This window comes from Centropristis striata, chromosome 11 (genome assembly GCF_030273125.1).
Source record: "Centropristis striata isolate RG_2023a ecotype Rhode Island chromosome 11, C.striata_1.0, whole genome shotgun sequence".
In the NCBI taxonomy this organism is placed as follows: domain Eukaryota; kingdom Metazoa; phylum Chordata; class Actinopteri; order Perciformes; family Serranidae; genus Centropristis; species Centropristis striata.
The window spans coordinates 8,892,054-8,953,001 of record NC_081527.1 but is presented as its reverse complement, the minus strand read 5'-3'; the positions used below and the strand labels follow the sequence as shown (position 1 = coordinate 8,953,001).

The window sequence follows — 60,948 nt, the reverse complement described above, 5'->3', positions numbered from 1 at the left end:
TTATTATTATTATTTTGAGACACTGAATTTTAGGTCTTCATTAAATGTAAGACATAATTATTATTAGAAGAAGAAATGTAATAAATTAAGACATGAAATGTTTTATTCTGTGTGTAATGGATCTGTACAATGTGTTGTTTCCACTTTTTGAATTGAATTACTGATATAAACAAACTTTTCTATGATATTCTAATTTATTGAGATGCACCTGTAAAAAGTGTAGTAGTAGTAGTCAGTAATGGTGTCTTTGGATGATGCAATTCTCATCCAGGATGAGGGGATCTGAGGTCCTGAGGAGGGCTGAACATTTTTTTTTTTTTTACTTTTTTTGGCGTGCTGCAGAAGAATGATATGTTATCTGTTTAGGAACAGGGCAAAACTTATGCACACTGGGCTTGGCTCCAAAAGACTCTGACATCTTTGGTTACGTAATGACACAAGTTGGTTTGGGACAGAGGTGAACGATCACCTTTAGATATTTGTGCTTTTTTGTGCCAGAATGCGTCATGTAGCTTCTGGTGGTGGGTCTAATCACGCCAGAGCCTTTCTGTATCTCCTGTTTATTCCATTTTATTGTATTTAAATGCAGGAGTTCAGCTTGGTGCTTTTTATAAAAGCAGCTTATTCTAAGGTTTATTCTAACCATGCAAACAATACATTTTTCCACATTTGAGAACATTTGAGAAAGTTTTCTGACATGCACTGGTATGAAAACATTTTTTATAGAACAAGTAATTTTTCTTTATTTAAATGGACAGCAATTGACTGATGCTTAACAATTTTCTATTGAGTGATTTATTCTAATATATTTATTTTAATGGACATTAATTGAACAATGCTGAACAAACTTAGTATTTATTGATTAAAAAAATAAAATAAAGTCACCAGGAATTGACTGATACTGAACATACGGTACTACTTAGCAATTTCTTTGCTTAAATAGTCATCAACTTACTATTTATTGAATTATTTTTATTTAATTGACCAGCAGTGGACTGACACCGAACACACAGTACTATATAGGTATTTTATTTTTATTTATTAGTTAGTTAGTTAGCAATTACTTTTACTGAGTATACAGTGCTGATGTTTATTATTTTATTCTTCATTTGTAAAATGCACATAAAGGGCATAAAATGATTATACCTGCAGCAGAGCTCTCTTTCCATGTCATTTTGTTCTTAAAATTCAAATAAAGCCCTGAAGGCCATGACCGTTGGAAGCTGCTGTGCTGTATTTGCAGCTGTGGGTGACAACAGTGACCACTAGTGGTCGGTATAAAGAACAACATCATTGTGAGGTAAAAAAATATTTATTGGACAAACATGTTAACCAAACAGACTTTCAGCTGAAGCAAATCTGCTCATTAACAACATAATGCATCACTCACACATGCATTCATTCATTCATTCATTCATTCATTCATTCATGCACTGCAACAAACAGACAACACTCATTACCTAACATACACACACGCACACAAACACACAACTTCACATCTGCAGACACTTTTATTTGTTTTAGTGGCTGGGTCGGAAGGGGAACGGCATGCCCGTCATGAAGGGCTGAGCGGGGTACTGAGGGTGAGAGGAGGGATGGGCGGCTAGAGGTGTGTGTGGGGTGTGTGGGGTGTGTGTGGGGTGTGTGGGGTGAGAGGCGATGGGGGAATGAGCTGCGTGCGGACTGAAGGCCATCGGAGGAGTGTGGATGTTGTTGTAGTACATCACCGGGCCAGACAACACCAACTGGAGCAAACTGGGGATACAAGTACACAAGAAACACAAATGAGAAGAGAGAAGGAAGAGGAGAAGAAAACTTCAAATACAATCACATCACAATAACAAAGAGCACTCATCAAGACTTTAAAACGTTTAATATTCCACTAATCTGCATCACAGAGTAAGGATTTGGTTTTTTCCTCTGTGCAGGCGGAGATATTTTATTTGGCACAGTTTTTGGGGTCTCAAAACATTCAATTTAATCAATATTTAGAGGCCCTACGATACGATTTTATCCCAATACTTGAGTCACAATACGATATTATTGCAATTTTAAGCATTTTTCGATACAGTGAGTATTGCGATACAATATATTGCCATTTAACTGTCTAACTGCATTTTGTGTCCACAAAATAAAATTAAATCAAGAATTGTTTTGTCCAATCAGAGAAAATTCTCAGTCTATTCATCTCACTGTGTTTGTTGTGTATGGTTCTAGCTGAAACCAGGTAACTGTGGAAATGGTTACCAGGTAAATAGGCGATGGACAGTGATTGGTTCTTACTTGTTGTGTGGCAGGCGGGAACAGATGGCTCTCAAGTCCTCTGCAGAGACAAGAGAGCAGGAAATAAGCACTCAAACATCACCACAGCATGTTGGGACAATCCAGATGACGAGAGATCAAAACAGTTAGTCCGTTACTTGATGAGTCAAATGTGAAACATTTCACACTTTGCCCTAAGCAGTTCTGCAGCTCGGAGGGTGGAGATGTTGTAAAAGGTTATGGTCTCCAGCCTGACCTTCATTTCAGTTTCAGTTCCTGTTAAACTGGAAAATGCACCAGCTAGGAAACCGTAATGCTGTGAAGATTATGCTTCATTTTTTTTCATGAAAATACAGAGCATGAACTGTGTAGCTTAAGGTATACATGTTCTGTTGTCAGGCTTATTACAGCTTTTCAAGAGCAATATTCAAGCTATTTTAAGATAAACAAAAAATCCATTTTTATCATCACATCTGAACTGCGACTATAAATGCATGTGAAAAAGACAGCTATCACTGTATATTAGAATTGTTTATATTAGCTTTGATTGTATATTTTTGTCATGGTTATTCAATGCTGGCTAGTTTTCAGAGTAAGGGATCAACAGAGGACCATAACTACAGCTAGCTCAGCTCGTCTTGTGTGAGACGCCGAGAGAGAACAAACAAATATGATGATGGGAACATTTCATTTGATTATCAAAAAGATTTTTGCTTTGCATGAGCATCCGTGTGGATGAAACACCAGATTCTGTTGAAAACCAGGCGTTTTTCAAGGAGTATTTCCAAATTGAAGCATTTTCTTTTCTTTCTTACTTTGAAAAGATAACAGTTAAGGTTTACGATAAGTATTTCCTTTCAAGACTTTGTACAGACCCTGTGTTTTGAAAGAACATTATCCGTTAACCAGGACAGGTGCGACCTGATAAGCCCTCAATGATGCACAGTAGGGACTTTCCAACTATTATAAAAGTCCCTATTTGTTGTATGAGAATCCACCACAAAAGAACAAGGCATGCCCAGACAAGTTTTGGATAAATAAAAGCTGAAAAATATATTGACAATTTGTAATTTGAAAGTAACAGATTCCAACTTTAAGTGTGATAATATTATGACATTCTCAATTACAAACAACATGGATATTAGAAAGAAAATAGTCGTATTTTACTGCTTGTATTTTACTGTATAAGTGTTTGTTATTGCATATATGTAGCTTTGTAAGCTTTCAGTATTTCATTGTCTTTTGTAGGCAGCACAGTAGAAACTGACAGGACAAAGAGAAACATGCACTGAGCTTGATATGCAATTTAGTCAGATTAGTTTGCAGTCTCAGGCCAAATAATTCAGCTATTTCTGCCCTTATGGTAAACTATGACAAGGTAAGAACTTGCGTTGTGAACCTAATTTCTCTAGCTCCACTTCAGCCCCTCATTCATCTCTCCTTTCTCACTCTTACCTCTGGAGCAGAGCAGCGCTCCATTGGCCATGGCCACCTGCAGGGCCTGTGCCAGCCGGTCCAGGGTCAGCTGAGACAGCACCCGCGTGTCTGTGGACGACGTGTGTGTATGTTTGTCGGCCTGGTCCAACAGCCTGGAGAGGTCTGAGGTCAGTGCGGCCAGGGACTCCATCTGGAGCAGCGCCAGGCGACCGAAGAGCCCCTTCTCATTCAGTATGTTGGGTAACAGCATGAGGACCTAAATGTGGCAGGAGACAGCAAATCGTTTGGTTATTTTCACTGCGTATGTTTGAAGTAGAGATGTTCCGATACCATTTTTTCCCTCCAGAATGCCAATGCCACAATGCCAGAATTTTGGCAGTATCGGAGCAATTTACCGCAATACCGATACTGGTATCGGAATCGGAACAACTCTAGTTTGAAGAGATTTTACTGCCCTACAAAGCCTAACTGCAGTAACTACATTTTTGGTTGAAATCAAGTTATAATTAAAAATGAACTCCTTGATGTCTGTTTTGTCTTGTGACAAAGGTTTAGATTTCAATTTTGCTTCATTTTAGAGAAATAATGATATAAAAATTGCAGTAACGAAATCCAACTCAAATCTGAAGCAGTAATTGCACTTACTACCGTCCGATTTGGATTCAAATTTAAACATAAAACCAAAGCAGACTGCAGTAAGTTCACTTTGACTGTGATACAGAGTAGCCTTGTATTTCTTCATTATGTTGAATAGTGAAGACAGTAATAATAGAAATTATAAGTTTATTTGATAGGGAAATTATTATCTAGTATCTAGTATCTATTATCTAGATCGTGATTTAGTAAAAAAGTGAGATAAAATTTACTTTATAATATTAAGTCTAAAATATGCAAATCTTTGAATACAGTTTATAACAAAATCAATTTGAAAATGTTTATTCACTGAAAACAAAATATATAAGCTGAAACAAGACAATAACATTAAAGGTACTGCACTCTGTTTATGCATTACTATAAGAACCTTTCACAGCTAAATCAGAGTGGAGTAACTACATTTTTGGGGTCAAAGGTCAAATAAATCATCATGATCTTTAAGCATAAAAATTACATCATCAATACATGTAGAAAAAAGTGTCATATAAGTGCCTACGTATAACCTGTTTGGCTGGCCAGGTAAAAAACGTTAAAAACCTTTACAGCAGTTTTTCTCAGTTTTGCCCTTTGTGTAGTTACTGCAGTTAGACTTTGTAGGGCAGTATACTGCGTAAAACTGGATTCTCTAGGTAAATGTATGTAAACACACACCTGTAGGACACTCAGATGGAGAGCAGAGAACAGAGGCCCCACCTCTGGCTCACTCTCAGTGGTGCCATTGGTTAATGCTTGCTTCTTGTCTCCCCTGTAGGCCAGGGGGGCTTTGACACACCAGCGCACCAACCCTCCTAATGGTGTGACATCCAGTGAGCTGATAGGCTGGTTGCCGGAGAGGGGCGTGTTCAGGAAGTTGATTAGGACGAGACGAGGGTCATCTTGGATCCACGACACAATCATCTGGAGGAGTTCTAAAGGAGGGGTGAGCTCCTCTGAAAAAACACACACACACACAAATATTTTGTTGCACAAAAAGGCAAGAAAATGTTCCAGGGAATAAACATTTTTAACCCTCCAACAAAACACGTTTCCAGGTCAAACCGCTTTTTCAATACAGTCATGGAAAAAATTATCAGACCACCCTTGTTGTCTTCAATTTCTTGTTCATTTTAATGCAACAAAAATAGCTCATAAGAGTTTAATTTAAGAGCTGATATCTAGACATTTTCCGTGTATTTTCTTGATAATGATTTTATATATTATTATTATATTATTATCAAGAAAACCATGGAAAATGTCTAGATATCAGCTCTTAAATTAAACTCTTATGAGCTATTTTTGTTATCATTATATTTGTGCAAACAAATGTACCTTTAGTTGTACCAGGCATTAAAATGAACAAGAAATTTAAGAAAACAAGGGTGGTCTAATTGTTTATTACAGTCTATCTGTAATAATCCTATTAAATTTTTACTGTTTCCAGTTTTTTAAACCTTGTGTAATCTCACCTGTGGTGAGGTCGTAGAGGGTGGTGACAGCAGTGATGAACTGGCAGCAGAAGCGTGGGCTGGCGCTGTGGATGTTCTGCAGGGTGGGCCCCGAGCCCGGCAACATACTACAGTAGTCGTCTACTAACACCTGAGCCAGGCGCACGCAGTACACGCGGTGGGTTCTCTGCAATATGACACACACACACATAAGTAGTCTAGCATCACACTCAAATGCTTAAACTCACATTTAAAAACACACACACAAAAACACAGTTTGATTGTTCTAAGTGGGGTTGTATGAGGTGCTAATCCATCGTCAGTGTACAGGTGCATCTCAATAAATTAGAATATCAAAGAAAAGTTTATTTATGTCAGTAATTCAATTCAAAAAGTGGAAATAACACATTATATAGATCCATTTCACACAGAATGAAACATTTCATGTCTTAATTTATTTAATTTCTTCTAATTATAATGATTATGGCTTACATTTAATGATGACCTAAAATTCAGTGTCTCAAAAACTTGGAATATTACAAAATACCAATTTTAAAAAGTACTGCGGGCATGCTGTCTGCCATGTTCTGTAGGTAATACACTGACTTTGGTTAAGTACCTCATACAACCCCAGTTCATAAAATCAGAACTGTGCCTTTAAGAATGTAAGAGTGTTCAAACCCTCACCTGTAACCAGGTAGCAGCACATTCCAAAATTGGAACCCTGCCCACGGCGATTGCCATGGAGACAAGCTTGCCTAACAACGCCATGCGGCTTTCATCTGCCTGGTTGCCTTGGAGACTAAAGAGAGCGGAAAACATAAGCTGACGGACAGTGTCGCGGCTCTGTTCCTGGAAACAGCTGCACATGATCTCCAAGAGCTGGAGCTCCTGGAGAGCACTCATCCTCTGAAAGAAAAACAAAGACAAAGACAAAGACAGAATTAATTAGCTGTCCGTGTGTGTATGTGTGTTAATGGACTGTATATTGTACAAGGATTTGAGGCTCACGCCTTACCCTGCCTGGGGTGTTTCTGTCCTTAGGTGCATGCAGGATGAACTCCTCCACCAGCTCCTGGGTTTTGGAGTCGACCTGAGGAGGCTGCCTCCCTGACTGCACCAGGTTACAGATGTAGATGTCCAGGTGATACAGCAGCTCTTTGGCTGCACTCAGCACATCCCGAGGCAGCAACGACTGACGAATGTCACCCATCACCACCTGATCGAGACACACACAACAGTTGACATCATTAAAACTTTCACTACAAGTCAAATGTGTTGATGGTTCAATAGTGATGTGTTTCAAAAAAAGCTGTTTTAACTGTTGAAATGAATTAGTTATTTAAATTCATAAGTAATTGTGATCATTCAGCATTCAATTTTAGCAGCATCGGAATTATGTTGTATCCTGATATCCTGTAGGCTTTGACTTCCTGCAGGAACTCCTATAGACTGTATACAGTAAAAACGGCCTGGTGATAATTAAATATGATAAATTATTATCTTTCAATGGGATCGTATCATGATGAATCATATATTGAGATATTGTGTTACACAGTTATGTCATTTCAATTGATAAGCATATACAAACTCACATTTCTCAAAAAATCTGATGTGCATACATATCAAAATAATCAGTGTATAGCTGGAAATATTATTTTTCATATATGTAATTGGACTTGTGCTTTTTTTTTACACTAAATTTCTTAACAAAATGAAAAAAAAAATACAAAAATAGGCTTTACCATTTTGATATAGACTTATTTATGAAATGACCACAAAGAATGCTATATTGTGATATACACACACACACACACACACACATATATATATATATATATACAGTCATGGAAAAAGTTATTAGACCACCCTTGTTTTCTTCAATTTCATGCCTGGTACAACTAAAGGTACATTTGTTTGGACAAATATAATGATAACAAAAATAGCTCACAAGAGTTTAATTCAAGAGCTGATATCTAGACATTCCCATGGTTTTATTGATAATAACCAAAATCATTATCAAGAAAACCATGGATAATGGCCAGATCTCAGCTCTCAAATTAACTAAAACTAAAATAATGTTTTTGTCAGGTAACATCATTTCCATGCTTGCACACAGTAAGATTTCTCCTTTTGTCTGAGAGGGACAAGACTGAAAGGACAGGAACTGGTGCCTTGTTGTTTTCACAACTTCATCATACAAAGGAAAATAAAAATCACTCAATAACCAAAATCATTATCAAGAAAACCATGGAAAATGTCTAGATATCATCTCTTAAATTAAACTCTAACTAGCTATTTTTGTTGTTATTATTATATTTGTCCAAATACATGTACCTTTAGCTGTACCAGACATTAAAATGAAGAAGAAATTGAAGAAAACAATGGTCTAATCATTTTTCCATGACTGTACATCTCGCTCTAGCACAACAATGCACTGTCCCTATGTTAACTTGTCCACACACTAAAGATACAAAAAACACCGATAAAACATTAGTAATTACATGGTCGACTTTTAGTGTTACATTTCAACATATCTGTGTTGCAAACTGTGTGTTCACAGCTGTGAGTAAAGACTTTTCAGGGGCAGCAGCTCCTCCAGCCTGCTACAGCTAGTGTTAGCAAGGTTAGCTAAAAAAAAAAAAAGCCAGTTTTGTAGTCCGCAACAAACCTCACATGCGTTAATCATCGCCACAGCACTCTCAAGAAAACACACGTGTTTAAAGTTAATGTCTTACCTCTTCAAAAAAGCTCTTAATATACTTAATAAATGTGCCGACGATGAGACAAGTGAACGGTCTCTGAGCGACGACGGGACCACTTCCTGCTGCTACGGAAACCTCTGAGGGATAAAACTAACGCGGCTGACGTTTTAAGCGAAGTCAGTGTGCACGTGCTGTTTGGTAAATGTCAACAACATTTGTTGTTAGCCATCAAGTATTTCTGCACCTGGTACATCACAAACCAGAATTTATTTTTTTTAAAGACCATAAAGTGGCATAGGAAAATAATGGAATACCTGTCTTCTGCACTCCAAAACGAATGCCTTTGAAATAACATGGGAACCATTTCTTGCATCCATTTATTTAATATTTTATTTAAGTCATTAGCTGTTTTTATTTAAGTCATCAGCTCTTGACTTACTTTATTTAATTAATTAATGTAATATTATATTTAAGTCATCAGCTATTGACTCCTCTTTATTTATTTATTTTATTTATTTATTTTATTTAATTCATCAGCTGTTGACTAACTTTATTTATTTAATTTATTTAATATTTTATTTAAGTCATCAGCTGTTGACTAACTTTATTTATTCATTTTATTTAAGTCATCAGCTATTGACTAACTTTATTTATTTAATTTATTTATTTATTCATTTAAGTCATCAGCTGTTAACTGTTAATGGATCTATATAATGTGTTATTTCCACTTTTTGAATTGAATTACTGACATAAATAAACTTTCTATGATATTCTAATTTATTGAGATGCACCTGTACCTGACACATTTACCTGGAACCCATCTATTTTTTGTTTTTTGTTTTTTTGTGTTGTTATTCCCAGCTTGTTGTTGTTTTGCCTGGTCCTGTCTTCCGTATGTTTGTTTGTTAAAAAATAGTATAAATTCAAATAAATTATATAGTTACTGGTTTCATTTATTAGACCTCTGCATTAGTGAATTAGCCTATTTTAGCTAACAATGACCTGAACCTTTTCAAAATTAAAGCAGACCACCATTTCACAATTATACATAAAATATACATTAAAGCAAAGTGTTTATTAATTTGTTAATAGGCTTATTTGGGCTTATATTTAGACCTTTTCTTCATATTTAAAGAAACCCATTAGACCATAAATGTTCGTCAAAATTAAGAAATTACAGTTTTGTTTTTAAATCGCACACAGAATGTCTTGAGTGGAAAATCAATTATTTATTTTCTTTTTCATTTTGTTTCAGCTATTGATAGGGAATTCTTTACATGAGATAAGGTTACAATAAAAATAATAAAACACAGTGGCGGTTCTACTCAGGGCCACTGCCCCTGTGAAGAAGCCCTTGGCCCCTCTGTCAAATTAATAATAAAATGATCCATATATAACAATGAACGACGGAACAATTCTTACCTATTTTTTGTTCAGACAATATCTCATTGTGCAAAACTATTAATAGTTTAATTGTGCAGTACAATCTTGTGTATATAAAAAAGTAAAAGTAATTGTGATTGTTGTAATCAATATATTTGCATTCAAAATATACTAAAATGAGATTTTTAAATAATCTAAAATGAAGGTTCTGAATGCTTAAATATTATCTTTGCCGTTTTTAATGTGCCCCTCTGATTAAACACTGGCCCCTCCTTGACCTGCACATTTAAATTGGTCTAGAACCGCCAATGATAAAACGCAATAACATTTTTTGGTGTTTTTTTCCTCATACTTGAACTCTTTGAACTAGACATTTATAAAACTAACTGGCAGTGCTGGCTAACCATAATGCTTTGTCATTGTGTATTAACCCTGTGTTACCCCATCATTTTACATCATGTGGTTTAATAAAATAAATAATTAATAAATAATAAATTTGTAGACCTTTTCACATTTTGTATACTGGAGGCCTGCAGGCTATATCATACCATTGTTATATTTTTTTAAAATATGTTGATATATTATTTAAGCCTTGTCAATGATGTAATCAGTGCCAGGAAGATAAACACATATAGACAAGCTGTTGTTTTTAGCTTCAGTACAGAAACTATATATCATATTGAAAAACACTTTGGCGCACTGTAATCCCTTCTAATCTACACGGGGGCGCGCCCGCCAGGCACCGGCCCGCCTGATGGGCACGCTCTGCTGCGCGCTCCCGCCATCACTTCAGTCTTGCACTTTACCGTCCCGTCGAGTGATCCCAATCAGCCCGCAAGATGACCATCAACACCCTGGCTAAAGGAGGCTGGCACCGGGAGCAAATGACATGCTTTCGAAAGGTAAGATTGTATGATTCTGTCTCCTTTAGTTTGTAATTATAATGTGACATTTAATATCTATATATAACCCTGTGTGAATGCGAAAACACACAGGACCGGTGCAAGGAGGAGAATAAGTTATGAAAGGGTGGAATATGCAATAAGTGCATCGTTTTATATGAATTTCTGACTTATGTTGCCTGTTTTGACTGTTTTTCTACATTGACAATGTGTGCCTGCATGTATGTGTGTGTGTGTGTGTGTGTGTGTGTGTGTTTGTGTGTGTGTGTGCATATGTGTGTGTTCCCCTGACAGATGGAGAAAGTGATTGTGGCCATGCAGGACCCAGACATGGGCATGAAAATGAGAAACCAGAGGCTCCTCATCACTGTCATTCCACACGCCATGACAGGTGTGTGTGTGTGTGTGTGTGTGTGTGTGTGTGTCCCTTTATGTCAGTGTGCATAAGCATCTGTGTGTGGACATGCACGCTGCAGCTTGTGTTTGTCCCAGTGGTCATGCATAATGCAGCAGTGAATTTGGGAGAATACTGTGTGCTTTGCAGACTAGAGGGAGAAACTTTGTCCCCTTTTCTTGTCTCCTTTATGTCTGACTCTCTCCTTATTTTCTTCAGGCCGTGACATCATCGACTGGTTGATCCAGAAATACAATATGTGCGAGGAGGGTAAGTGTATTGATACATACAATTTGTGTTTATGTGATAGAGAGTATTTGCTGTGATTCTGCGTTTCCGTTTCCCTTTATTGTTGTGTGGCGTTGCCAGGATATGGTGTTTTCTCTCAAGCTGACATGGTAGTTGTATGTGTGTGTGTGTGTGTGTGTGTGTGTGTGTGTGTATACGTGTGTGTACGTGTGTGTGTGATGTGGGGGTTGCTGTTTTTGCTGTTTCCAGTAAACAGGAATGGGGTGTGCCCCAGAGGATCCAAGTTTGATTAACTCACCTGATGATCTGGGTTTGATTAGCGTCCCTGTGGAGGTTCTCACCTCAGGAGACTTTATGGTACCTGGAGTAAATTAGAGGTTGGAAAAAAAAAGTTAGCCCACTGGTCCCTTTTGCCTCAGTGCAGACTAAAGGAAGAAAGAGAGGAGCCAGTCAGCAAGAGAGGGAGAGTGGTAAGAGCTGATTAAAATGCATCGCACAGCTTTTTTTGGTAGCTGTCAGTCATAAAAGTAGGGCTCTTTAACAAATGAGGAGAGACTGAAGATTGATGACGCAGTTCATCACTGGGACAGAGCTTTGATTTGAGAGAGATTGCTGACAGGGTGCAGCTGTCTGATTAAAACAATATGACGAATTAGACCCAAAGTATGGTAATAATTGTGATGAGACAGCTCTTTCTTGTGCAGTCTAACTACGGCCTGGTGATAATTAAATATGCTACATTTTCATCTTTCAGTGGAATCACATTGTGATGAATCATATATTGAGATATCCTGATACACAGTTATGTAATCTCAAGTGATAATAAGAAGCATATAGAAACTCACATTTCTCAAAAAAATCTGATGTGCATACATGTTAATATAGTCAGCGTATACCTGGAAATATTATTTTATATATATATATATATATATATATATATATATATATATATAACATTTCTCTTTGTTTAAAACTAAAGTTCTTAACAAAATTTTTAAAAAATCACAAAAATAGGCTTTACCATGTAGTTAATTGAAATGAACAGAAAGAATGTTATATATATATATGTATATATATATATATATATATATATATATATATATATATATATATATATATATATATATATATATATATATATATATACACATAGATAGATAGATAGATAGATAGATAGATAGATATGTAGATATATAGATATTGGCCAGCCCTAAATCAAGCATTACACGAGGAAAAAAATGGATAATATGTTATTATTTTCTAACTTAGCATAGTTTGATATTATTCCATATGAATAAAAAGAGTTTTAAAGGGGCAGTTCACCCAAAAATCAAAAATACATATTTTCCCTCTTACTTGTAGTGCTATTTATCAATCTAGATTGTTTTGGTGTGAAAAAATATGTTGGTTTTTTTATTTTGGGGTGGACTGTCTCTTTAAAGGTGTGCAATTTTGAATAAAGAGCTGGTTGAAGTACAGTACTTTACAGCCCTGAAAATCCCCTAAATAAATAGAAAACCTGTGAGACAGTGCAGTGATAAGTATTGTGTGTGGTGTTTTAACAGAGGCTCTGCACCTCAGTGGCATGCTGGTGAAATACGGGTATATTTACCCTCTCAAGGAGCCCAGATCTCTAGTGTTAAGGCCTGATGAGTCACCCTACCGCTTCCAGGTAAGTCCCCCCATGCAGGATGTTCATTCTGGGTTCCTATTAAAACCCACCATCCGTCCTTTCAGTTTAAATGCTTTAACACTTCCACTTTTTACTAAGCCTTCACCTTCTCTCTATCTCTAGCCTTTCTCTCTCTCTCACTCCATTAGCCCACATTATAATCCCACATCCATCTGCTACTCTGTGCTGTCACTTTTTCACTATCAATCAAAAAAAATGTCACTTGTTTTTCTTAGACTCCTTACTTCTGGACTAGTACTCGGTGGCCTGCCTCAGAGCTGGACTATGGTAAGACAATGCTAAAAACAAACTGAAGTATTAAGAGCTGATCTCAGTAAAGTCCCCTTTTATATTGTATTTTTAAGGGAAAAAAACAATTTTATGCCAATCATCTCAGTATAAAATGTACAAACTATCGCTAATTCTAAGCAAGAAATCTTCCAAAAAATAAAACTAGTCAATAGAGGTGATTGATAAGCATTTACAGGAGCTTTGAGCAAACATAAAATCTTTTAGCCTCTATTTTTCATTTCTTTCATCTCTGCTTTTTTCCTTCTTAAATGTCATCAGCAATCTATTTGGCTAAAAAGAACATAAGGAAACAAGGAGAACTGATGGAATATGAAAAGGTGAGGAAAGTGTGTGTCCGTGTGTGTAAGTAAGGGAGAGAGAATGTGTGTGCGTTATGAATTATGCAGTAGTCTGGGGCTAACAGGCTTATGTCATTACATTTATAGATGTTAGTGCTCTTTTCTCTTTCTTTTCTTACTAATCCCATGTCCCTTTCACCCCTCTTTTTAGGAGAGGTACAGTGTGTTACACAAGAGGATAAACCATACCTGGGACTTTGTGGTGATGCAAGCCAGAGAGCAACTCAGGTACGCCCACACACACACACACACACACACACACACACACACACACACACATGCACCCGCAAACAAACACACAAACACCAACTTACAATATGATTTATGTTCAGAGCGTCCAAACAGAGGAGGAAGGCCGACCGCATTGTTCTAGAGTGTCAGGAGCAGGCGTACTGGCTCATCAACAGACCCCCGGTATGTTCACTGGTACTCTACTGGCTTACAGTACACTAAATACTTCACTACACTATACTACATTTGCAGTGTAATGTACTATACTAAACAATACTATATTATTATATACTAGACTCAAGTGCTCAAACTACTCTACTGAATTGGACTATACTATACTAAACAACACTACACTATACAATACAATACTATACTATACTATACAATACTATACTGTACTATACTATACTATACTATACTATACAACAATACACTACACTACCCTATACTATACAATACTGTACTGTACTATAATAAACACTACTACACTACAGTTCACTTTACTATCCTACATTATACAATACTGTACTTTACTACACAACAACTATACTGAACTATACTATACTATACTGTACTGTAATATACTATACTACATACCACTACATTACAGTACACTTAACTATACTATACTGTAATATACTATACTATAAAATAATGTACTATACCATACTGTATTGTACTATACTATAAAATACTGTACTATACTACACAACAATACGCTGCACGACACTATACTGTACTGTACTATACTACACTATACTACAATACTATACTGGCCTGTACTATACTATACTATACTATACTATACTACACACCACTACACTACAGTACACTTTACTATACTATACAATATTGTACTATACCACACAACACTACACGGCACTATATTTATATACTATACTGTACTAAACTATACTATACAATACAATACCGGCCTTTACTATACTATACTATACCATCCTATCCTATCCTTTACTATACAACACAACACTACACTACACTATCCTGTACTATACTATACTATACTATACTATACTATACTATACTATACTATACTATGGGTATTGTATGTGTAGTCTTCTCTATTGCTCTTCATCATTCAATATTATTTCATACTATACTGTACTGTACTATAATATATTGCCACCACTCCACTGTATTTTTCTACACTACACTTTATTACATTATACTTTATTATAGTCCACTGTTCTACACTACAATGTTTTCTATAGTGTTGGATTAGAATATATGTCATACTATATACTGTACTATAGTGTATTACTGTTCTTTATACATTGTGATTCTAAATCAATTCAACATAATCTTGTGTATTTTACTATACTCAACTAAACTGTTACTGTGCTATACGCTACTGTAGTCTATTATACTGTTATATACTACAGTATATTCCTCTTAAATGCACATTTTATTATACTAAACTATATACTATTTAGCTCCTCTCCACTACACCATACTATATTATTGCAATATACTAATGTATATTATAATACACTGCACTTTGTTATGCATTACACTACATTACTACACCATACTATAAAGGCACTATATAATACTGCACTCTGCTACTCCATACTATACTATATTATACTATGAGTTAGCATACCACACAACCATAGAAACACACTTTACCATATTTAAAACAGCCAGAAGTCCCGTTTATGTTCCCACACAGCCCCTTTTGCTTCCTACATGAAATATTCAACCCATCTGGTAAAAGCCTCAGCTGACAACAGGAGAAACAGAGAGAGAGAGAGAGAGAGAGAGACAGAGAGAGAGAGAGAGGGAGAGAGGGAGAGAGAAGAGAGAAAAAGAATAATCACCTTATTGCACTTTCTTTATGTTGCCTAAACATCACAGCAGTCCATTTGATTTTTAGACGGGGAGAGGAGGATTAGAAGGGGTGAAAAAAGAGGAAGAGATGGTGGGAAGAGTGGAGGTACTGTGGGGGAGAGAAGAAGAGGAGAGGGTGAAGCAGAGGACAGGGGTTTGGAGGAGGGACTCCATCTTGTATTGCCCTTATGAATTAGGGACGAGGACACGGAGAAAAAGAAAGGAACTGGAGAATAAACATCAAAGCCAGTGGAGTGGAAAGCTAAAGGAAGGATAAGTGCTCACTCACACGCATATTCTCATCACACACACACACACACACCAACAAACACAGTACACTTAGTTATTAGTGTGTGTTTGTGTGTGTATTTGTTTCCAGCCTGGGGCACATAATGTGTTGGACATGGGTCTGGAGAGACCAAATAACTTCAGCGCACGAGTAACACTGGTCAGTGACATCATCACATTTTTTAATTTCCTGTTTTTACTGTTTATTCTCTCTAACTGATACAGTTATGTTATAATCTAATATAATAATAACACATCTGCTACCTCCCTCTTCTTGTTTGTTTCATTGCTTTTCTCGTCCCTGTTGCTGGGATTGTTTCAAAGTAAGTGTCCAAGTGAGCTATGGGCAATATATTACACTATTTTTTAATAATTATACAGTCATGGAAAAAATGATTGGACCACCACTATTTTCTTGAATTTCTTGTTCATTTTAATGCCTGGTACAACTAAAGATACATTTGTTTGGACAAATATAATAACAACAAAAATAGCTCATAAGAGTTTAATTTAAGAGCTGATATCTATCCATTTTCCATGGTTTTCTTGATAATAACCAAAATCATTATCAAGAAAACAATGGAAAATGGCTAGATATCAGCTCTTAAATTAAACTCTATTTTTGTTGTTATTATGTTTGTCCAAACAAATGTACCTTTAGTTGTACCAGGCATTAAAATGAACAAGAAATTGAAGAAAAAGAAAAGAAGAATACTTTTTTTTCCATGACTGTATATATAAAACAGAGGTTAAGTACAATATTTGAGGCCATATATGACCTGATATCCATCTTTATTGTTTTACATGGAAATTATGGCAGATTCAGACAATCTCTCAAATTGCAGCAGCACAGAAGAATACCCATCTATGATGATAATTAAATATATATTATGTTATGACCAATATACAATCTCACACTGTGCATTCCTCATTCGTCATAGTGTATCCTGCTTTAATATTTAAAATGTAAAGCCATTGTTTGTATGGGTGAACACAGAGTATAGAGCTGGGGAAGCTGCGCTCTACTATTGATATGACTGTATAAATGCATAATGCAGTCATTGTGTGACGTAAAAAGAGCGACACTGTGTTTCTCTTCACAGAAATAGAACAGTGAATACTACAAAAATGAGGTAACCATCATTTTTTATTTAAACGACCAATAGATTAAGTGTATACTTTGCTTCTTTTGTGTGTCTTTACATGTGTATGTGTGATTTTTCACAGATTGATACCTGTAGAAGGGCCCTCGGAAGAAACCGTGTAAAGTCATCCATCTGCCTCGAAGGGTCAGTTTTGATGAACACGTGCACACACACACACACACGCACATGTTCACACAAACACAAGGACTAATGGACTTGCAGTCCTGGACTGCTTGAGCCGAACACTACGTCTCCAGCATGCACTCACACACACACACACACACACACACACACACATGCACATAAGGCTTAGTGCTCCCACTGTAAGAGCCACTAATGGATGCTTCCCGAGGCAAGTTGGAATTAGTGGCCATTAACTCTTATGATCTGCAGCACTAATACAATAATACTGTGTGCGTTTTTGTGTGTGCATGCCCCTGCATTTGTGTGTGTGTGTGTGTGTGTGTGTGTGTGTGTGTGTGCAGTTTTGTGAAATACAGCGAGCAGTACCAGAACCATGACCCCATTATGCAAGGCTGCCTTCCCAGTAACCCCTGGATCTCTGACGACACCGCACACTGGTCGATGAATTCAGAAATGTGAGGAAATACACACAGATATACACACATATTAGTCCAAAGAAAGTCAATAAGTTATCACAGGAGTTTACAGAGGTTGTGTTTGTGTTTCTCAAAAAAATCTGATGTGCATAAATGTTAACATAGTCATTGTATAGTTGGAAACATTATTATTGTTATATATAATTTCAGTTATGCTTTTTTTTTTTTACACTTAAGTCCTTAGCTAAATAGAAAAAAAAATCACAAAAATAGGCTTTAACATGTGGTTAATTGATATAAACTTTTTATGAAATGAATCTTGATATATACATATTTATATATATATATATATATATATATATATATACATACATATATACATACATACACAGAGGCGCATCTCAATAAATTAGAATATCATAGAAAAGTTTATTTATGTCAGTAATTCAATTCAAAAAGTGGAAATAACACATTATATAGATCCATTACACACAGAATGAAACATTTCATGTCTTAATTTATTTTATTTCTTCTAATTATTGATGATTATGGCTTACATTTAATGAAGACCTAAAATGATGTCTCAAAAAATTGAATATTACAAAAGACCATTTTTAAAAAGTATGTTTAATATGGAAATGTTGGCCTATATGGCCTATATGGACTCAATACGACTTGAACTACTGGAAATGGACTTTTCCATCACATTCTAATGTATTGAGATGCACCTGTATACACATAATAGTCCAAATAAAGTAATGTAGTTATCATAGGAGTTTACAGAGGATGTGTTTGTGTTTCTCAAAAAAATTGATGTGCATAAATGTTAATATAGTCATTGTATAGTTGGAAATATTATTCTTTTTCTACATAATTTCACTTGTGCTTTTTTTTTTTTTTTTTATGTTGTCGGTGTGTTTCTGTGAGCAGGGTACCTACACCGACACGTCTACGAGTGGAGCGTTGGAGCTTCAGCTTCATGGAGCTTCTAAATGACCAAATGGGGAGGCGGGAGTTCATGACCTACCTGGAGAAAGAGTTTAGTGGTAAGAAAGAATGACTGAAATATACATAGACAAAATATAAATGTTTAAGGGGGCATATTATGCTCATGCATGCTTGTAATTTAATTTTCTATCAGAACAACACGGGAATAACTGTAACCACATTGTAGCAACACTTCCTACCTATATGTAGTGTAGTTGTGACATCACAACCTAATAGAAGTTTTGACCACTCATTAACAGCACAGTTTCTTAATATGAACTGTGTGTATTTCTCTGAGCATTTTGATACTTTCACAATATTTAGATAGCATCTAGGCCTGCTTTATAATCATAAAAGACATACATGATCAAATCTTTATAACATTTGGTGATTACATTTTTGTTATGGAAAGAATCACTTTCTCTGTGAGACTTCAGAAAGCCAAATTTGAGGAAATCTGGGAGAAGTGGAGATTGTACATAGCCCCGAAATGCCCTTCTTTTGTTTAATATAATGTAACTTTCATTTTTTAATCTGGTCTACTACTTACTACTTGTTTTTGTCTATTACTAGATAAAAATCTGAAAATATGGATCACAATGCCAAATATCATAATGGTGATGACTGTGTAATGTGTTATTGAAATGTGATTCCAAATAAAGACAAAATGTATAAAAAAACAAAAACATTTGGTGATTAGGTTTGCTGATCCAACTTGGCTCAATGAATTTTGACACAAAATATCCCATATTTCGTCTTATTTTTATTCTAACAAACTTCTTTTATACAGTTTAAATCACTTTGTACAAGTTGTATCATGTTGAATAAGTTGTCAATGGAATGCTGCAGACTGATATTATCAATGGAGCAGCTTATCACATTAATAAAGAGGGAGAAATTAATTTGTTATCAAAAGAAAATCCTCTTAAAGCAGTTCTTATTATAACTCTTATTATCATTATACTTTATCTCCCCTAATGACATTTTCCAATCCCAGCTGTGAAAGATGGAAGAGTTGAGGTAGTGGAAAAGAAAATTAATTTCATGACACGGGGAGTTAAGAGGATGGAAAGAAGAGATAAGGCATAAAGCATAAAAGGGATCTGTTCATCCATGCAGACATATTAAATATTGCCCTGGGCCAAGGTTTTCCACCGAGGCCAGCCACGCTATAAAAAGTCTGTAATTGTTTGTCACACTTTCCTGCGTCATTGTTGTGTATTCACCTGCAACACCTCATTGTTTGTCTGTCTGCCAGCGGAGAACCTGTGTTTCTGGGTGGCCTGTGAGGAGATAAGGCATGGAGAAAGTTCCAGGATCATAGAGAAGGTGGAAGAAATCTACAAGTAAGCAAACAAGCACACAAACATGCAGAAATTAACACTTACTGTATATATGTACTGTCAGATAACCGCTACTCTAGAGCTGCATGACTCAAGTTAATTAGGACAACCACAGATTTAATTGTGCTAAGATGACAACCCGCTTAAATACTATTCAGTATGTACTGTACTTCTGTTTTTTGCTTGTTTTTTTTGTTGTTTATTTTCTGTAAAATTCTCTCCTTTTTATGTTTATATATGTCCTCTTTTACAACATACTTAACTTATATTGTCTTAGATTTAGTCATCTATTGATCATTATTATTATTATTATTATTATTTATTTATCTATCTATCTATCTATATACAGTACAGGCCAAAAGTTTGGACACACACCTTCTCATTCAATGCGTTTTTCTTTATTTTCATGACTATTTACATTGTAGATTCTCACTGAAGGCATCAAAACTATGAATGAACACATATGGAATTATGTACTTGACAAAAAAAAAAGTGAAATAACTGAAAACATGTCTTGTATTTTAGATTCCTCAAAGTAACCACCCTTTGCTTACTAGAATATAAGACATGTTTTCAGTTATTTCACACTTTTTTGTTAAGTACATAATTCCACATGTGTTCATTAATAGTTTTGATGAATTTACAATGTCAATAGTCATGAAAATAAAGGAAAAACATTGAATGAGAAGGTGTGTCCAAACTTTTGGCCTGTACTGTATTTATTTATTTTTTACTTTTTGGGGTGGGGATTCTGTTCTGAGTGTTCCTGTATGTCTGTGTTTTATTGTGAAAAAACTTAATAAACAAAGTTTAAAAAAAAAAATTAAAGATAACCGCTACTCTTCTTTGTGTGACTCAGAAACTTCCTGGCTCCAGGAGCGGCCCGTTGGGTCAACATCGACAGTAAGACGATGGATAAAACTCTCGATGGGATCAGACACCCGCATCGTTTTGTCATGGACGACGCACAAATGCACATCTACTTTCTCATGAAGAAGGTTTGACCTCTCACCCACTGTAGTTTGATTCTTGAAACTTTGGATGTGGATCTGGAAAGACAGGACACTTGTCATAAACGTTTCTTAATAGAACACATGAATGGTTATGTATGTTTTTGCCAAAAACCAAAGTTGCTCTAAATTTTAGGTAATTATTTATTTTCCAAGCCGTGCTGAGAAACATCTATCTCTGTGAGTTGATTCTGAAAAATCGGTGACAAGCAATCGGAGATCTGATACCCATTTTCGACCAAACCAGTTTCAAGGCCAGTTCGGAGCCAGTGCTCGTGCTGGTTCACAGTTGGTTCAACTTGCGAACCAGCTCTGAATCATTTTGCTTTTCCACAGGCTCTAGAGCAACATCATTACGTCACTGCTAACGTCTGTATATCGTCACCCTGTTAAAATAATCGTCTAACTAATTTTTTCCAGTTTTGCAGGAAACACAAAAAACTTCACCAAAAGTGAAGACTTAAGCAAGATATGGTAACACTTTATTTTGAAGGTGTCTACATAAGAGTCACACAAGCCTGTCAGAAACATGACATGACAAGTATCATGAGCATTAATGTTACTGACACATCCCATATCATGTTTATGACACGCTCATGTCACTCTTATGTAGACACCTTAGAGTAAAGTGTTACCAATATTAGTGTCAACAATAAAACACTGATAAACTAATTGTCAAAGAAGTGAAGATCTTAAAGGGGTAAAATCACATGATCTGATCAACTGAGGATGTAGGTGATTTTACTATAGGTGGCCGGCGTCATGAGGAGATGATTTAGGCAAAAAAAACAATTTTGACAAAAAATGACTTAGGTGATTATTTTAACAGTGTGAAGATATGTCTCCGTCGCCGCCCTCTCGGCAAGTATAACACTAACGGCAGACTACATGTCTCTACAACGCATCTGTGCTTTGGCTCTGGTCTTAAAGCCCTAAAAGTGACACAAAACTCAATTCAACAATGTTCTAAACTTTAAAGTTACACAGAAGAATATATTGGCAGTAACATAATTCTCCAGTCATGAGAATAGTTAGATAAGAAACAGGCACTGGAGGAAAGGAGGATGGTTCAAGGTTTGGTTCTCACAGATAAATTGTGCCAGGGAGTCAAACAGATACTACAAATAATGAGACAAGGTCAGATGACAAAGGCTAGGTTTCACAGAATGGGATTTAACAGATTCACAACACTAAAGCATCTGAAAGTACTTTTTCCTTCTCTCCCAGGCTTCTAGTGGTTTCTGCTGATTTCTATAGACTTGTGAAAAGTATTTAAATTGTGTTGTCCTTAACATGGACTATAAAATGTGTCCGACCTCACGTGGGGAATCTAGAGCAGATCCAAATACTTGCATTGATTGGATTTTATTCAATGACAGTCCAGTATGCAAAAACAGAGTCCAAGAGATAATCCAGACATGACAGGCAGATGACTTCAAAACCCAGGCAGGATTCAAAACAGAACAGAAACCTTCTTAAATCTCTCCAATATAAACTCAAACTAAACACTAGTGTCACTCACACAGATTTCAGGCAACATACAGTACAAACTGTGACGAAAACTGAAGAGACAGGGTTTAAATACTCAAACTGATTCGCACAAATGAGAGACAGGTGAACAGAGAAAAAGGTGGGAAAAGATCACACGCAGGAAGTACCAAATAAGGCCATGGGCGTGACTAAAACACATGGCTGTGTAAACAAAAATAGTTCAGAACTGTTATACTTGACAGGTAGGGGGAGACAACACTTATTGTCCAAGTGATAATTCTTACAAAATGTGCTATAGATTTTGTAAAAGTTACATTCTTGCCAAAATTGACTGTAGTCTGACCGGAGGTACTAGGCCTTATATATTTAGAAGATAAATGGCAGTTTTTCTTATGTTGGTGATGTTGTTCTGAAAAGAAAAGTCAAGCTCAAGAAAAACACCCACGCTGACTTTAGTGGGACTTTCCAAAGACAGTTTTTAACACCAGAATTTCACTTTCATCTTTGTGGCGCTGCAGGAAGTTATGGGACATTTATGTCTGTGATGCATTCAACCAGTGATTAAACTGGGTTAAGATCACCATGAGACAAGGATATATAACTGTCAACTGTGTAATTATGTGCAGGTGTGTTTTTGGCCTAGATGCAACATGTACAAACATAACAACTGCGGGCCCAGTATCGATCCCTGAGGGATGCCATGTTTGATGTCTATTCTATAAACGTGCTCTTTATTTGGTCCAAATATATATTTGTATTTGATAATATATGGTATTTTCTGTCTGTAACTTCTAGTAAGGGTCACTTAGTGTTGAAAGTGGTGGGGACATAAGGGCGCACATGACAAAACATTTTTTAAACTGTCTTTTTAAGATTAAGATTTCTTTTATTAGTCCCACAACGGGGAAATTTCAAGAATTACAGCAGCAAAGTGGATAGCAAAAAAAAACCCCAATAAATTGTAAACAGCAGTATAAACTAAAAATATAAGAGGTATGAGCAAAAAAAAAAAGAAGTAAAAAATATAAACTATTAACAATTTACAGTATAAATTAGTAGAAATATAAAAAATATTAACAATTTTATTTTAAAGGTCAGTGTAGAGAGAGGTAATATTTCTTGATCTTTTGAGAACAAATTATGCTTCTAAAAGGTAATGTGGACAAAATCAACCAATTCACAAAGTGGTCGGGACATGTCCCCAGCGTCTCCTGTGTAAATGACTCCCATGACTTGAGGTAGATACAGAATTTCCTCATTTGTCGCCCCAAAAAACTTTAAACCTTAAAATTGACAGTCATTAAAATGTATTTATGCTGTGTATTTATGTGGTGATATATATACATATATGTGTGTGTATGTGTGTGTGTGTGTGTGTGTATAGGACTCTTACCCAAGATATCTTAAGTCTGACCTTTACAAGAACATGCTGGCCAAAGGTATTGTCCCCCAGGAGACAAAGAAAAGGTAAAATTACACATTCATTGCCACTTTTACATTAACTTTACCGCATCATTCTCTAACATTGCACTTCTTCCTCTCAGTGTGTTCCCCTTCATGAGACGCCAGCGGCACTCCAGCCCCTCCCCTGCTCAGACTGCGACCCAGGTGACGGAGGAGGACGGGAAGGGGGCGGGGCAAGCAGGTACCAACTCTGCAGCCGGCTCCCATGCCTGATACGGGGCAATCTCAGTCACTCAAGGAGCTCTCCTCTCCGCTTTTTCTTTCAAGTCAAACTGCAGCAGCAACATTCACAGAGATAGGATTTCAACGTTAGAGCTTCCTCTCAGAGCGCAGGTGTTAATGCGTGCCTCAGCAGCATCACATCTTATTCCCAGTGCACAGGCAGTGAACAGCAAAAGGTTTAAGTGCTGCTGTTAGCGCCTTCACTGCCGCCTAGTCATCCTGCATCCCATCTCAGTCCAGAAAGTCAGTCCTGTTGTTCTTGATACTGATTCCTAATACTAAAAGTCTTCCTTTCTCCATCAAGAGCTTTAATATAGAGTCTGCTCTGTCTCTCATAAGCAGGTTTAGGCAAAATGATTGTTTAAAGAGATGTAAAATATGTATTTAGTCAGAACTTCGCCTCAGCATGTTTGTGATTATCGTACAGTTGTTGCTTGTTTTGTTCATTCCATGCCGGAGCTTCACATTGTCATGGTTGTCGCTGTTAATTTTGCTTGAGCATGTTTTCATCCTAATAAAATGTCACAACAGCATTCAGTGTTGTGTTGTGCTCTCAGCTCAGCATGCAGTGGTGAACTGTGAGTGTTTGGATCCGTGATCAGGCTTTTTCTTTCTTCTTCTTCCTTTGACATGTCCCGTTTATTTGTAGCCTTCGGGTCTATTTAAAGCACAAAGCCTTTATATGGTTTGTTTGAGCATTTCTGATGTGAACTCCTGATGTGAAGTCTATTCGACAGCTACTTCCAGAAGTTTAAAAACCAGCAGCTATTTGCAGAACACATTGGCAAAGGTCGACTTCCTACAGTGACATCTGTCTGCACTCTGCTCTTTCTCTTCCGCTACTGTCTCTGAACTTAGTAACTTCTTTTTTGCACCTTTTCCCTTCATCTAATAACCTTTCAGGTTTTACTTCCCTCCTTTGTGTCCCCTGGGAGCTGCAGCTTCTGCTGCTGGACTGGCTCCCTCTACTGGCTGTATGTGGTCAAAGTAACACAAGTATGCAGCCATGGAAAAAAAATATTAGACCACCCTTGTTTTCTTCAATTTCTCACCAAACAGCCCCAAGTGGCCTTTTGAGGAACTGCAGTTTTTGGCACTTCCATGCTGTCTTAATTTTTCAGCCCTGGAGGTTGCTGCTTGGTCAGGATGGATGTATCATGTTTCCTATAATCAAATTCTCAAGCTCCCCACATTATGTTGTTTTTTTTTTTTCAATGCTTAATATTTCGTTACTCATGAATTTAAGAGCTGATATCTAGACATTTTCCATGGTTTTCTTGATAATGATTTTGGTTATTATTATATTCTTGATAATAATTTGGGTTATTGTCAAGAAAACCATGGAAAATGTCTAGATATCAGCTCTTAAATTAAACTCTTATGAGCATTTTTTGTTGTAATCATTATATTCGTCCAAACAAATGTACCTTTAGTTATACCAGGCAAAAGAAAACAAGGATGGTCTAATATTTTCCACGCTGTATTTATATTTTTTTGAAACAACAGGATATAATTAATAATCACTGGACTGAAAAAAAGGTTTAGGAAAACAAATCCAAACTGTTTTTGCAAATTAATTATTTTATCCTTTTAATTATCTTGAAACCTACTGTTTTATTTATCTCGGGACGCCCGGAGGGATCCTGACCTGCAGGTTGGGAATCACTGCTGTAAATACATCACATAAATTCAAGGTCCACATGAATAATTATTGTTTATGCAGGACTAATAACATGCCACGGCTACTACAGAGCAACATTTTTTGAAGTGATACACATACATGTCAGGTTACTTATCATAAGCAGTAACTAAGTACATTTAGTTAAGTACTGTGATTAAGTACAATTTTGAGGTACTTGTACTTGAATATTTTGATTTTACGTAACTTTTTACTTCTAGATTTTTAGGCAAATATTGGACTTTTTACTCCACTACATTTAGCTGACAGCTTTAGTTACTTTTCAGGTAAATATTTGACGTGACATGTATAATCAATTTAAAGTGATTAGACAATTTTTAAATTAAATCTTATAATAGTATATAAAGCAATTAAATGAGCATTTTACAAAATTAAAACACTGTTTACATAAATGCACCAATACAAATAATCTAATAATATATTTAGAATATATAAAACGATCTGAGTGGGTCCATTCTGCATAACGAGTACTTTTACTTTTGATACTTTAAGTACATTTTGATGCTGATACTTTTGTACTTTTACATAAGTAAGTTTTGAATGCAGGACTTTTACTTGTAGTTGCGTAATTACTCCACCGCAGTGTTTTATTAGTACTTTTATTTAAGTAAGGGATCTGAAAACAGCTGTATTAAGAGCTAACTGAAGTCTTGTGTTAGACAAAAAAACCTGTTGGTCTTGCAAAAGATGCTTTTAAGTTGGGAAATGTAATGAAGCAGACAGTATTTTTAAGCTTGACTCATTCTAGGGATTAAAGTCAGTTTACTGCTTCGATTTTGAAAAACAAAGAGCAGTTAGGCTCGCCGCTGTGATCTGTAGCACTGATCTGTGTCAGCTTGGCGGGACCTGAGAGCCCATCAAATTTACTAATGGAGGTAAGCCACATATGGACACACAAGTAAGCATACTCAGGCACACACACACACACACACACACACGCACACACACACACACATACTGAGAAATGTGGATTTCAACACACCAAATAAGCACTTTCTATATTTCTGAGGATTATGATAATCCGCTTTCCTACATTGCCCCATCCACTCTCAGTGTGTGAGAGTGCCTGAGGAAAATAAATAAATAAATCACTGTGTAAAAAGAAAGAAAAAAAGAAGAAAAAATCAGGAAACCTTTTTCTTCATAATAGATTTATTTTTGGTAGGATAAATGCTGCTTTTGATTTTTTTAACAGATTGAAAAGTCGCTGTCCAGTACAAGGAAGTTAAATTATATTTAACATCGAACATAGCATTTATTCATCCTTACACACAGTGGTAAAATGCATTTTATAGCATATTCCTGCTTGAATGTGATTCACACTCTCTCACATAAGAAAAAAAATTCTGAAATGAAAGGAAGGCTATGCAAGTGACAGAAAGGTTCAATATAAACCTGTGCAAAAAAAACAACGAGAACATCACCACAGAATGGGACGCTTACAAATAGACAACACATATGTCTTAAATTAAATAAAAGTATGGAAAGTGCTCAGTTTTTCCACTGGTGCATGAGACAAAAACACACATTCACACACACTTAATCAACTGCATACAGCGCACTCATTCACAGAAAGGTACAGACAAGAGGAGGCACTGGACACGGTAATCTGAATATACATTCATTGTGCCCATTCGTACACATATGGGCTATGTACATTAAATAGAAGAATCAGCATTTTAATCATAAAAGTGCTTCAGAGTGGGTGTGGGGGAAAAGGAAACAACTGGTAAGGTTTTAGAAAGTAAACAGAGATGAGAAGAGAGTAGGCGGTAAAAGAAAAGGGCACCGAGTCATCCAGTTTCATTAAAAGCTGCAAGTTAACCTGCATGTGAACACATACAGCTTTACAGTACAGTGTATACCTGCTGAGATGTGGATTATGGGAAGGCATGATAAATGTGGTAAGCGGAATGAGCAGTTTTCTGGTTATAAATCACTCCTATTAGATGTTTTTTATTACTTTTCTGGAAGAATATATTTTGAAGATAAACAGCAAATGAAGAGCATAAAAGCTCACTATTTAAACTACCTGGCAGTTATTATAATAATAGTAGTTAAGCACATCTCAAATGGACCAAAGACGATTTTTCAAATTTTGGCAAGGCCTGTGCTGAAAATGAAAATACAAGAAGATACAAGTATGAGGAGTGTTTTACACAGGACTATAAATATAGTGTTCTTTATCAGCGGACTCAAGGATAGGCTGAATATAAAGATTTAAAAGAGCCCCACAAAGTGCTAATCCTTATAAATAGTTCAAACATTGATTTCCTAGCCTATATGTACATACACAATATGTACAAACGCCTGGTCATGAGGTCAAAGGTCCAGTGGTCTGCTACCTGAAGGTTTTGCTGTTCAGACCATAGACTGTATAAAAGAGGTAAAAGTAGCCTTAAATCTGCATTCTTTCTAATGGCCAGCAGGGGGCGACTTCACTGATCGCAAAAAGAAGTTCCTTTGTATAAAAGCCAACAGGAAAATTAACCTTCTTCTCACTTGATTTATGACCTCAACCTCCTCATGAGTTTATGGTCTTAGTCTCTATTTCCAAGTCTTCTTCTTGTTCATTTAAACTATGGTCCCATTTGCTTTACGGCGTGGCTACCTGGTGATTGACAGGTCACTACCACGGTGACCTGTCAGGATAGAGGCGTAGACAGGAACCATGTGCAGTCAGGTTCCCGGTTTAAGTAAGAGATGTGCTCTGCCTGCCAGATCAGCTCGGGGTCCTGTGTTAGAGATGATGTACAATATTATGATTGGCTTTACATGAGAAAGTGCATTTACAGCGATAACAATCTGTGCCTGATTAATTAAATCTCATGTGTACAGTCATGGAAAAAGTAATTAGACCACCATTTTTTCTTATTTATTATTTATTTGTTTGGACAAATATAATGATAACAACAAAAATAGCTCATAAGAGTTTAATTTAAGAGCTGATATCTAGACAAGGACAAGGATTTTGGTTATTATCACGAAAAACATGGAAAATGTCTAGATATCAGCTCTTAAATTAAACTTTTATGAGCTATTTTTGTTGTTATTATATTTGTCCAAACAAATGTACCTTTAGTTGTGCCATGCATTAAAATGAACAAGAAATTGAAGAAAACAATGGTGGTCTAATTTTTTTTTCCATGACTGTATAGTCATATTTAAAAAAAAAAAAAAATGAGCAGGCAGTATGAATGTATGACTAATTTAGCATCTGGCTAGTTTGTGAGCTAGCTGGCTAATTCCACCATGTTTTTATGCTAAACTAGTCACAGAAAATAAGCTGAACGTCATCACTCACATGGTGATAACACTGTTTTCCTACGCTGTGACAGGGGTGTAAAGATGAAGCATTAAGTCGTTGAATTTTGATTTAAAACTAATTTAGCGACCGGTAGAAATGACGCATCTACGCAGCAAGTATTAGCCAATCACAGCACAGTAGGACAGGAGTAGGTGAACACTCTTTCCAGAGTACAGCCAATCAAAACACACTTCACACAGTGTATGTTTCACACACACACACAAACACACACAGAGCCAATCATAATGGGTTGTGTCATACGTAAACACACGACCCTGAGCCGATCCTGCAGGCTGAACACATCTCAATAAATTAGAATATGATGGAAAAGTAAATTTCCTGTAGTTCAAGTCAAACAGCCCCAACCAAGTATTGAGTCATATAGATGGACAAACTTTTCAGAGGCTAACATTTCCATATTAAACATACTTTTTAAAATTGGTCTTCAGTAATATTATTTTTTTTTTAATTTTAGGTCTTCATTAAATGTAAGCCATAATCATTATAATTAGAAGAAATTAAATAAATTAAGACATGAAATGTTGCATTCTGTGTGTAATGGATCTATATAATGCGTTATTTCCATTTATTGAATTGAATCACTGACATAAATTAACTTTTCTATGATTTTCTAATTTATTGAGATGCACCTGTGCATAGTAAAGGAAACCAAGATCTCAAGGGTCATGGTGACTACATCCACCACTTTTATACAGTCTATGAATCATACCTAAGCTGGTGCAATGGACCACCTTGGAGGTTTCAGCAGGTTCGATTTGGGTAAAATAAGATGTGTATGTGTGTGTATTTGTGTGTATTTTAGGATGTCTGCAAGCTAATTTAACTTTTTTATTCAAATATAAGAATTATAATACTAGAACAGTCTGTAAATGTGAACATGAAAACAGTAGACCTATGAGAATATAGGTCTAGATAGGATTTTAAAATTTGTTCAAGATATTAAGAAACTTGAAACACCTGTCTTTTTCCCTTATGTGAATGTTTGCAGTTGTTGTTTAACAATCAATGCCTAGTCACTTTGCTTTCTTACAGCGTCTCCTGTCCTACTATGTGACAGTATAGAGTTCATCCTTATCGCTCTGACAGAGTGTGTACCCACAAACGCGGGGTCTCCAGCTCCAGTTCCAGCTCCAGCCCCGGCTCCAGCCCAAAGACTCCCTGTTCTTCTCCTTCGGCGGCAGCAGGAACACCACGCAGGTGGCCACCAGGATGTGCCACAGCGAGTGTGTGTAGTAATAGTTGTGCTCGGTCTCGGCAAAAATGTACAAACATACTCCGATGAGGGCACAGATTGCTCCGGGAAGGAGGAAGAGGACCCAGCGTTTCCAAGAAGGTGGGTAACAGTGTCGGCGCTGCACTCCTCGGTACACCTGGGAACAAAAGAGCTGCATTTAGATCTTTGATATCCTCCTTCATTAAAGGTTACAAGTTGCAGTAAAGGGTAAGGACGAGTTGTTCTTAATAGTTTGGACACCCTTCCTGGATTATATACAGGTACGTCTCAAAAAATTTGAATATCATGAAAAAGTCAATCATTTCAGAAAGTTAAAATCATACATTATATAGATTCATTACGCATAGAGTGAAATATTTCAAGCCTGTTGTTTTGTAATTTTGATTATTCTGGCTTAGAGATAATGAAAACCCAGAACTCACTGTCTTAGAAAATTGGAATATTGTGAAAAAGTTCAATATGTGAGTCCTGGGTCAGTGGTGGTTTGGGGCCATGTCCTCTGCTGCTGTTGGTCCACTGTGTTTTCTGAAGTCCACAGTCAACACAGATGCTGGTTTCATTTTCCAGCAGGACTTGGCACCTGCCCACACTGGCAAAGGTACCAAAAACTGGTTCAATGAGCATGGTGTTACTGGGCTGGACTGGCCAGATAATTCGGCTGACCTGAATCCCATAGGAGTCTATGGGCTGTTGTCAAGAGGAAGGAACATGTGGTCGTAGGCTGATCTCCTCCATGCCACCAAGTATTAATGCAGTAATTAATGATTCAAAAGGAGCCCAACCAAGTACTGATGTATAGAAATGAACAGACTTTTCAGAAGCCTGACATTTGTGTTTAAAATATCCTTTTTATTATCGATCTTATGTAATATTCTAATTTTCTGAGACACTGAGTTTTGTGTTTTCTTTATCTGTCAGCCATAATCATCAAAATTACAAGAAATACAGGCTTGAAACATTTCTCTCTACATGTAATGAATCTATATAATATACGAGTTTCACTTTCTTATATAATTGACAAAAAATATTGAACTTTTTCACGATATTTTAATTTTTTGAGATATTCCTGTACCTGCAGATCTGAAATATCTGCTGTTGATGGGCAGACATTTTTTTCTGACTGGAACAAAAGAGTACATACTGCAGACTGGAGACAAATTAGAACTGAATTATTATTTTTTTATTCATCATTATGTCATTATTATTGTCTTGGTCATTTTGACTATTTTCAACTTTTTTGTCTAACTTTGTATAGCATGTGCTGTCTGACGGGACAGGTGGGGGAGGGTTCTGTTTCTGTGTTTTGTATTGTTAATGTGTTTAAAAAAGATTCAGCGACTGTTTGTCATCAGTCTATTCTCTATTCAGCTCATTGTGTCGAGCCTTTGATCAACAAGGAAGTCAGCATTCCCGTCACAGTGTTTGTTTGTGGAGTACGTCTTACCCAGGAAGAGACCATGAAGAGAATGGCACAGAGGACGGGGCCCAGCAGGTTCCACAGGCCTTTGCGGTCCAGCTGCATGGACATGGCGATCAGCAGAGCCCCGAGCATGAACAGAGTCTGCACACGCAACGTATAAAAGGAAAAGAAGTAGTACATTAAACAAATCTTAGCACCTGAAATATCATATTAAGCTGAGATACAGTACAGGCCAAAAGTTTGGACACACCCATCTCATTCAATGCATTTTTCTTTATTTTCATGACTATTTACATTGTAGATTCTAACTGAAGGCATCAAAACTATGAATGAACACACATGGAATTATGTACTTAACAAAAAAAGTGTGAAATAACTGAAAACATGTCTTGTATTTTAGATTCCTCAAAGTAGCCACCCTTTGCTTACTAGAATATAAGACATGTTTTCAGTTATTTCACACTTTTTTGTTAAGTACATAATACCACATGTGTTCATTAATAGTTTTGATGAATTTACAATGTCAATAGTCATGAAAATAAAGGAAAAACATTGAATGAGAAGGTGTGTCCAAACTTTTGGCCTGTACTGTAGGTGTGACATATTGAAGGAAAACCATTAATAGTCAGTGTCTTACATATTTGAATGTGTCTCTGATCCGAGCCATGCACAGGATGGTGACCCAGATGGCGCAGACCGACCCCAGGAAGTCACAGTACTGGAGGGTATCGTAGTCCATTATACACATTACGGCTACACCTGGCTGGTCACATGCATGGTAGAACTGGAAAATGAAAAGAGGAAGAAAAAAAACATGAGAAAAGACAAATGCTACTTAGATAAATGATACGTGAATCCTGATTAGATGTTATTGCGATTTTAAGCATATTGCGATATGGTGAGTATTGATTGCGGTAAAATATATTTCGATTTAACAGTTTAACTGCATTTTGTGTCGATAAAATTTAATTAAATCAAGAATTGTTTTGTCAAGTAAGAGAAAATTCTGAGTTCTGAACTGGGAGGCAGCCCTTTATGTTAAAGACTACTTTATGTAAAACAGCACTGAAGGCTGTTTGCAGACAGGTTGTACATCCAACCAGCTGACTAAATGACTGCTAACGTGAATAAAATTACAGATTTCTCTGTGTTTGAACATTGTGGGTTCATTGATTGGACTCACTGAAAGTGTGATGATCCAAGTAAACACTAGCTAAGCTCTGAGCTAACAAGTGTGTTCACACAAAGCAAACTCAGAAGAGATCATTCCCCTTTACTCCAGAAACAGGCTTAACCCTCAGGAGTCTCCAAAAGCTCCAAATCATGACTTCTTTATCACATCCAGACTAGAAAACAAAGCAGCGTGGAGCCCTACTGTAAATTTACCTCTAAAGTTCTGGCAGTAAACTCCATGAGGCCAGTTTCAGTTTGATAATGACATACAAAATATATTTGACCTTGTCTCCAGTTTTACTTGGTATAATATTATAGAACTGCGTGTAACCCTCTTATATGTTATATTTGCAACCTTTGTTCACATTTGCAACATTTAAAATTCTTTATTGAGCATGATAGTGTTTTGAAAGTGAAAAAAAAAATTCAAAATCACATTTTATGTTGGACTAAAAGACTAAAAAAGATACAAAATGACCAAAAAAGACACAAAATGACTAAAAAAAAGACACAAAATGAAGAAAAAAAGACACAAAATGACAAAAAAAGACACAAAATGACCAAAAAGACACAAAATGACCAAAAAAAGACACAAAATAACTAAAAAAGACACAAAAAAGACACAGAAATACTTAAAAAGACACGAAAAGACATGAAAAGGATTCAAAAATGGACAAAATAGCCCAAGACTCCATAGAGTTAAATGCCAAATATTCCCATATGTATGCATGTGTGTGTTTGTGTGTTACCGTGGAGAAGAACATGGTGAAGAGGTAGACGGAGGCCTCGGTGATGTACCAGCGCCTGATGGCCACCACGATGGCGGGCAGGAAGGCCAGGTTACTGAACGTGAGCAGCATCGTTGCAGTCAGTTGGCGACAGTACGACTGAGCCGTCGAGTCATCGGTGCAGCCCCAACCGCTCCAGCCTGCAAACACACACACAAAAACGTCATCATACACAACTGAATGAATTAGTAAATCACAAGAAAGGATACAGTGAGGATAGGAAAAGATGGACTAGTTATTAAGGTTATTTAAGTTGAAGCATCTTTATGTTTATGCGTTTGTTTAACCCATTTAGGTCTAAAACGCCTGGAAAAAATGCCTCTGGGCGATTTTAAAATAACCCCCTAAAACCTGAAGTTTTTCTGGAAATTCAACAGAAGTGTCAACGCTTCCTACAATAATCGATTTTTCAGCCATATAAAAATAAATCTAAATATATAAATGCCACTATATTCACTTTTTTCATATTGTGGCACAAGGAAGCCCTTCACAATCATTCAAACAAAAGTACTTCTCCATTGTTGAATTTGAATCTTTTCATATTATTTGTTACAACACATTTAAACATGTTATTAGTAATGATATTTCAAAGTGTTGTAACACTTCATGTAAGGACAATGATTCTCAGAAAGAAGACACAGCTCTGTAAGACTGATTTTATTGCTTTTGTGTTGGAACTGGAATCAATAAGATGTGTGAATCATTTGGAAGTTTGTGGCTGCTATAATTGCAGCTGACCCCTAGATGTCACTGGTAGGGTTCAAATCTTTTTTCGATACAATCAGGAAGAAGCCTCAAAATTTTCACAAGGCTTCATCTGCCTGTTAGTGTGGCTCCGTCTAGTTTTACTTGAAACGCACACTTCAATTATGGAGTGTGAGGATGTAGCTGACGCGTGTCTTAAGCCGAAAAAATCCCACAGTTTCTTTCTTATGGTTTATTGAAAACCTTTCGTTTGAGCATTACAAATAATAACAAAAATAACAATTATGAGCACGGTCAAAAACTAGTGTGCTCTCCTCGTCTCCATAATCCTAATTAAAGCAAAGTAAGCAATTATGACGTTACACACATCTCAGCCAATAAGAAGAGTGCAATTCCTACGAACCAATAGGCATTCCTACAACCTCAATCAAGAACTATAAACTTATGAAATACAAATCTGAATTACTTATCAGCTTGTGCAAAATGGCTCTAACACTGCCCATCTCTACTTATAGCTGTTATATCTGAGCTCCCTCCGCTATAGTCGTCTTCCGCCATGATTTCAGTTCTGGAAAAGTCCCATGATGCATTGCGACACTCCCACATGTATTCTGATGCATTTCACTGGCCAAGAGACCGAAAATAGGTGGAAAAAACTACAAATACTACAAAACGACGTATCCGCTTTCCTGGCTTAAATGGTAGAATAACACAACAGCGCCCCCCGTTTTAATGGTAGAAATGCAGTAATGCTTTCCCAGCTTAAAAGGGTTAAGAGAGAGAGAGAGAAAGGAGTCGTACCAGCTTTGCAGACACAGGCAGCATACAGGTAGCTGTAGGATCTCAGCAGTCTACATTCACCGTATGTCCCACAATCCTCCACACAGGCACTGATAAACACTTCTGGGACCACGGACACCAATGATGAGTTACCACAGTCACTGCTGCAGGAGAAACACACACATTTTGCGTATTAAAAAACACAAAACTATGAACAAGACAGAGATATGTCATCAAACTCAAGGTCTCTCACATGGAGTAAAAATGTTTAATTCACTATCACCTCTCAGACCTCAAAATTAGCTGAATAAAACTATGTCAACTTCATACTGTAGCATTAGAATTCAGTTCCAAACTAATAAATTAAATTTCAAATTACAATTCAGATTCAGTTTTTTAACGCAATGATTCAAATTGAACAATAAAAATTCAAATTCAGTTTTTCAATGCAAGTATTCTAGTTAAGCAATTCAAATTCAAATATAAATAATTCAAATTCAGTTTCTGGTGGCACATATTTCAGCCCATATAGTGTTCCCTATCTGAGAGAGGATGCACAAAGAGGTGCAGGAAATTATGCAGAAATATTTTGGAGACACATTCCAGACAGACAGACAAATGGAAAAAAGGGCACCAGAACTGAATTTGATTTTAATATTTAATTGGTTGGGTTTACGTGACCCGAAGGTTTGACTGAGGTCTAGTGAGCCGTCACTCGCTTCTCCGTAGTCAAACCGGTCGTCCCTATATAATAATAATAATAATAATGTATAATGTAGTGCGCCCGTATTGTGATATTTATCGTAAATTCATTGAAACTGCCCCAAGCGAGATAAACACTTAACTGTCATTCTTTATCGATATTTATTTTCATTATTTATGAAAAAGGAAAGAACGAATGATACACGGATTCACCTACATTGTATTTAAGTGGACTTATACATATAATTACTTCATTCTAAAGAACATCAAATGAAATATTTTTTGAGTAATTCTTCATTTACACATTTCGTCAATATTGAGCGGAACATATTCTAAAAACAACCATTTTTTTCTAAAGTTTTGACAAATTATGTAAAATTTGTCATATACCATAGTGTTGCAATGTAAACGTGGATTGTATTTTTTTTTTTCTCATTTTAGTTCACATTTATTTTGTTCCTGTATATAATTAGATTCCAGACAGACAGAGGTTTCAGGTGTGTTACCTGTTGCATGTGAGCTGCAGGGTGAGGTACCATGTTGTGGACTGAGGGAAAGGCAGCCTGACCACAGCTTTAGGTACGCTGGTGTTCACACGAACACCGTAGCCTCCAAACAAAGCTGCAGACACAAACACAGACACATCTCTGAAATTCTTTTTCATAATGCAGTCACGCTTCTCCATGAGAGCCATTTCCTCAGAAATGCCTAAAGGTTTCTGCAGAGTTGGAACCTTTCCCAGCATGCAACTTGGCAGAAGGCAGAAACATATGGGGTGCAGAGTTAATATTAAATAAATAAATATGGCTTTGAAATAAAGAAAGAAAAAAGGCAATAAATATAAAAAAATAAATCTAAATATATAAATGAGTCAACGTAGCTCAATCAATAAATAAATGTAGGTTTTTATTTTAAAACTGACTTTTTCAAATTAATACTTTTATCTCTTTCAAGGGACTTTTATTTCATAATGCTACATTGAAACAGTCAGAAAACATAGGGGTCCCCTGAAATCAAAAATGTGGAATACAAAAATAAAAATAAATGAAATAAATAAAACTAGTCCTTTAATAAACATATTAAAAATAAATACAAATCTATTCATTTATTTATTTAACTATATTGACATTTTTTTTAAAATATACAATTATTTATCTATTTATTCTTGCCATATTTATTTATTTAACAATGAATTCAATGGAATTCCATATTAAAACATATTTTAATAATAATAATAATAATAATAATAATAATAATAATAATACATTTTATTTGTAAAGCACTTTTCATAAAGAAATCTCAAACTGCTACAGAAACCAGAAACAAAATAAACAAAAGACTAAGAGAAAAATCAGACATTTTAAAATCAGCAGTAGATAAAAAGACACAGGTAATAAAGCACATTAAAGAAAACAGCTAAAGAGGAGATTAAGGTGCAGAGACTATAATAAAAAACATCTAGGGACAACCTAAAAATGCCTGCCTGAACAAAAAAGTTTTAATAATAATAATAATAATAATAATAAAAATAAATACATAATAATAATAATAATAGCTTCAATTTATATAGCACCTTTCAAGAAACCCAAGGACACTTTACAATACAATACAATACAAAAAATTGGGCACCATTGAGGGTTGAGGGGGTTTAGTGAATCCAGTTGAAAGGTTGACAGTTGTATCTTAAACTTGTCTGCTACTTTTTTATCATCCATCCTATGTTACCACTTTCTGCTGATATTTCTGATGTTGCCTAGTTCATAAAGCTACTGTTGGTTTTTCCGAGTGTTTAGCGCATCAATTCCTAAATGTGAATGTGAATAAATGCTTCCAGTTATTTGCATTACCTGTGCGACAGGGTTGAGAGTGGTTGAGTTGGAGGACTGGAGCCCAGGGAGAGAGACAGGCCACCACACTGCTGCCGTTTCCCAGGGTTACATTAGTCTACACACACACACACACACAAACACACACACACACACACACACACACACACACACATATATATAATACAACCGCATGAAACAGACTTTATCAGTGTGTGAATTAGGTCTGGTAATAATTAATAGATGATTGATTAATGGTCGTTAAGACTTTGGTCGATCACATGGAATTTTTTAATCAATCTGTTTTTTTTTTTTTATTTTATCTCTGACTGTGTATCAGTATCACTGAACTGAAACACGGCCGAGCGTTCAGTTCTGTGGTCGTACGTCAATAAGCCAATGAGCTGAGAATTAAGTTGGATAAAGCTACAGTTTGCATATTGAAAGTTGCAATAACAATTATAAAACACACAGAAATCAACAAGACAATTATTATATTAATATTAATTTGAGCAAAACTAGCTTACTGTATCAAACCTTGCTAGCATGAATTACTGAGTTCAATTTGATCCAAAACTAATTTAAACACAAAACACATTTAAATATGAGGATTACTGTGAAAACTAACCTCATGTCTCTTCGGGGGCTAAAACATAAAACACTTATCTCTTTGACGTTATCTTTACAGTTTAATCTCACTTGAGTTAGTTTTACGATCGACAGGAAGTCTCTTTTCGTCCTTTCAAAATAAAAGCGTCCGTTAACAAAACAGGCTTTTGCATAGTGCTGTACAGTGGCGGTTCTACACAGGGGCCTCCAGGGGCCACTGCCCCTGTGAAGAAGCCCTTGGCCCCTGCTGTGGCCCCTGTGTCAAATTAATAATAAAATGATCACTTTATAACGATGAACAATGGAACAATTCTAACTTTGTTTTTGTTCAAACAGTATCTCATTGTACACAAAAGAAACCCAGAATGTTACATTGTATAATAGTTTAACTCCATGGAGTCTTATAGGGATATTTTGTCCATTTTTGAATCCCTTTCATGTCTTTATGTGTCTTTGTAAGTCATTTTGTGTCTTTTTTTGTGTCTTTTTTTGTGGTAATTTTGTGTCCGATGTGTCTTTTTTTTAGTTATTTTGTGTCTTTTTTGTCATTGGTGTCATTTATTTGTCTTTTTTGTGTCTGTTTTAGTTATTTTGTGTCTTTTTTGGTCATTTTGTGTCTATTTTTGATCATTTTTATGTCTTCTGTGGGGTTTTTTTGGTTATTCTGTCTTCTCATTTTGTGTCTTTTTTTGGTTATTTTGTGTCTTTTTTTTGTCTTTTTGTGTCTTTTTCAAGATATTCAAAGATTTTGAATTCTTAAATATCATCTTTGCCATTTGTCAATGTGCTAATGTGCCCCTCTGATTATACACTGGCCCCTCCTTGGCCCCCACAGTAAAACTGGTCTAGAACCGCCACTGGTGCTGTATAAAACTCTCTTATTCTGCCCATGTTTGCATGTTTTTATACATACTGGAGTATGTTTAAACCATAGCAATTAATCGATTAATTGGTCGTTAATGTTAAAGATGCTGATCTGATGCATCCAATTTTCATTTATTTTATTAAGGTATTCTTTAAAATATTTTTTTATTTTTTTAATGAGCATACTTGGCATCCTGTGTTTATTTATGTATTGGTATTATTAGCATAATTGTTAATGTTTTTGTTTCTCTGCTTTTTTGCCTCCCTATATATTATTATAATACTATGTTTTTTGTTTTGTGGTTCTTTGTTCTGATGTACCCTTTAAAAAACAAAAATGTGGAAAACAGCTGTGGAATAAGTTATGTCTTGTACTGATGCTTATTGTTAGAGCCATTTTGTACATTGTGGAGAGGCTGCTAAATAATTCACATTTGTATTTCATAAGTTTATAGTTCTTTATTGAGGTTGTAGGAATGCCTATTGGTTCGTAGGAATTGCACTCTTCTTATTGGCTGAGATGTGTGTAACGTCATAATTACTTACTTTGTTGTAATTAGGATTATGGAGACGAGGAGAGCACACTAGTTTTTGACCGTGCTTATAATTATTATTATTTTTGGATTGCTGAAGTTTATTGTTTGTAATGCTCAAACGAAAGGTTTTCAATAAACCATAAGAAAGAAACTGTGGGATTTTTTCGGCTTAAGACACACATCAACTACATCCTCACGCTCCATAATTGAAGTGTGCGTTTTAAGTAAAACTAGACGGAGCCACACTAACATTAGTCAAAAACTATGCTCGTTGAGAAAACGGCGTATACGGACGGATAACTCTAAAGAAAGAAAGAAGATGGAACCGTCAACTACATCCTCACGCTCCATAATTGAAGTGTGCGTTTTAAGTAAAACTAGACGGAGCCACACTAACACTTATGAATGCTAATTTCCAATAAAAAATATATAAATACAATGTTATAGATGCTGGAGTTGTCAGGTTTCTTCCAAACGCCCATCCCTACTGTGAATGTGTACTAATCCTGCAGTACTCACGGTGTTGAGTGTGAGCTGTAGGTTGAGTGTTCCCCCGGTGGCTTGTGTGTACAGCGGGTAGCTGAGCAGAGTGGGGTGTGTGTCTGCTACGCTGACGTTGGGCCCGTTGACGGGAGTGTATCGGAGCGACAGGACGTCCAGCTCCTCGTAGAGCACGGGGATGCTCCACACACACGCCGACGGCAACAAGGGTGTTAACTGTGACTCTGTTTCGTTGAAGGAGGCGGCCTCTGACATCGAGGAGTTGTTGCCTGCTGATGTGGCGTTATTATTGCTGCTGTTGCCACGGAGCTTGTTGACGTCATCATCTACTTTAAGGCCGACACTTTTTGGCTTACATCCCACTGAGGCAGACATAACACACACAGGTGTAAGGGTCAGTGACAAATCAGGGTTGGCAAGATGTCAAATGGTGTAACCACAAAATTTGATATGTATTAAATATTAAATACTTCATCCACCTAAATCCGTGTATCATTCGTTCTTTCCATTTTCAATTGGCAATCAAAAATCAAATAATGAAAAATTGACTGGTTATTTTGTTATTTGTTTTTTATTATAACACAAAAAACGAAGAAAATGCTTGTTTTTCATATTTCAATATTAGGCTCAGATCAAAATACGAAATGGAAAAAAGGGCACCAGAACTGAATTAGATTTTAATATTTAATTGGTCGGGTTTACGTGACGCGAAAGTTTGACTGCGGTCTAGTGAGCCGTCACTCGCTTCTCCGTAGTCAAACCAGTCGTCCCTATATAATAATAATAATAATAATAATAATAATAATAATAATGTATAATGTAGTGCGCCCGTATTGTGATATTTATGGTAAATTCATTGAAACTGCTCCAAGCGAGCTGACATGATGGATAAACACTTAACTGTCATTCTTTATCGATATTTATTTTCATTATTTATGAAAATGTAAAGAACGAATGATACACAGATTCACCTACATTGTATTTAAGTGGACTTATACATACAATTACTTCTTTCTAAAGAACATCAAATGAAATTTTTTTTTTTGAGTAATTCTTCATTTACACATTTCGTCAATATTGAGCGGAACATATTCTAAAAACAACCATTTTTTTCTAAAGTTTTGACAAATGATGTAAAATTTGTAATAAACCATAGTGTTGCAATGTAAACGTGGATTGTATTTTTTTTCTCATTTTACTTCACATTCATTTTCCTGTATTTAACCAGATTTTTATGGGGGACAAAAATGACTGGTTACACCAACTGACACTGGGTTAGATGACGTCATTGACCCACATAAGAGGATTAGAACAGAGATGTAATATAATGTGTGCAACTTGTGTTTATGGATGTGTGTTTCTGTGTTCACCTGTGTAGTTGGAGACGATGCTAAAGGAAACAGTGCGGTTGTCAAGGCTGCTCTCCACAACGATCCGTAACCAGGTGTTCCAAGGTGGGTTAGAGAGAGGAGCAGAGCAGCTGATCCCTGAGCAGTTCATTATGACCGGGCCCTGCTGCAGAGAGACGGAGCCCAGCCGGAGGACCAGGGAACAGTTCCCACCGTCTGCTCCCTCCTCTGACCAACAGTCAGACACAGAGATGGAGAGAGACGAGGCAAACTCAGGAACATACAACCTGAGACAGACACAGGTACATTAAGTGGACTTGTATAAACTGATAAGATAAATATAGAACAGAACAAAAAAATGTGTGCACATTCACGAGAGGTGTGAATCCTCAGAGGCCCCATGATGTGATTTTATCTTGATACTTGAGTCACGATACGGTATTATTGCGATTTCAAGCATTTTGTGATATGGTGAGTATTGTGATATAATATATTGCGATTTAACTGTTTAACTGCATTTTGTGTCCACAAAACTAAATTCAATCAAGAATTGTTTTGTCAAATAAGAGAAAATTCTCAGTCTGTTCATCTCACTTCAGTCTTTTTATTTCTCCACAATGAGAGTCAAACCCACAGACTGACCAACAAAGTATCCAGTCAAACTGAACTGAACTGATATCAAACATGTATGGACGACAACAACTGCAGCATTTTATCAAACTTTCAAAAACTTTAAGCTTCACTGCTCTGAATTTTTAAAATGAAACACAAAAAAAGCTGAACATTGCAGCATTATTTGGACAACTTCCAACTATCCTGACACACATGGTGCCTACAGATTCATTAGATCTTCTAGTGTAATAAAAAAACTGCAAAAATACTGTCGGCCCGCCAGCCGTCTGAACGCTAAATATCGATACTTGGCGGCCATGAATCAATATTTTAATATATTTAACCTTTATTTAATCAGCGATTATCCCATTGAGATTAAGAACCTCTTTTTCAAGGGAGCCCTGGCCAAGAGGCAACAAACACAAAATACAGTTACATATTTACATAAGACACAGACCTTAAATGCGTTATGAGAAACAAGTGCATATTGTGGATGTCATTTTAAAAGCAAAGGAATGAACACTAGAGTTAAGTTATTGTTATTTTTTTTATCAAGCTTGCCTAATATTGTACATAGCACACAGCCTCAAAATATTGTTCTAATTGTTGTTTATTGTATTTATTTATATTTTTTGCACTACCTCAGACCTGAAGCTTGTTTCATAGTTGCAGTTTCTTTTTGCACAGCTGTTTTCTATTATAAATATTTAACCTGTGGTTCTGTTCATTTTTACATGTTGCATTTTTCTTGTTAATAAAAATATTTCTGTTAAATTTTGGGGTCTTTGTTTTTATCCTTGTGGTATCGAAAATGGTATCGAGTATCGAATATTTTCCTGAGTATCGGTATTGAGTTGAACATTTTAGTATCGTGACAACCCTATATACCAATGACTATCCCTTCCAGTGGCCAGAGCAGGCCATCCTACCCGAGAGTATAATTCACAACGGTGATATAATATTGCAACGCAAAAAATATTGTGATACTATGCTGTATCGATTTTCCCCCCCACCTCTAACATTCACACACAGAGCGTTCTTACTTAAGGCGTGCAGGTCTGTCAGGAGCTGCAGTCTGCTGGAGGAATGTGCCCTGCTGTAAAATAGGCGTGTCCACAGCTCTCCTGATTGACAGCTGAGGCTGGAAGAAGTATGAGCAAGATGGAAAGCCCTAAAAGATAAAGACGGTGGTTTAAAGGTTACTAATAAACTAATCAGTTAGAAGTCAGAAGTGAGATAAACAGTTCAACATTATGGGACTAATACGCACAAAACATACAAACAAAAAGATATGACATCTTTCAAGGCCAGCCCTTAGTAAACAACCGTTCCCTGCAATCCTGCAATATGGAGATACGCCAACAACAAGAAGCAGAGGAATGAGGTTTAGCTGCATTTCACAAGAAACAATCCACCTACCCCCTGCTCCGGTGGAACAGGTTTTGGGTAATTTTAGTACAGCATGAATGGATTACTGGCACTTTAACTTGGCTTATTCAGACAATATGATGGAATCAGGGTTCGTACACTTTAGTGGTCAAATTCAAGCATTTTTCAAGGACTTTCAAGGTTCATTTTCAAGCTTTTCCAGTATCTTACATCTGTTTCAAGGGTCAGTGACAAATAAGAGTTGGCAAGATGTAAAATGGTGTAACCACAAAAAAATAATAAATATTAAATACTTCATCCACCTACATTGTATTTAAGTGGACTTCTACATATAATTACTTCATTTTAAAAAACATCAAATTATTATTATTATTTTTTTAGTATTTCTACATTTACACATTTCGTCAATATCGAGCAGAACATATTCTAAATACAACCATTTTTTTCTAAAGTTTTGACAAATTATGTAAAATTTGTAGAAACCATAGTGTTGAAATGCAAACGAGGATTGTATTTTTTCTCATTTTAGTTCACTTTTTTTTTCTGTATATAATCAGATTTTTATGGGGAAAAAATACTGGTTACACCAACTGACACTGGGTTAGATCACGTCATTGACCCGTAAATTGCATGTTTTAGATGAGTACTTACATACTAAAAGGGGGAGATTTCACTGAACCATACCAACAGTGATGGTATTACACTTTTAGGAGGAACGGTCTTCATTTCAGATAGGCTACTCATTATTTTTACATTGAACATGTGATTATCTATAGTCTATAGATGGATATAGTCAGATTGAAAGAGAAATACAGTAAGAATTTCAAGCATTTACAAGCACTTTATCCAAAATCCAAGCACTTTTTAAACCTTGAAAATAGATTTAAATTCAAGCATTTTCAAGGATTTAAAGCACCCGTACGAACCCTGTGGAATTAACCCAACATACAAAGTGAGCCTGAAACATGACTTCCTCTGCAGGGACAACAAGCACACACTGTACACCACTCTATACAAACCTTCTGCTCGATGCGCCCATCATCTTCAGGTAAGTGGGCACCAACATACCAGTCACCAGGAGCAGGATTGGAGAGGTTAAAGGTCGTGGCGCTGTGTGACGTCACTGGCAGGATCAGAGACAGACAGGGGCTCCATTGTGTTGCATTGGGAAACACCGTGCCTGTTGGGTTTATAACTGGAGGGGCACCATACTGAATATGGCTACAAAAGAGAAAGTTTCAAAGTAAATTTAAAAGAAAAAGAAGCATTGACAAAAAGTGTTTAAGCAGACGATTACAATAGATAAAGAGTCAAAACAGTAGATGACCCTAAAGTAACTACATTAGCTGATAAAATGGACAGGTGTGATAATGATGCAGAAGTTGGTTTATCTTACATAGTGACATTGTGCTGTCCACAGTGGAAGTTATGGCCCTTGGTGACGGAGAACAGCCAGCGAGCGATGGCGGTTTCCTCTGGTATATGAAACCTCTGCAGCCTCACGTTGCCATACCAACCGTACTTTGACAACTTCTGAGCCGGTTTGGACGAGAGCTCGGATACAAACGTCACCTGTCCATCTGCAGGGAATAAAATTGAAATCATTTATTTTCTAGTGAGTTTAGTAAGGTAATATAAAATATTTGTAAGATGTGATAAAAGTAAAAATTGAGGAAATGAGAGAGCAGAGCAAAAAAAGCTCAAATTTTAAAACTGATATCTAACCATTTTCCATGGTTTTCTTGATAATAACCAAAATCATTATCAAGAAAACCATTGAAAATGTCTAGATATCTGCTCTAAAATTAAACTCTTATGGGTTTTTTTGTTATCATTATATTTGCCCAAACAAATGTACCTTTAGTTGTACCAGGCATTAAAATGAACAAGAAATTGAAGAAAACAATGCTCTAATAATTTTTTCCATGACTGTAGATGGACATACTTTTCAGAGGCAAACATTTCCATATTAAACATTTTAACATTTTTTTAATTGGTATTTTGTAGTATTAACATTTTTTGGGACCCTGAATTTGAGGTCTTCATTAAATGTAAGCCATAATCATTATAATTAGCAAAAATTAAATAAATTAAGAGATGAAATGTTTCATTGTGTGTGTAATGGATCTATATAATGTGTTATTTCAACTTTTATAAATAAATATAAAAAAACTTTTCTATGATATTCTAATTTATTGAGATGCACCTGTACTTATTTAAACAAGATTACATACAGAATGAAGAAAATTATGATTTTGTGGGTTTATAAATTTTTAACCAGAGAGATGAAGAGATGCCAATGCATACAGCACAATATAAGGCACACATAAATAAGAAAGAATACAAAGCAAATTCTGTCACATTAATTAAAGGTTAATTACTCCACACCTTATTGCATATCAAACAGAAACCTAAATAGCGTTAAGTTAAATAAATAATTAGCAATATGGCAATACGCTGTAAATAAGGCTGACAAAAACATCTCTTTAATTATCTACATGTGAGTCAGAGTAGTTTGAGACAATTTCACAGAGCGCAGTTTGTGTTATTCAGGTAAACGCGAAATATAGTTAGCACACATGCTAACAGCAGCCACTCACCGTGTCCTAGTGTCCACTCCGTCAGGGCGACCAAAAGGAGCCCACGCAGAAAACACAAGTCCATGTTTCCTGTACGATCGTCTGAACCATTACATCGTCCTTTATCCACCTGTAATGTCACACAAATCTATCGCTACAGAGAAACCCTCCAGCTACCTGCTGCACACTTCCTGCTCTATGTCAATAACGTGACGTCACAAAACCCGTCGGTTGCTGCCTTTGTGGCCTGTCGGAAAGATCTGACTTCCCAAGTCGTTCTTCCGAGTTTGTGGGTTTATGAGCTTTGTTAACCCTCTGGAGCAGGGATGGGCAACTTAAATGCTGGAGGGGGCCACAATTTTTCATCGACACTACCACAGGGCCACATATAGGACCGTGCACTTAACCAGATATGATGAAACTGCAATTTTAAATATGTTTACAGTGCAGTAACTTAACATATTTCATGCTCAAATGCATGTATAACAGTATAAATAGGAATACAAAATGTTTGAAGCAAATAAAAAATAACCACTTACTGTGATTTCTTTCTTTTTTTCAGTGCAAGAACAGCAGACCAACATTAATTGCAAGAAGTAATTTTGTGCATTTTTACACTGCACTTTCGAGATTTCATGCTCAAATGCATGTAGTTCAACTGAGGGTGTGGGCTGTATTCGGCCCCCGGGCCTCCAGTTGTCCATCCCTGCCTATTTATACAGTCTATGATCCCTGCTCTGGAGTCACCAAAAGCTCCAAATCCAGACTTCTTCATCACATCCAGACTAGAAAACAAAGCAGCGTGGAGCCCTACTGTAAATGTACCTCTAAAGTTCTGGCTGTAAACTCCATGAGGCCAGTTTCAGTTTGATGATGATATACCAAGTAAAACTGGAGACAAGCTCAAATATATTTAGTACAAAATGATAGAACTGGATGTAACCCTCTTATATGTTATATTTGCAACCGTTGTTCACATTTGCAACATTTCAAATTCTTTATTGAGCATGATAGTGTTTTGAAAGTAAAAAAAAAAAGATTCAAAATCACATTTTATGTTGGACTAAAGAACTAAAACAAGACACAAAATGACCAAAAAAAGACAACAAAATGACTAAAAAAGACATAAAAGGACAAAAAACGAATGAATACATTTTAGTTTAGTTTTTATTAGTTTTAGTGTTAGTTTTATTTTGTTTTGTAATGGGGTATTTGTTGGGTGCCAGATTCAATAAGGTCACAAGAAATGCTACCTAAATTTCCTTTGCCTTATCCATCTCAGCCCCAAAAGGTTTACTAAGTCATAAAACCAAATAGATGTATAGGTGTCATATCAACCAAAAAGGTTTAAGTGTGAAAAGAAGTTGACAAAGATGAAAACGGAGGACATTCTCACTATAATTTTAGTTAGTTTTAGTTAGTTTTGTAACCACAAAATACAGTTACAGTTAGTTTTCTTTCTTTCTTTTTTTAGAAACTCTCGTTTTTATTTTTATTTTATTATTTTATTTAACTTTCGTTAGTTTCCGTTAACTATAATAACCTTGGTGGGGGTTCACGTGAATTTTATCAGTCGGGAAGTCATTCTTCCGATTATTCAGACACCACGTGAATGCAGCAATATACAAGAACGACATAGAGGGTAAGAAATTGACATTTCATGGATAATTTGTGTCATTTAAAACTAGATAATGTGCCAATATCATTTAAGACTTTTAAAAACTTTCCTTTTTAGCAAAACCTTTGGTTCTTCCCGTCCAGATGGTTTTTAGATTGTGGGTGTATGTACACAGCGGCATCTCAATAAATTAGTTTATAAGTTTATTTATGTCAGTAATTAAATTCAAAAAGTGGAAATAACACATTATATAGATCCATTACACACAGAATGAAACACGACTTAGTTTATTTAACTTCTTCTAATTATAATGATTATGGCTTATGTTTAATGAAGACCTAAAATTCAGTGTCTCAAAATAATAATAATACTACAAAAGAGCAATTTGTGTGTGTGTGTGTGTGTGTGTGTGCGTGCGTGCGTGTGTGTGTGTGTGTGTGTGTGTGTGTGTTCAAAAAGTGGAAATAACACATTATATAGATCCATTACACACAGAATGAAATATTTCTTGTCTGATTTATTTAATTTCTTCTAATTATAATTATTATGGCTTACATTTAATGAAGACCTAAAATTCAGTGTCTCAAAAAATTTGCAAAATCACAAAAGACCAATTTTAAAAAGTATGTTTAATATGGAAATGTTGGCCTCTGAAAAGTATGTCCATCTATATGCACTCAATACTTGGTTTGGGCTGTTTGACTTGAACTACTGGAAATTTACTTTTCCATCATATTCTAATTTATTGAGATACACCTGTATATGTATACATTTTCATCTGTTTTAGCTGTTTTTATCCTTTTCTTTTAATCCTTTTTATAATTAGACTGTTGTGCTTTTAAGCTATAGCACTTTTAGATTCCCTTAATGTAAAGTGCATTATAAATAAATAAAAAAATGTAAAAAATGTATCGTTACACATTCATACTTCTCTGCTGTTTGAGTTAAAAGACAAATTAGCTATTAATAAAGACTTTTTGTCTTTATTACCGAAAAAAATGTAAGGCTATTGACTTCATAACAATGGCATCCCTTTTAAACTCCTAACATGTTTACTGTTGCCTTATATCCACAACATTTCTGGACAATATGTGAGAAATAAGCACAAGATAGTATTTACAGCCATTCCTGTCTTATATATATATATATAAGATTAAACAATCAAAGGAAATTCAGTGCAATTTAATTATAAGACGGAGTTGATGATCAAAATCTCTGCACCATAAGTCAGCAGTGTGTAAAACATTTATTAGACAAGGACATAACATTTCCTGATATCTTCTAAAAGAGCCTCCTTCATATTTGTGATTGCATTAATATTTAATAAAAGTACACACATCAAACAGCATACATGCTATGTAAAAGCAGCAAAAGAATAAAGAAATAGAGACATGTTCCTCTTTAATCATCATTCATTCATCAGTGTCAAAGTGCATTTTAAATCCCACTGCATCACTGGCAGCTAACTGTCGAAGGGAACAGCTTCAAACCAAAGTTTGTACAAATAAATGTTGCTTATACACTGTAATAAATTATTCTGTAGTCATTTAATTTTACTTAATATATTTGATAAAATGTATTACATCTAAATGCGTCCTTGATTTTGAGGCAGTTGTTTAAGTAACTTTAATATAAAAATGTTTGAGATGGAATCTACTTACAGTACAGGCCAAAAGTTTGGACACACCCATCTCATTCAATGCGTTTTTCTTTATTTTCATGACTATTTACATTGTAGATTCTCACTGAAGGCATCAAAACTATGAATAAACACATATGGAATTATGTACTTAACAAAAAAAGTGTGAAATAACTGAAAACATGTCTTGTATTTTAGATTCCTCAAAGTAGCCACCCTTTGCTTACTAGAATATAAGACATGTTTTCAGTGATTTCACACTTTTTTGTTAAGTACATAATTCCACATGTGTTCATTAATAGTTTTGATGAATCTACAATGTCAATAGTCATGAAAATAAAGGAAAAACATTGAATGAGAAGGTGTGTCCAAACTTTTGGTCTGTACTGTATTTTGACCACATCAAATATAATCTTCATGTGTATGTAATTCTAAATCAAGAGAATTTTGAATGAATCCAACACAATAGAATTAGTCTGTTTTTAATTGACAGGCACTTCCTGTTAAATTGTTATTAACTCAACTTGTAAAATAGTTAGATTGAATTAATAATATTCCGTGCAATCTGTTGCCTCAATTTTATTGAGTAGCTATTGTTTATCTTTTTTTTACAGTGTAGTAGATCATAGAAAGGTCACATCGTCCTGTGACTCCACCCAGCACCACTGGGCATCATAACCCAGCAAAGCCATCTCTTTATTGGTCCCACTCTCTTCCTCCTCCTCCTCCTCCTCCACTGTATTGTTCTGAGAGGCTCTGAAACTCTCCTGAGTCTGTTGCTCTGTCTCCACTGACTGTTTATTGAGGGAAAAACCACCATTATCTGCCTTCACCTCTCTTCTTGCTCTGCTAGATCTGAGGAGAGCTCTTCTGATGGGGTCAGCGCTGGTTTTCATGTCTTGTAATGAAGCTCCATGTGAGTCCTGTGGTGGTGGGGACTTTTGTAATATGGCACCAACCAAACTGCTGGCAGGACTAGATGAAGCCCGACCGTGCCTGCCAAGTGTGGCACCACTGACTTCAAAGCTAGAGGTGGAAGGACTAGGAGGTCTCGCTTCAGTGGACTCGGGGATCAGCGTGTCAAAGTAGCTCTTGAGGTTTGAATCGTCGTCATCAGTGTGCGGTGGGGGATCTGCTGATTCGTCGCCAGAGGGTTCAGTCAAATCCTGAGTTGGACTCAGACTCTCTCTGCGGGAGCAATAACAAAATTACTGAGCCACACATGAAGCCTGAGAACTGAAGCTGAAAATGTTCTAAATCAGTGGTTCCCAAACTTTTTTAGCCGCGCACCCCCTTCTATGTCCCAACCGGGTTGACGCACCCCCAATCCCCCACACCTTCAAAAAAAAAAAATGCAATAAGCTTTTTTATAGCCATATTAAAGGCGGCATGTTTAATCATGCTCAAATGACTATAACACACATATAATAAAATAATCACGATCACAACAATGAGCTCTCGCATTTGAATTCACCTGAAACACTGTAACAGTTTCAATATAATGCAACTAAGTTATGCACAAGCTTCCACTTTTAGGAGCAAAGAGGATGATGACAGGCTCAGGATCAGAGGCAGAAATCACATAAGTTGAGGAAAATGTTCCAATATTTTGAGCTGCGTTGAACAAAAATTGCAGCAAGTTTAAATGAGAGTGGAGGTTAAACAACCCTGACATCATAACACAGGCTGGAAAATGCTTCATTTTAAGATGAAGCGCATTTTGAATAGCCTGCTTTTATTAATTAATTAATACTACAGTTTTTGATTTTACATTTTATAAAGGAAATGTTTATTTACACTTCTTTATTGTGCGGGAGGAAAAAAAATGTACGGTAATTGTGTCAGACCGCCATTACATTTTGTCATCTCGAGCACCCCTTAGCGGCAGCCCGTGCACCCTTGGGGGTCCACGCACCACACTTTGGGAATCCCTGTTCTAAATCTACATCCAGCATGATTCAGCTATTAACCCTCCTGTTATGTTCGTTTCTCAGGAACAGCAATAATGTTTGTGGGTCAGTTTGAACGGGAGCATGTTTAATTATCCAAAAGTGTCAGAAACTAAAAAATCCCAATAAACATTGTTTATATTTCATTAATAACTCTATTACTAATCATTTCAATCAATATTTAGTGCAATGGTGTTCTTTACCTCTCACAGATCATGGTTCAATGATGATAATTCAATCGTGTTTTCTTTCATTAAAAAATGCACTTTAAAACTTTTTTGATGTACATCGGAAATATCTACATATAAAATACAATAGTTTTACATGACATTGTTTTATATTTTATTTTACTTAACATTTAAAAAAATATATATATATTTTGAAAAAATGCTTTTACCTTTTTTTTTTTTTTTTTTTTAACTTTCAAATGGGTCAATTTGACGGGCAATATATCAAGAGGGTTAAGAGCTTCTTTCCATTTTTGCTAAAATTATGAAACATTTTAGGAACAAAATCCAGCAGTGAAGCAAAATTCCAAATACTGTTAGTGAAACTTCAACAAAAAAGTATTTTATTTTACATTTTGAGGTGAGGTTGTGTGTCGAATGTACACAGCTACACTGCATTGATTTTCACAAAATTCCTTGTGGGCATTTACAAAGATGTTAAGAAATTCTCAGTTCAAGTTTAACTGTTTCAGCATATTCATGATCTATGTACCCACAGCAGTTTGTATGATAGCCTATGAAAAGTGCACATTTTTCATATCCTGAAAATACTCTCCAATATGATAACTCTGATCTAACTCTAACTATGATAAAAGTAGAGATAAGCTGTTTAGGTTAAATTTAGAATTGTGTCTTTATGGGTCTCTTGTATGGACGTATATTATCATATTCAGTGGTGGAATGTAATTAAGTAGTAGTAGTAACTTAAGCATATTTTGATATAATTGTCCTTTACTTATATACTGCCAGTTTACACAACTCCACTACATTTCACGGGCAAGTATTATACTTCTTACTCCACTACATTTCCAAAATAGCTCCAGTTAGCTACTTTGTACAGAGTTAGATTATTTATACAAAGTATAAATCAACTCAAGGGTAAGTTATGAATAGGCTTAGTTTGCGATGTTTAAACAATAATGCATCACTAATGATAATTCAGTGATATATTATTTTCAAATGGACACTTTCTCACAATGATTACTTTTAATTTAAGGTAAAATACTGGCAGCTTTGGTTGCCAGAACTTCATCAATCATCAAGTTTAAATGTAAATATCAGAAAAAAACTGTAATTTTAGACTAAAAATATAAACTCTTCATGTAAAATTAATGGAGAAATACCATATTGTCACAAGGACACAATTACTCTAAAAATAAAGGGACTTTTCAAAGTAAAGTAAAACTGTGCTAATACTTTTGTTTTTTACTTCAGGAAGATTTTTAATGCAGGACGTCTAAGAACTTCTGAAAACTTCTTCCAGTGCTGATCATATTGCATATTCTCTGCAGTGCAAAAGCCCCTCGGGATGATAATAAAGACTCAGCTATACACTATGGTGATATTTTGGTGTTTGTGCACTTTTTTATGCATAAAGTATATTAGTTTGTCAAAAAAACAAGTGCACAATCTCAATGACAGCACACTGTAAACAATGTTTGTAGAAATAACAGTAAAACACTGTCAAATACATCAGAAATAGGGCGTAAAATGAAAAATTGTATATCACCGTATTAGACACTTTTAATTACCGTAAATCAAAGAATAGCACAAAACTTTTACTTTTACTGTCATAAACTGGAAGAAACACACAGTTTTGCTGTAAAAATATAACATTTTCATGCAAAATTTATGGAGAAATACCATGATGTGTGAATGAATGACACAAAAACCCTAAAAAAATAACAGGATTATTCAGTCTAAATGACATTTTTTGCTGATATTTACATTTAAATTTAGAATAGAAAACCCACTCACTGTAATTTTTACGGTGAGGTTCTGGCAACCACAGCTGCCGGTATTTTTACGTAAATTAAACAGATTCATTTTTACAGTGCAGGCTCCAGCCAGTCTGAACGCTGTACTGTACCTGCAGGGGGACATGGAGGGCCCGTGCTCCTCCACAGTGGCCAGGCTGCTCAGGCTGCCTGTCAGGCTGCTGCCGTGGCTGGCTAAGGCCCCTCGCTCCTCCATCAGCCAACGCATGGCCTCGATACCCTCATGCACGGCCACCAACTGGCGCAGAATCCGCACGTCTGCAGAACGCAGCCATCTCTGCATGAATAGTGAAGAGTAAATACAGGTGTAAATAAGGGAACTGGGGCCCCGGACATAAAACCATTCTGGCCCCCTACTCCTGCAACACATAAAGTCAAATAACAGAGCAAAACAACTCAGAAAAAATGGGGAAGGAACAAAGGTGAGACACAAGGTGTTCAGAGAATGAGCAGAGGAATCCAGTCAGTCTGTGTGAAATGAATGGAGGTGAATGAGAGAAGCCAGGTGAGGGGTGTGGTGAAGAGACAGGTGACAATGTCTGTCATTAGGAATAAAAAATGAGCAGGTGAAGAGGCTGAGAAAGGAACTCAGCAGTTTTGACATTTCTGCAGTTCAGATAAAAACATGTCATTAGAATAAACAAAACAGTTGTTGCTGAAACAAGTTGTGCAAGTTGTTGCATTGGCCAAATATGGAAATATGTGCAGACACAAGCAAGAAAACTGTTTTGGTCCATTTAGAAGAATGCATAAACATACTGTGTCTATCTATAAAAGGTTACATTTATTACTGAGAACACAACATGATTTTTTTTTTTTTTTTTTTTTACCATCTCTTGTTTTAAGTTGCTTATTTTGTCAGAGAAGCTATCGCCAAAGGCAGAGCTGCGGTCTCCTCTGTCCACCACATCAGACCTCCAACCATCCTCGCAGTCCGCAGCATCTCTCATCCAAATCAGAAGACTTTCCGGCGTTTTCCTGCCAACCTTAGTTTCCACTTCTTTCAAATCTGGGAAGGAATCGTTGAAGAGTTCCTCTGCCATCCCACCGCGCAGTAATTACTCCTAACTCTTCCGATCGGTGGTTTTGGCGCTTGTGCGTAAAAGTCACTTTCCAACTTCCACTGAGTGAGAAGTTACAGAACACTACACCCCCCACCGCGGGAAGATCACGCACCCATAAAGTCTCCCACTCACCTGTCGACTCACAACAAAGAGCAGCACGTTAGATTCCTGAACACTCCACAATAAACCATGATCGCGAATGACAAACCACCTCACAGAGGCGCACAACACGCCGTGAAAACGCTGGAAGTGTGAACGAGCTTATATCACCTGTCCTGCTGACTGCTGCCTGTCTGTCACCATTCATGCTGCAGAGGTATTGATGGTATGCAGCCCAGAATGTGATGCTGGAAAGTGGAAGTGCTCTTTGTGTCGTCCTCAAACAATAGTGGGAGTTTCATAGCAGCGATCACATGGAGAGGCTTCAGCAACACCTGTGCGCGCCGAGCTGACTGTGATACATACATAACATTTAACCATGATTATAATATATTTATTATTATAAATTCACACAAAACGTTATACAACTTAAACCTATTTATAGGCTTACTTTGATATGTAGTCTTGATTTAAAAATAAATACAAAATAACCAGAATGCAGTTGTGGAAGAAGTATCCAGATCCTTTACTTAAGTAAAAGTACTAATACAACACTGTGAAATTACTCCACTACTAGTAAAAGTCCTGCATTCAAATATTACTGAAGTAATAAAGTAATAAAGTACAAAAGTATCAGCGTCAAAATGTACTTCAAGTATCAAAAGTAAAAGTACTCGTTATGCAGAATGGACCCACTCAGATTGTTTTATATAATTCAAATATATTATTAGATTTTTATTATTGATGCTTTTATGTAAGCAGCATTTACATTTTCTCAAGGTAGGGCTAATTTTAACTACTTAATATAGGCCTACTGTTATTAGGTTTAATTAAAAAAAAAATCATTCGAAATACAATAGGGACCTCGCAGGTCGTTGCCTGCTCGGGCCCTAATAAAAAACAAAAAACATCTAATCACTTATCATGATATTCATGTCAAAAGTAACTAAAGCTGTCAGCTAAATGTAGTAAAAAAGTACAATATTTACCTCAAAATGTAGTGAAGTAGAAGTTACATAAAATGGCAATACTCAAGTAAAATACAAGTACCTCAAAATTGTAAAACTGCCAGTTTTGTAAAAAAGTACAGTACTTAAGTAAATGTACTTAGTTACATTCCACCACTGGAAGTATAAAAAGTAAAAGTACTCACTCAGATTGTTTTATATATTTCAAATAAATTATTTGATTTTTATTATTAATGCTTTAATATAAGCAGCATTTAATTTTTCTCAAGGTAGGGCTAATTTTAACTACTTAATATACTGTTTTTGAAATTTAATTTTAAAAAAAGTCCACACAATGTATGTTATAATGTATAATTGCTTGTAGTGGACAAAAAGTCAGTAAAAATGTAATAATATGCTTATATGAATCAAATTCTGCCCTAATATTTCAGTTAAGTGTGACACTAACTGAAGGCTAATGTTAGCTAGCCACAGTAGCTAACCTTCTAACTGATGTTAACTGAAAAAATCAAAGGTCTCAGTAACATAATAGGCCATTAAGCAGCAGGTGATATTGTGTTACTAGTTATATTAGCAGTCTTTATTTTATTTTATTTTTTTAATAAAAAGATGTTTTGGTTCAAAAAGAGTAGGCTAGCTTTTGTAACATTAAATGCTACTGTTCCAGTAAGCGATCATGCTAAATCATTCAAGTTGTTAGCACAGCTTATTTTGTTGGTTAAAAATACAAACAAAACTGATAAAATACAAAATATCAATTAATATTACAAATATTGTAAAGGGGCTACATCTATAATTTGTGGATTTCAACTATTTTAATTGACATAACTAAACTTTAAATGTGTCTTAATATTTTCACAAATTTGTTTTTATACTTGTTTGGTCATTTGTTTGGTTGGTTATTGTTTTGGAGTATTATAATGAGAAAAGTGCATTTTTAAAATGTATAATGTTGTTCAAAGTTTTATTCCTGATAAATATGTCCAAATAAATAAATCTAAATGTATGTTTTGGATATAGCCTGCAGTAGAAGTGCAGTTCAAGGATTCAAAGGTTCAAATATTTTTACTTTGTAGGCCTACTTTGCAGTGTGGAACTGCTTTAGACTATCTATAAAAGAAACAGGTCTGTACAGATGCACAGCCCACTTTTCGGCACTGAGACGGGCCAAATAAGCAGCGAGGACGCTAACAGATGCCACACACTCAAATAGATGATTTATTTTTATTCATCTGTCATCCTGCCCCAAATAGCTGCCTTTCAAAAATCAGGGCAACAGTTATGGCAACTTCCTGCTTCCTCATGATTGAGGTTATAAGACCAGTTCTTGTACATTATTTGCATTGCTTAAGGAGTGTGTAGGACACATTGATGACACAGTGGCAGCCTTACAAAACGTACAGCAACTTGCAGAATGCATGGCTGAAAATAAGTTTATGATGCCTCGCTTAGAAAACAAAGTAGAAGTGAAAAGGTGAAAGAAAAGTCAAACTGTGTGAGGCAGCTTTGTGAGTGTGGGAGCTAACATGAAGGGTTTTACCCTATACAGTCTATGGTTTTACCACAGGCCACTGTTAGAGGGAGACAAACACTGCTGCATCCTGCACAGAACTGTGGAGAAGTTAGTGCAATCTGTTATCAGCCAAGTAGTTCTGAGAATCAGAGAGAATCAGCATTGCTAACTGTTAAAGACGATGTTATTAATATACACAATTATTCAAAGAGCAAATCATTAACATGAGTACAGGTGCATCTGAATAAATTAGAATATCACGGAGAAGTCCATTTCCAGTAGTTCAAGTCAAACAGCCCCAACCAAGTATTGAGTCATATAGATGGACATACTGTTCAGAGGCCAACATTTCCATATTAAACATACTTTTTTAAATTTGGTCTTTTGTAATATAACATTTTTTGAGACACTGAATTTTAGGTCTTCATTAAATGTAAGCCATAATCATTATAATTCGAAGAAATTAAATAAATGCATACATGAAATGTTTCATTCTGTGTGTAATGGATCTATATAATGTGTTATTTCCACTTTTTGAATTAAATTACAGACATAAATAAACTTGAGATGCACCTGTGTCACACTCACACTCACACACACACACACACACACTTGGCTTTTCACTCTGTGAACTACTGTTGGAACGATGGCGAGGGACAAAAATATGCAACTGACCAAGGTTGAAGTCAATCAATTTAAATCTCTAGGAGGAGTGAGTTAAAGTACGGAGCCTGGACATGGCCCTCAATTTGCTTCAATTCAAGATGACCAACTTCCTGTTGGTTTTAAGGTATGGGTCCAAGAGGCTTTTTTCTCCATCTCCACATGTTACATCTGTGTACCAAATTTCGTTTCTCTAAATTAAACCTACTGCGGGGACTAAGTTAAAAACTGCAGAAAAAATGTTACTTCCTGTCGCCAGCGGGGGCACCATGATGATGTGTCAATTTTGATGTATAGCTATGTTCAGGACTGGACTCTGATCACACATGATACATTTAGTGCAGTTTGGACAATGTATACTCAAGTCAGAGCCCCATCTTGTTCATGGGGAGTGCAGATAAGCGGTTAAGGATAATGAATGAATGAATGAATGAATAATATATAACAAATGAGACAGCAGGGAAAAATACCCCAACTAACACAACTTTAGTTAAATGTGAAAAACTAATACCAAATAAGAAACAGCAACACATAACAAAAATGCAAAGTACAACTACGGTAGAAATTAACTATCTGAAAAAGAAAAAAATCATGATCTCACACATGTGATTTAAAGTGTGACATTTTACTACCTATAGCCTCATCTCCCTCAGTGGGTTGCTCCACAGTTCAGAGCCTCATAAAGTTCACTCACCTTTACTCTTAAATCTCAACAGTGCAACCGAATCCCCTGGTTGATTTTACTGGAGCTGCTCTGTGGCCACAAATCTAACACTGTAGTTGTGTTTGGAATTCCCAGGTGTTGCGTGTGTGAATATGAGGCAGGTTTGTGTTGAAATACGAACAGTATGTGTGCTTAAAAATATGTTTTTTTGTTGTTGGTGTATTTAAAAAAAAGTATCTTGTTATTATTGTGGATTGTTGTCATACTTGGTCAGCTTGAAGCCTGTTTTTAACAGCCCAAAATCATCTATTGAACTCTTAAAGGGACAGTTCACCCCCTCATCAAAAATACACATTTTACCTCTCCCTTTAAGGCTAGTGTTAGCTAGCCAAGCTAACCAAGCCTCTATGTCAGGGATGGGCAACTTAAATGCTGGAGGGGGCCACAATTTTTCATGTTCACTACCACAGGGCCACATATAGGACCGTGCACTTAACCAAATATGATGAAAGTGCAATTTTAAATATGTTTACAGTGCAGTAACTTAACATTTTTCATGCTAAAATGCATGTATAACAGTATAAATAGGAATACAAAAGGTTTGAAGCAAATAAAATATAACCACTTACTGTGATTTCTTTTTTTTTCAGTGCAAGAAGAGCAGACCAACATTAATTGCAAGAAGAAATTTTGTGCATTTTTACACTGCACTTTTAAGATTTCATGCTCAAATGCATGTAGTTGTACTGAGGGCCACTTCAAGTGAGGGTGCGGGCCGTATGGGGCCCCCGGGCCTCCAGTTGCCCATCCATGCTCTATGTTCACAGAATATTTTAAGGTCCCTGTAACAAAATTGATAGGTCAGCGATGTTGTGGGTCAAACTGACCCATTTCAAAGTTTAAAAATCTAAAAAAAAATATATATATATTTTTTCATAAAAAGGAAAAAATTTAAAAAATAAAATAAAATTTAAAATAAATCAATGTCATGTAAACCTATTGTATTTTATATGTACGTCTTTCTTTTCTGCGAATAAAAAAGGTTTTAACATGCATTTAAAAAAAAAGAAAAACAAGTTAATTACCCTCATTGAACCATGATCTGTGAGAGGTAAAGAACACCATTGCAGTAAATATTGATTGAGATGGTTAGTAATGGAGTTATTAATGGAATATAAACAATGTTTATTGGGATTTTTTAGTTTCTGACCCACGAACATTATCGCTGTTCCTGAGAAATGAACATAACAGGAGGTATATATTAATGTAGAAACAGCATTATGAGTAATGTTATGCCTGCTCTCAGTTTTCATAAGAGATATTTTTTTCCACGAAAGTAGCGTTTAACTTTGATGCTGGCTAACATTTGCTACATATAAGCAAGCGGTAATTGCATACTCATCTCATTAAAACAAAGTGTATACAGCTAATGCTAGTAAAAACATATATTTCATGAAATTACATAGGCCATGGTAAACAAAAAAAGGCCACATATATAATTTAGAGATTTAAACGATGTTCATTATGAAAACAATAGCAGATGCATGTGGTGGCTGTGGTGTATGGTTCATACAGTGTCTAAAACAATAATATTACTGTCACGTACAAATATCTTTTGAGACATTTTGCATCATAAAACTATGATAATTTGTACTTTGTAGCGTGGCAAGTCCTAAAAATGTCCCAAAGATAGGGGAAACAAGTCTGCACGGTTGCATAGGCTCCTTTCAGACAAGGAGATAAACAAGGGAAAATTGGGAAGCCAAGGTACATGCACAAGTTGATTCACAAAGACGAGAACCGACATAATATGAAGCATTAGCATTCCCTCCACACTCACTGTCTATTGCAGGACGCAGGGAGGACAGGAGGAGACATCTGCTCAGCCACACTCACTGACTTTTGGTCATAACGTACTGCTTCTCCTGACGTGATCTGGTAATTGATGTGTTTTGTAGAACCAGTCGCCTTGATTCAAACAGCTTGTTTCCTCTAAAAAGGCCTGTAGATGGCAGCAGACATTCAACATTCATCAGCACTCAGGCATTTGATGATATTCTCAGAGGTTGAGCAATCAATCCCAATTTTTGTGCCTCTGGGGTTTCATTCATTAGCTTTGTTTTCATAAGAGAACGGATCAAGTTTCACCGATGAGGCCGTCAAACCCACAGCAACACTGAAAACTGAGCCTAAGTCAACACGCTGAGGTCATCTCACCTACGTAGGAATCATAATAAAATATGTTTTCTGTAATTTTATAGGAGAGTCTCAGCCATTAATTCTCCAAGTTTCTTGACAAATGTGCTCCACTGCTGCAAGCACATTCCATGATTTCATCAGAGAGGTAT

General features: G+C 36.0%; 4 protein-coding genes across 5 annotated transcripts; 1 reads left to right on the top strand and 3 right to left on the bottom strand.

Annotated features, from left to right (window-relative positions):
* Window positions 1–1,293: 1,293 nt before the first annotated feature.
* Window positions 1,294–8,652, bottom strand: ints15 (integrator complex subunit 15). 2 transcript variants are annotated; one of them, XM_059344734.1, is made up of 8 exons: window positions 8,516–8,652; window positions 6,796–6,996; window positions 6,465–6,686; window positions 5,799–5,964; window positions 5,005–5,282; window positions 3,718–3,955; window positions 2,284–2,323; window positions 1,294–1,755 (listed from the first exon to the last, which is right to left on the bottom strand). In XM_059344734.1, exons 2-8 carry the CDS (start codon window positions 6,988–6,990, stop codon window positions 1,521–1,523), a joined length of 1,374 nt encoding a protein of 457 aa, XP_059200717.1. In that variant the 5' UTR covers window positions 6,991–6,996; window positions 8,516–8,652; the 3' UTR covers window positions 1,294–1,520. The 2 variants fall into 2 exon arrangements, with proteins under 2 accessions (XP_059200717.1, XP_059200718.1); XM_059344735.1 differs by lacking the exons at window positions 1,294–1,755; window positions 2,284–2,323 and adding an exon at window positions 3,321–3,525.
* Window positions 8,653–10,669: 2,017 nt separating this feature from the next.
* Window positions 10,670–24,906, top strand: rgs11 (regulator of G protein signaling 11). The gene is made up of 17 exons (XM_059345424.1): window positions 10,670–10,767; window positions 11,062–11,158; window positions 11,381–11,431; window positions 12,976–13,082; window positions 13,319–13,370; window positions 13,653–13,711; window positions 13,884–13,960; window positions 14,065–14,146; window positions 16,194–16,262; window positions 17,212–17,235; window positions 17,330–17,391; window positions 17,733–17,846; window positions 18,738–18,853; window positions 20,053–20,140; window positions 20,997–21,135; window positions 24,023–24,105; window positions 24,183–24,906. Exons 1-17 carry the CDS (start codon window positions 10,705–10,707, stop codon window positions 24,313–24,315), a joined length of 1,416 nt encoding a protein of 471 aa, XP_059201407.1. The 5' UTR covers window positions 10,670–10,704; the 3' UTR covers window positions 24,316–24,906.
* A 4,131-nt stretch (window positions 24,907–29,037) lies between these two features.
* pgap6 (post-glycosylphosphatidylinositol attachment to proteins 6) lies at window positions 29,038–46,596 on the bottom strand. The gene is made up of 13 exons (XM_059344948.1): window positions 46,440–46,596; window positions 45,236–45,419; window positions 44,859–45,060; window positions 43,494–43,621; window positions 41,860–42,125; window positions 40,508–40,851; window positions 38,001–38,097; window positions 36,660–36,774; window positions 35,473–35,615; window positions 33,928–34,106; window positions 32,643–32,789; window positions 32,030–32,146; window positions 29,038–30,721 (listed from the first exon to the last, which is right to left on the bottom strand). The coding sequence occupies exons 1-13, from the start codon at window positions 46,501–46,503 to the stop codon at window positions 30,398–30,400; spliced, it is 2,310 nt and encodes a 769-aa protein (XP_059200931.1). The 5' UTR covers window positions 46,504–46,596; the 3' UTR covers window positions 29,038–30,397.
* Window positions 46,597–50,141: 3,545 nt separating this feature from the next.
* LOC131980737 (leucine rich adaptor protein 1-like) lies at window positions 50,142–54,806 on the bottom strand. The gene is made up of 3 exons (XM_059345030.1): window positions 54,460–54,806; window positions 53,722–53,906; window positions 50,142–50,863 (listed from the first exon to the last, which is right to left on the bottom strand). Exons 1-3 carry the CDS (start codon window positions 54,670–54,672, stop codon window positions 50,299–50,301), a joined length of 963 nt encoding a protein of 320 aa, XP_059201013.1. The 5' UTR covers window positions 54,673–54,806; the 3' UTR covers window positions 50,142–50,298.
* Between the last annotated feature and the right edge of the window lie 6,142 nt (window positions 54,807–60,948).

Excerpts from the sequence above, each read along its gene's own strand:
- LOC131980737 (XM_059345030.1), bottom strand. The coding sequence starts at position 54,672 with ATGGCAGAGGAACTCTTCAACGATTCCTTCCCAGATTTGAAAGAAGTG. Across the intron at positions 53,907-54,459 it reads GCAACTTAAAACAAGAGATG|AGATGGCTGCGTTCTGCAGA; the intron begins GTAAAAAAAAAA and ends CTATTCATGCAG. Across the intron at positions 50,864-53,721 it reads CCCTCCATGTCCCCCTGCAG|AGAGAGTCTGAGTCCAACTC; the intron begins GTACAGTACAGC and ends TTGCTCCCGCAG.
- pgap6 (XM_059344948.1), bottom strand. The coding sequence starts at position 46,503 with ATGGACTTGTGTTTTCTGCGTGGGCTCCTTTTGGTCGCCCTGACGGAG. Across the intron at positions 42,126-43,493 it reads GACAGACCTGCACGCCTTAA|GTTGTATGTTCCTGAGTTTG; the intron begins GTAAGAACGCTC and ends TGTCTGTCTCAG. Across the intron at positions 38,098-40,507 it reads TACAGCTCACACTCAACACC|ACTAATGTAACCCTGGGAAA; the intron begins GTGAGTACTGCA and ends GTGTGTGTGTAG.
- ints15 (XM_059344734.1), bottom strand. The coding sequence starts at position 6,990 with ATGGGTGACATTCGTCAGTCGTTGCTGCCTCGGGATGTGCTGAGTGCA. Across the intron at positions 3,956-5,004 it reads TCCATCTGAGTGTCCTACAG|GTCCTCATGCTGTTACCCAA; the intron begins GTGTGTGTTTAC and ends TGCCACATTTAG. Across the intron at positions 2,324-3,717 it reads AGCGCTGCTCTGCTCCAGAG|AGGACTTGAGAGCCATCTGT; the intron begins GTAAGAGTGAGA and ends TTGTCTCTGCAG.
- rgs11 (XM_059345424.1), top strand. The coding sequence starts at position 10,705 with ATGACCATCAACACCCTGGCTAAAGGAGGCTGGCACCGGGAGCAAATG. Across the intron at positions 17,847-18,737 it reads TGGTCGATGAATTCAGAAAT|GGTACCTACACCGACACGTC; the intron begins GTGAGGAAATAC and ends TTCTGTGAGCAG. Across the intron at positions 21,136-24,022 it reads TCTACTTTCTCATGAAGAAG|GACTCTTACCCAAGATATCT; the intron begins GTTTGACCTCTC and ends GTGTGTGTATAG.